Source organism: Miniopterus natalensis, chromosome 2 (assembly GCF_054644295.1).
Source record: "Miniopterus natalensis isolate mMinNat1 chromosome 2, mMinNat1.hap1, whole genome shotgun sequence".
Classification (NCBI taxonomy): domain Eukaryota; kingdom Metazoa; phylum Chordata; class Mammalia; order Chiroptera; family Miniopteridae; genus Miniopterus; species Miniopterus natalensis.
Genome location: NC_142082.1, coordinates 90,826,703 through 90,898,791, shown reverse-complemented (window position 1 = coordinate 90,898,791; position 72,089 = coordinate 90,826,703).

The window sequence follows — 72,089 nt, the reverse complement described above, 5'->3', positions numbered from 1 at the left end:
GTTAAGAGAATCAGCTGTTTTTTATGTGAGAAAATTCATAAACCATTTAAATCACAAAAATGAAACACAAAGAGGAGTGGGCTGTTAAGTATTTACATTAAACTTAACTTTCACCTTTTTTTTTTTTTTTTTTAAAATAAGGAACTAGTATGAGCTCAGCTTCCAAAAACTGATAATTTACCAGCAAACGGTCAGGTTGTCTACATGGTAACAGTCTTGTCAGTGCTTAGAAGAGGGACCAAACAAAGAGAAAGGAACAAATTATCCAAAGTGTCAACCCAACCTATTAATTTGATTTAATCAATTTCCTGGCACCTTCAACTTCCTAAAAAAAATAAATGCACAAAAGCTGACTTAGGCCATTCATCTTTCTTGATTTTTGTCTTGGGAGATATAGTCTGCTCTCAAGCAAAGGAAGGTAAAGTTGGCTTTTCCAAATAATATTAAAGCATTTAAGAATGTGAATCAAATTCAACACATCAGCTGAAACCATTAGCTTTAAAATCAACCCTGAAGGAATAAAGGTTGTATCCTCAAATGATATCCTACATTAGAGGTGCAATTTTATATATGCCATCATAATGCCTACTGAACTGCAGCCCAAGCAATGAAGTCAAGGGAATGATGAACTACCATATTTTTTTAAGATCATAAATATTGTGTGTGGAATTAGGAGAACATCAAAGTGAAGAACAAATTAACTACACCATAAATTCCACAATGTCAATGACTTATAATTGAAAGAAATTAAATATATCACCAACATCCATTTCACAAATAACATTCCAAATGATTCCAATCTCCTTTTCCACAGCTGCCAAAGGCAAGAAAAGTTCAGTACTTTTCTTTTAAAATCTTTATTTTATTTTTTAACTTCTATTTATTGTTGCAAGTTTTACAGATGTCCTGTTTTCACCCTATTGACTCCCTACCTCTACCCTCTAACCCTCCCCAGACTTTCACCCCACTATTGTCAGTGTCTATGGAATTTGCATATATGCATATAAGTTATTTGATTAATCTCTTCCCACTCCCTCCCCTTTCCTTCTGATATACATCAGTCTGTTGCACACTTTAATGTCTCTGAGCCTATCTTCTTCATCAGTTTATTTTGTTCATAAATTCCACATAAAAGTAAGATCATGTGATATTTGTCATTCTTTGCCTAGTTTATTTCACTTAGCATAATACTTTCCAGGTCCCTCTATGCTGTCTCAAAGGGTAAGAGATCCTTATTTATTAGAGCTGCATAGTGTTCCATTGTGTAAATGTACCACAGCGTTGCTTTTTTAAAATATTATGTATGTTCCTTTTTCTCCCCAATGACTCATTTCACCCCATCCCGTCCCCCTCCTAAGTCCCTCTCCCCACCATTGTCTGTATCCTTGATTTGTGCATATATGCATATGAATTCTTTGGTTAATCTTTCCCCCTTCATCCACCCACCCTCCTCCATCCCTCTGACATTTGTCAGTCTGATCTATGCTTCCATGTCATTGAATCTATTCTGTTCATTGGCTTATTAAGTTCTTTAGATTCCACATTATAAGTGAGTTCATGTGATGTTTGTCTTTCTCTGCCTGGCTTATTTCACTTAGCGTAATATTCTCCAGGTCCATCCATACTGTCCCAAAAGGTACAAGATCCTTCTTCTTTACAGCTGCATAGTATTCCATGGTGTATATGTTCCACAGCTTTTTTATCCACTCATCTACTGATGGGCACTTGGGCTGTTTCCAGATCTTAGCTATTGTAAACTGTGCTGCTGTGAACATAGGGATTCATATATCCTTTCTGATTAGTGTTTCAGGATTCTTAGGATATATTCCTAGAAGTGGGATCACTGGATCAAAAGGAAGCTCAATTTTTAATTTTTTGAGGAACCTCCATACTGTTTTCCATAGTGGTTGCACCAGTCTGCATTCCCACCAGCAGTGTACTTTCCCCACATCCTCACCAGCACAAGTATTTGTTGATTTGTTGATAGTACTCATTATTATAGATGTGAAGTGTTACCTCATTGTGGTTTTAATTTGCATTTCTCTGATGATTAGCGATGTTGAGCATTTTCTCATATGTCTCTTAGCCATCTGTATGTCTTTTTGGAGAAGAGGCCCTTTCCTATTTCAGGTCCTATTCAGGTTCTTTGCCCATTTCTTTTTCTTTTTTTAATATATCTTTATTGATTTCAGAGAGAGGAAAGGAGAGGGAGAGAGAGATAGAAACATCAATGATGAGAGAGTCATTGATAGAGCCCGCAACTCGGGCATGTGCCCTGAATGGGAATTGAACCCCGATCGCCTGGATCCCAGGTCGATGCTCAACCGCTGAGCCACGCCCAGCCAGGCATCTTCGCCCATTTCTTAATTGAGTTGTTTGTCTTCCTCTTGTTGAGTACTATGAGTTCTTTGTACACTTTGGAAATTAGCCCCGTATCAGATATATCCTTGGCAAATATGTTTTCCCAGACAGTGGGGTTCCTTTGTATTTTGAGGCTGTTTTATTTTGCTATGCAGAAGCTTTTTTGTTTGATGTAGTCCCATATGTTTATTTTTTTGTTTCTCTTGCACTAGGAGATGTATCAGTGAAAATTCCACTTTGTGGAATGTCTGTGACTTTACTGCCTATGTTTTCTTCCAGGATTTTTATGGTTTTGTGACTTATGTTTAAGTCTTTTATCCATTTTGAGTTTATGGTGAAAATTGGTGGTCTAGTTTCATTTTTTTTCATGTACCTGTCCAATTTTCCCAGCACCACTTATTGAAGAGACTTGTCTTCGCTCCATTGTATGCTCTTGACTCCTTTGACAAATATTAACTGACCATAATGGTGTGGGTCTATTTCCGGGATCTCTGTTCTGTTCCATTGATCTATATGTCTGTTGTATCAATACCAGGCCGTTTTGATTACAGTGGCTTCGTAGTACAGTTTGATGTCAGGGAAAGTGATCCCTCCCATTCTGTTCTTTTTTCTCAAGATGACTGCATCTATTCAGCGTCTTTTGTGGTTCCATATAAATTTTAAAAATGTTTGTTCTAGATCTGTGAAATATGCTGTTGGTAATTTAACAGGAGTTGCATTGACTCTATAAATTGCTTTGGGTAGTATGGACATTTTAATGATATTAATTCTTCCAATCCGAGAGTATGGTATATTCTTCCACTTGTTTATATCTTGCTCTATTTCTTTTTTTTTGGTCCTGTAGTTTTCTGAGTACAGATCTTTTACATCATTGGTTAAGTTTATGCCTAGGTATCTTTTTTTTTTTTTTTTAGTTGCAATGGTAAATGGTATTGTTTTTTTAGTTTCTTTCTTTGAAAGTTCATTATTTCTGTATATAAGAATGCCATTGATTTCCGGATGTTGATTTTGTATCCAGCTACCTTGCCAAATTCATTTATCAAATCTAGTAGTATTTTGATGTAGTCTTTAGGGTTTTATATGTACAATATTATGTCATCTGCAAATAATAGTTTTACTTCCTCCTTTCCAATTTGGATACCTTTTATGTTTTCTTCCTGTCTGATGGCTGTGGCAAGGGCTTCCAGTACTATGTTGAATAAGAGTGGTGAAAGTGGACATCCCTGTCTTGTTCCTGTTTTTAAGGGAAATGGTTTTAGTTTTTCACCATTGATTATGTTCTTTGTAGGTTTGTCATATACGCCTTTATAATATGGAGGTATGATACCTCTATTCCCACTTTGCTGAAAGTTTTCATCAGAAATGGTTGCTGGATTTTTTGAATGTTTTTTCTGCATCTATTGATATGATCATATGATTTTTGTCCTTCATTTTGTTTATGTGATGTATCACATTTATTGATTTGCGGATGTTATACCAGCCTTGCATCCCCGGAATAAATCCCACTTGGTCATGATGTAGGATCTTTTTAATGTAGTGCTGGATCTTGTTTGCTAGTATTTCAATGAGTATTTTAGCATCTTTGTTCATCAGGAATATTGGCCTGTAATTTTCTTTCTTTGTAGTGTCTTTATCTGGTTTTGGGATTAGGATAATGCTGGCCTCATAAAAAGAGTTTGGGAGTTTTTCTTCCTCTTGAATTTTCTGGAATAGTTTGAATAGAATAGGTTTGAATTCTTTCAATGTTTGGTAAAACTCGCCTATAAATCTATCTCTTCCAGGACTGTTGTTTGCTGGGAGTTTTTTGATAACTGCTTCAATTTCATTAGTTGTTACCAGCCTCTTCAGGTTTTCTGCCTCTTCTTGATTAAACTTTAAAAGTTTGTATGCTTCTAGAAATTTGTCCATTTCCCTCATGTTGTCCAATTTCTTGGCATATAATTGTTTATAGTATTTTCTTACAATCCTTTGTATTTCTGTTGAGTCGGTTGTTATATCGCCTCTTTCATTTCTGATATTTATTTGGGTCCTCTCTCTTTCTTTCTTGATGAGTCTAACTAAAGTTGCCTCAATCTTATTTATCTTTTCAGAGAACCAGCTCTTTGAAAAATCAACCAGGTATCGTTGATTTTTTGTATTATTTTTTTATTCTCTATGTCATTAATTTCAGCTCTGATCTTTATTATTTCCTTCCTGCTACTTTCTTGGGGCTTTTCTTGCTGCTCTCTTTCTAATTCTTTTAATTGTTGTGTTAGACGGTTCTTTAGAGCCTTTTGTTGTTTCCTGAAATCAGCTTGTTGTGTTCCATAGATTTGGGGTTGTTGTCTGTTCATTTTTGTTTTTTTCCATGAAGTGTTTGATTTCTTCCTTGACTCATTGGTAACCCATTCAGAGTTTAATAGCATGCTGTTTACCTTTCATGTGTTTGAATATTTTTAAGTTTTTATTATAGTGGTTAATTTCTAGTTTGATGGCATTGTGATCCAAGAAGATGCTTGATATGACTTCAATATTCTTGTTTCTGTAGAGACTTGCCTTTGTGCCCTAACATGTGATATATTTTTGAGAATGTTCCATGTGCACTTGAGAATAATGTGTATTCTGCTGCTTTGGGATGAAATCTTCTGTAAATGTCAATTAAATCCATCAGGTTTGGTGACTCATTTAAGGTCTTTGTTTCCCTGTTGATTTTTTTTCTTGATGACCTGTCCAGTGCTGACAGTGGAGTGTTAAAGTCGCTCACTATGATTGTGTTGCTGTCAATTTCCCCCTTAAAGTCCCCCAAGAAATTTTTTATATATTTAGGTGCTCCTATATTGGGTGCATAAATGTTTAGAAGGGTTATTTCCTCCTGTTGGATTGATCCCTTTAGTATTATGTAGTGATCGTCTTTGTCTCTTTTTATGGTCTTTAGTTTGAAGTCTATTTTGTCAGAAATAAGAATTACTACTCCAGCTTTCTTTTCCTTTCCATTTGCATGAAGTATTTTATTCCACCCCTTTACTTTTAGCTTGTGTGAATCTTTTACTCTCAAGTGGGTCTCTTGAAGACTGAATATATTTGGGTCTTGTTTTCTTTTCTTTTCTTTTTTTAATATATCTTTATTTATTTCAGATAGAGGAACGGAAAGGGAGAGAGAGAGATAGAAACATCAATGATGAGAGGGTCATTGATCAGCTGCCTCCTGCATGCCCCCAATTGGGAATCCAGCCAGCAACCCGGACATGTGCTTTGACCGGGATTTAACCCCGATCACCTAGATTCTAGGTCAACGCTCAACTGCTGAGCCATGCCCAGCTGGCAAGGGTCCTGTTTTCTTATCCATTCAGCTACTGTAAGTCTCTTAATTGGACCATTTATTCCATTTACATTTACTGATACTATTGATATAAACTTATTTAATGCATTTCCCCCCTTTATGCTAATGTACCTTTCTCTCACTATTCCTTCTTTTTCTTAGAACAGTTCTTTTAGTATTTCTTGCAGTGTTGGTTTGGTGGTACTGAATTCCTTTAGCCTTTTTTTATGTGGGAAGCTCTTTACTACACCTTTAATTTTAAATAATAGCCTTGCTGGATAAAGCAATCTTGGTTGCATGTTCTTGCTTTTCATTACTTTGAGAACTTCATGCAAACTCCTTTCTGGCCTAAAGAGTTTCTGGTGAGAAATAAGCTGTCAGCCTTATGGGGGTTCCCTTATAGGTCACTGTTTGTCTCTCTCTTGCAGCCCTTAATATTTTCTCTTTGTCCTTGACATTTGCCATTAAATTATGATGTGTCTTGGAATGGGTCTCCTTGGGTCCCTTTTCTTTAGAACCTGCTGTGCTTCCAGAACTTGTGTGGCTGTCTCCTTCACCAGCATAGAGAAATTTTCTGTCATTATTTCCTCCACCATGTTCTATATCCCATGCTCTCTTTCCTCTCCTCTGGCATTCCTATAATATGAATGTTGTGTCACTTCATGTTGTCCCAAAGCTCCCTTAGACTGTCCTCATGCTTTTTAAATGTTTTTTCTTTTTGCTCTCTGATTGATTTTTTCTACCTTGTCTTCTAAGTCACTTATCCTATCCTCTGCTTTCATTGAGCCTGCTCTTAATTCCTTCCAGTGTATTCTTGATATCAGATACAGCATTCTTTATCTCTGATTTGTGTTTATGTTATGTATCTCTTTTTTCATGTTTTCACTAAGGACCTGGATCTTATCATCTAGTGTCATCTTAAATTCCTTGAACATCTTCATCATCGATACTCTGAACTCTGTTTCTGATAATTTGCTTAACTCCATCTCATCAAAGTCTTTTTTTGGTAATTTTTCCTTTTCTTTAATTTTGAGGTTGTTTCTTTGTTTCCCCATTTTGGTAGGTCTTAGTGTTTGTACCTATATACTAAGTATATTTGCTGTCTCCCAGTCTTGTGGTGAGGGATTTTGTATTGTGAGACCAGTGGAGCTTGAGGTGTGTTTTCCTTTAATTTCTGAGCTCTTTGCTCTAGGAGTGTCCCTTCTGTGGGTTCTTTGCATTCTCCTGTGATGGTTGCATCTAGAGTGTTGTTGACCAGTCCTTGGGAATACTCTCCTCTCAGGTTGACTAACTGTGTGTCTCAGCCTTGACCTCATCATGTAAGCTGTTGTATGGGTGCTGGCAAGGCAGGACAATACACAACTAAACTTCCAGAAAACAAGGGGTATCTTATAAAATATATTGACAGTCATGATGAAAACAACCCAAGTGAAAATAGAACTGGGAGAGTGAAGGGAAAACATAAATTCTAGAGAGAAAAAAAAATAGCTTACAAAAAAGAAGAAAAAAGTAAAGCTTAGAGAGAGAGAAGTATATTGTTGTTAACAGTGACTAAAATTTAGAAAATAAAAATAATCTAAAATGTAAAAAATAGAGAAGCTATTGGGAGATAAGAGAGGCAGAGAAAATATTCTGAAAGAAGAGCCAGCAAACAATTAAGGGAGAGAATAAGAATAGGACAATAGTTGAAAATGAAAAACTAAAAATACATTAAAGAGAATAAGAGAAACTAACAATTGAACAAAAAGACAAGAAGACAGAAGGGAGGAAAACAAAAAAAAGAAGGAAAAGAAAAAGAAGAAAAAAGGCAAAAAAGAATAAAAAGTTATGCCAATGGATCAAGAGGGGAGAGAGATAAAGCCCATGCACAGAGGAAGTCCAATAAGTGATTTGGGGGAGACTATAGAGAAAAGCAGTAAACTTGTTGGTTATAATGATAAAGTCGCAGCCATTAAGCAGGAGTATCATGAAAGTTTTGATATTGGAAGCAAGGATAGAACAAAACAAAACAAAGAAACAAAACACAGCAAAGAAACAAAAGAAAAAAAAGCTAAGCCAAACAAAATTCTTTTAAACAATAAAAGAAAATTAGAAAAAAATAATTAAAAATTTAAAAATTTTTTAAAAAATTATTATAAAATTTAAAAAGAAGATAAAACAAATATTTTTTTCCCTTTTTCTTTTTCCTAAGAGAACAAGAGAAAAAACAAACAAACAAATAAACAAACAAAAAAGATAATCAGGTGAGTTTCTTCTGGGCAGCTTATGTTGTGTGCGGCTCACTGTTTTTTATGCTGATTTCCGTTCTCCTGGGAGGTACTTGTGTATCAGCCAATGTGAAGAGCCGTCTAGGTTTGGCTCTTATGTCCTTAGGTAGATGGTTGAGCTGAGGATCTCCATGGACCACCTCCTCTTGTCAGCAATTTTGCAACTCTTTAGTTTCTTGCTCTTACTCCAGTCTTCTGTAGAGTCTTTAGGGTGCGGAATGGCTAGTGTAGCTCAGGGTATCACTCCCCTTATTTAGAGGTTTTACTGTCAGGCACTCACTGTGGGGGAGTTAGTCTCTGCTCCACAGCCAGCTTCTCAATACCTACCCTGTCCTCTGATTCTAGTTCCCCATGCTCTGGCCTGCTACAGTTTCAGACTGATTTCAGCATGTTGCCTTTTCTGTATGAGCCATTTCAGCAGCCTTGGCTCAGTGGGTTTGATTAAAGAACATTCCAGTGAGCTCTTTGACTGCTCAGCCCCCAGCAGGGGTTTTCAGTGTTTCCTCCAGTTCTCAAACAACAGTTCCTGAGAGTCTTATTCTTGTAATGTCCTCCTGTGAGCTGTTCTCCCTTTCCCCTCAGGACTGTGCCCTGCGGAGGTATCTGGGGCCTCAGTGAGCTGGACCAGGCCCTTCCTTGTTGGGGGTAGTGCCCCCAGTCTGTGGGAGAGGCAGGTGGGCTCCGCCCCTCCCTTCCCAGCTCTGCTTGGGTGGTGGCATCAGACCCGCCCCTCAAACAGCCTAATGTGCAGACCCCAATTCCAGCTTCCACTGATCTGTCTGCCCAGTGCACTCTGGGAAGGTGGGAGCCAGTTCTGTGATCAGAACTCAAAAATGCACAAAGCTACACACTGGCAGAGTCTGCCTTGGAAGGTCCCACTGCCCGTGAGCCAAGGCACCCAGCAGGAAGAGTCGCAAAGTCAGCTGCATGCAGCTTCCAGCACCGCTGATCTTGGCAAAGCTTGGGTGGCTCCATGCTCCACCATGGTGCCCCTCAGAGCTGGTCACATATCCCAGACTCTGCACCAGGAGCTCAGTGAGGGAGGGCTCTTCTCCCCTTCCCAGCACCATGCAGATTCAATGCTTTCTGGGGCTCAACCCAATGCCTTACAAGGAGGCAGAGGGTCCCCGTGTGCGGTGCTCAGTCCTGACCTCACTATTCATCCCCTCACTATTCGTCCCACACTGTGGGACAGCCTTTCCTAGGGTCAGTGCCCTGAGCATTAGATGCCGGTCGTGGCCACCATTTGAAGCTTTGTTTCCTAGGTAGGTGCCGTCCTCTCCTCATGGGTATCCCTCTCCTCTGGGTCCCTCTGCTGCCCCTGTGGGGCATTCCTTCCCCTCTCCTTCGCTCTGGGTGTGAGATCCCCACTTTTGGATGCCAGTCTGCTCCCCTGAGGAGAGGGAGCTTTGCAGCCTCCAAGCCTTGGGGCTCAGAGCCCAGCACAGGCTTCACAGAGGACTTCCCCTTTCTATGCCCCCCTCTCTTACCGGACTCTATGATGTTTCTTCAGTTCTCCCTACTTGCAATATGTCCATTCAGGTATGTTTCTCTGTTTTTTTCCAAGCTGGCTATATAGTATTTTAGGAGTAAATCAATTCCATAGCTGGGAGCGGGGGCACTCTGCTTTTTCTCACAGTGCCACCATTTTCCCATTTCTCTCTACCTGATCTTTAGCCCACAGCTTTTTTTATACCATCTCCTGATGGGCACTTGGGGTGATTCCAGATCTTAGCTATTGTAAATTGCACTGCTTGAACAGAGGGGTGCATATAATCTTTCTTAATGGTGTTTTATGCTTCTTAGGATATATACCTGAAAGTGGGATCACTGGGTCAAATAGCAGTTTCATTTCTAATTTTTTGAGGACACTCCGCACTGTTTTCCATACTGGTTGTACAGATTTCATTCCCACCATCAGTGTACTAGGGTTCCTTTTTCTCCACATCAGCACTGCCACTTATTGTTTGTTCATTTATTGATGATATCCATTCTGGCAGGTGTAAGGTGGTATCTTATTGTGATTTTAATTTGCATTCCTCTCATGATTAGTGATGTTGAGCATTTTTTCTTGTGTCTCTTGACCATTTGTATGTACTGTTCGGAAAAGTTTCTATTCAGGTTTTCTGCCCATTCTTAAATTGAATTGGTGGTTTTTCTTTTGTTGAGTTGTATTTTAAATATTTTGGAAATTAACCCTTTATCAGATGTATCATTGGCAAGAATGTTCTGCCATAAAGTGGGTTCCTTTTTCACTTTGATACTGGTTTCCTTTGCTGTGCAGAAACCTTTTAGTTTGATGTAGTCCTATTTGTTTATATTTTCCTTTGTTTCTCTTCCTATAGGAAATGTATCTGTGAATATTCTGCCACGTGAGATGTCTGACATTTTGTTTCCTGTTTTCTTCCAGGACTTTTATGGTTTCATGACTTATATTTAAGTTTATTTTTTTGTATGGTATAAATTGGTGGTCTAGTTTAATTTATTTGCATGTATCTGTCCAATTTTTCCAACTCCATTTATTGAAAAGACTGTCTTTACTCCATTGTATGCTTTTGCCTCCATTGTCAAATATTAATTAAGCATTGTGATTTGGGTCAATTTCTGGGTTTTCTGTTCTGTTCCATTGATCTACATGCCTGTAGTTGTGTCAGTAACAGGCTATTTTGATTACAGTGGCTTTGTAGTATAACTTGATGTCCAGTATTGTGATCTCTCCAATTTTGTTCTTACTCAAGATTGCTGCAGCTTTTTGGGGTCTTTTTGGATTCCATATAAATATTTGGAGTGTTTGTTCTAGATCTGTGAAATATGCCATTGGTATTTTAATAAGGCTTACATTGAATCTATAGATTACTTTGGGTAGTATGAACATTTTAATGATGTTAATTTTACCAGTCTATAAACACTGTATGTTCTTCCACTTGTTTATATATTTTTTAATATATTTTTTATAGTCCCATAATTTTCTGAGTATAGGTCTTTACCTCCTTTGTTATTTTTTCCCCTAGTACCTTAGTTTTTTGTGATGATAAATGGAATTTTTATATTTTCTTTCTCTGAGAGATCATTGTTGCTGTACAAAAATGCCATATATTTCTGGGTCTTAATTTTGAATCTTGCTATATTGCCAAATTCACTTATTAAATCTAGTAGTGTTTTGGTAGAGTCTTTAGGGTTTTCTAAGTACATATTATGTCATCTGCAAGTAATGACAGTTTTACTTTCTGCTTTCCAATTTGGATGCCTTTTATTTTTTCTTTTCTGATCACTGTGGCTAGGACTTCCAGTGGTATGTTGAATAAGAATAGTGAAAGCAGACAGCCCTGTCTTGTTTCTGTTCTTAGGGCAAATGCTTTTTGTTTTTGCTCATTGAGTATGATGTTGGCTGTAGCCTTTATTATGTTGAGGTATGATCCCTCTATTCCTACTTTGCTGAGTATTTTTATCCAAAATGGATGTTGGATTTTGTCAAATGCCTTTTCTTCATTTATTGATATGATCATGTGATTTTTGTTTTGTTTTTTTGTGATGCATCACATTAATTAATTTGCAAATATTGTGCCAGCTTTGCATCTGTATAAGTTCCACTTGTTCATAATATATGATCTTTTTAATATATTGATGGATCTGGTTTGCTAATATACTGTTAATGATTTTAACATTTATATTCACCAAGGATAGTGGCCTATAATTCTTTTTCTTTGTAGTGTCTTTATCTGGTTTTGGGATTAGGATAATGCTGACCTCATAAAAAGTGCTTGGAAGTGTTCTTTCCTCTTGGAATTTTTGGAATATTTTGAGGAAGATAAGTGTTAGTTCTTCTTTGAATGTTTCGTAAAACTACCCTAGAAAGCCATCTAGACCAGGATTTTTGTTTGCTGGCAGTTTTTGGTTTTTTTAATTACTGCCTCAATTTCTTCAGTTGTTATTGGCATATTCAGGTTTTCTGACTCTTGATTATTCAGTTTTGTAAAATTGTATTTTTCTAGGAATTTGACCATTTTGTCCAGCTTTTTGGCACACAGTGTTTTATGGTATTTGCTTACAATCATATATATTTCTGTGGTGACAGTTGTTACTTCACTTCTTTCATTGTTGATTTTATTTATTTGTGTCCTCTCTTTTTATTTCTTGATGAGTCTGACAAAAGGTTCATAAATTTTGTTTATCTTTCCAAAGAACCATCTCTTGGACTCGCTGATTTTTACATTGTTTTTTTAAATCCCTATGTCATTAATTTCCACTCTGTCCTTAATCATTTCATATCTTCTACTTACTGAGGGCTTTCCTTGTTCTGTTTCTAATTCTTTTAGTTGTAGTGTTAGATAGTTTACTAGAGCTTTTGTTTCTTGAGGTAAGCTTGTAATGCTAAGAATTTTCCTCTCAGAACTCCTTTTGTTGTCTCCTATAGATTTTGAGTTGTGTGTTCAATTTTGTTTGCTTCAATGAAGTTTTTTTTTATTTATTTCTTGATTTCATTAGTAACACATTCATTGTTTAATAGCATGCTATTTGGCTTTCATGGGTTTGATTTTTTTTTTAAATGTTTTTATTGTAGTTGAATTCTAGTTTCATGCCATTGTGATCCAAGGAACTGCTTGATATAATTTCAGTCCTCTTGAACTTATAGAGATTTATTTTTTGACCTAACATGTGGCCTATCTATGAGAATGATCCATGTGTACTTGAGAAGTTGCCTATTCTGCAACTTTGGGGTGGAATGTTTTGTATATATCAATTAAATCCATTAAATCTAGTGTGTCCTTTAAGGTCTCTGTTTCCTTGTTGATTTTTTTGTTTGGAAGATCTATCTATTGATGTTAGTAGAGTGTTAAAGTCCCCTACTATGACTATTACTGTTGATCTGCCACTGATAGCCCTCCAAAAGTTATTTTATATGTTATGTGCTGCTATATTGGGTGCATTTATGTTTACCATGGTTATATCATCTTGTATTTATCCCTTTAGTATTATGTAGTGGCATTATTTGTCTCATTTTATGACCTTGCTTTGAAGTCTATTTTGTCTGATATAACTATTGCTACCCCTGTTTTGTTTTTTTCATTTCCATTTACTTAGAATATTTTTTCCCATTTCTTCACTTTCAGTCTGTGTATATATTTTGTTCTGAGGTGGGTTACTTTAGACCACATATATATGGACCATGTTGTCTTACCCATTCATTTACCTTATATCTTTTAATTGGAGCATATTCCCTTTTTTTTAAAGTTATGTGTCTCTGTTTTGGGTATTTTATGTGTGGTTACCATTAGTATAATATAAAGAAAGTTCATATATACAGTAGTTCTTTTTTTCTGTAATGCATTTAATCTTTGTCTCTATTTGTAAATAAAGACCTTTACCCACTCCCCTTCAGGTTTTTATTAGCACAAGTTATCCCTATTTATGCTTTGAGTTTGTTAGTGATCTTACTTAGTTTTGTGACCATTTTTTCTTTGTTTCTGGTAGAATAACTCCTGAGTATTGTCTGTAATGGAGGCTTTCTGGTGGTTAATTCCCTCAGCTTCTGTATGTCTGGAAATGTCTTTTTTATTTTCTTATATAAAGAATAATTTTGCTAAATATGTTATTCTTGGCTGGTAATTTCTGTCTTTTAGGAGTTTGAATATTCCACTCTTTTCTACCTTGTACAGTTTCTGCTAGAAATCCAATGATAACCTACTGGGCTTTCCATTATAGGTTACTTTCATTTTTTCCCTTGAGTATTCTTTCTTTGTAATTTTTATCGTTTTAATACAATGTGCCTTGGAGAAGGTCTTTTTGGATTGAGTGTTCTATTCACTTCTTGCTTTTGGGGATCTAGCTCTTTACATAGTTTTGGGACATTCTGATTACCTCCTTGTTTGAATAGGCTCTCTGTTCCTTTCTTCCTCTTTTCTTCTACTCCGCCTATTATTCTTATATTGCTCTTTCTGATGGATTCAGATAGTTCTTGCAGGGTTTTTTCATTTTATTTTTTATGCTAAAGTCTCTCTCTTCTTCCTTTTGGATCATTTCTAGATTTCTATCTTCTGTAATGCTAATTCTTTTCTCTATCTGGTTAGTTCTATTTCCTTTACTTGGTAGTTCATTCTTTATCTCTTTTATTGATTTCTTAATCTTCACAATTTCTATTTTCTTCTTTTTCAGCATTTTAATTTTTTTGATAAAGTACTCATTTTGTTTATTGGTCTTGTTTCTGAGTTGATTAAACTGGCTATCTGAGTTTTCTTGCATCTTGAGTTTTCTTCAGAACAGCAATTTTAAGTTACCTGTTATTATGATAATAAATTTCCATGTGTTTTCATTGATTTTTTGAATGTTTTCTTTTTGAGCTGCCTCATTACCTTGGTTATGTTACCATAGATATTTGGATGGAGCACCAGGGAGCCTCCTACCTTGGCCAAGATGGTGGCAAGGGGAGGGTTCAAAATCTACAAAGATGAATGGACAGGACTCCAGCAGACCAAAGGTCAGAAAAATGGATAAGGCACTGGGTGTCTCTGATAGCTAAGAAGAAGAATGGATAGAGCCCCAAACATTCCAAAATCCACGAAGAAAAGTGGACAGAAAAAATATTCCTTTCCTTCCTTATCCTTATAAGAACAGTAGGTTTGAGCAGGAACAGAAATGAGCTTTGAGATGGAGAGAGATGAAATTGGTTTTTCAGATAAGAGTCCACCATTCTCTCAGGATGTGTGGCTCCCGAAGAAAACCTCTTTCATTTTACACCATCTCCTGCCTCAGGAGTTTGGCTTTCTTTATGGCAACCGAACCTCTGTTTTTTGTTTGGTTACAGATATTAATGGTACTTGATTGATTCCTTCTCTATCTAGGCATCCGTGTTTGATTGACACTTATCTAGTAGCTTGATTTTAAAGAAGTATTACTATTGTTTTTTTAGTATGTGGTGGGAAATCACAATATTTTTAGCTCTTTTGCACTTCTCTGGCTTTTCAGAACTTTGCAGAGTTGTGCAAAATGGCCCGTGTTCCTTGGGACTGAGAGTGTCTCCTTTGTGTGCTGGTCACCTGAATCTCAGGGGACCACCCTCATGGAAAAATGTGGTGGACAATAGCACTCCTAATCTGTGAAATCTCAGTGCTGTATTTTGAAATCAAATGCTGCCTGCAGTGCAGCTGCAATATGTGGATGTAAGGTGAGCTTGGGGAATTTTATCACTTCCTTTGTTGCTTTGCTTTTCCAGTAATGATGATTGGCAGAACTCTGCAACATCCCCTCTTGTGTCTCCATTGGACCCTGAGATTAGTTGTAGAGTGCACATATTGTTCAGGAAAAAGTGTTTCTGTAGTACCAGTTCTTGGGTTTGAAAATAGTGTTCTCCACAACCCAATATGGAAGGTTAAGGTAGGTGAGTTCTGTGAGGGTGTGGGAAGGTGACCATGATCTATGGCTGTGTTTCTCTGTCTGGAATACCAACTGCCAGGCAATCATGGCTGGACTTTTGTGCTTTGTCCCTGCCCAGTGCACTCAGGGATAGCTAGTACTGCTCACCCATGCAAGAAGGTTCACTGAATATCTTTGTTCCTCTTAGCTGAAGGTAGTACCAATAGATCTGATTTCTTTCCTCTCCAGGCTGAGCCTCACAGTGAACTCTGTGCAGTGCAGTGTCTATGACCCCCATTTCAGCTCTTTTCCCTTTCCACCTTCCTGGTTCTCTCCCTCTTGCCCACCTTCCAGTGTTTCAATGTATGGATCTCCCATACATATTTGTGCATTGAGTAGGGAATCCTCTGTTGAATTATACCTATTCAAATTGTTGAAACTTCAAGGGGAGAGATCAAGGGGATCTCTCATGCTGCCATTCCTCTGATGTCTTTAATATTTTCTTTTTTAAGACATAGCTACTACTGGACTTGTTCCAACTTCTCTAAAATAAATTCTCACTTCTTAAAACAACAATGAAAAGAAAGTCTTTAGTGTCAATAACTTGATATTTCATTGCATAAATTACTAACTAACCATTCATTTGCAAGGATTAATTTTTTATTATTGTTTCAAAAGGTTATGTTCACTAGTTCACATATATTAGACTAAGATTAGGGTTATATTTATGGAGACTGAGAGATGCTCTGTTTTCTCAGAATAGGTGGAAATTTAAATAGATGTATATGTACATTGAATAATGCGTTTGCTTAGAAGGTTGTTGTTGTGTATCATTGTTGAAAATAGTCCAGAGATATGTTACTTAAATTTTAAGGGTATATTAATATAATATGAACAGAGAAGAATAGCTACCTTCTTATGAATTTTCAGATGGGAAATAGCTTCATTGCATTTTTTAAAAGTTAGGCAAAATAAATTATTAATTATTTAAATTTGATAAGATAAAACATACATAAGGCACCTTTATATCTTCTCTCTGATATTGTAACTCATTAGATTGCTTTGTAACTAATACATAACAGTACAAACAAGAACCAAATTTTATCTTTACAACCACATTGAAAATCATGTCCATTTTTTCTTTGGCCTTTAGGGAGTGACTAATAGCAGTAATTATTTCTTTTCTTGTTATCTGAGAATGTGTTTCTGTTTAATCTTTGATGTGGAAATCACTGCTTCTGTGCTATTGGGAACTCTATCTAGAAATATAATTTGAAAAAATGCTGTACTGAAAATTAGAATATAGCAGATGACACTTTTATTAAGTTTTAAGCAGATGACACTTTTATTAAGTCTAAGTTTGGTGGGAGTGCAAAAATGAAATGATAGATTTTTTGTGTATCTCAGATATGTCATTTGTCTGAAGTCCAAGGTGGAGTATGCTTTTTGGCTTTAAATATGATTAACTCATCAATTTAATTCACTTTTTAAAAAAATTTATCTTTTTTATTTTTTAAATATGTGTTTATTGACTTCAGAGAGGAAGGGAGAGGGAGAGAGAGAGTGAAACATCAATGATGAGAGAGTAATTGATCAGCTGCCTCCTGCACACCCCTGACTGGAGATCGAGCCTGCAACCCAGGCATGTGCCCTAACTGGGAGTTGAATCGTGATCTCCTGCATCATTGGTTGATGCTCAACCTCTGAGCCATGCCAGCCTGGCTTAAATTTATTTTTATTGTTGAAAGTATTACAGATGTCCCACTTTCTGTTCCCCCTTTGTCATCTCTATCCCCCCATTTGCCTCTTCCATGCATATATGCATATAATTTCTTTGATTAATCTCTCCCCATGTATTCCAGCACCCCTGCCTTCCTCTGAGTTTCATCGGTCTGTTCCATGCTTCTCGGTCTCTGGATCTATTTTTTTAATCAGTTTATTTTGTTCATTAGATTCCACAAATGAGTTTTACCATGTAAAACTGAATGAAGAAGAATCAGAAAACCTGAATAAACCAATAACAACTGATGAAAGCTAAGCAGTAACAAAAAAACTCCCAACAAACAAAAGTTATGGTCCAGACAGCTTCGTGGAAACTTTACCAAGCATTCTTTTTCTTATTATACCAGTCCCTCTAACATTTCCTGTAATGCTAGTTTTGTGGTTATAAATTCCTTTAACTTTTTTATTTTGTCTGGGAAGCTCTTTATTTCACCATTATTTTGAATGATAGCCTTGCTGGATAGAGTATTCTTGGTTTCAGAACCTTGCTTTCATTTCCTTGAATGCTTCATGCCATTCACTTCTGGCCTGTAGATTTTATGATGAGAAATCACATGACAGCCTTATGGGAGCTCCTTTGTAGGTAACAAATTACTTTTCTCTTGCTGCCTTTAATACTCTCTCTTTTTCTTGAATTTTTGGCATTTTAATCATGATGTGTCTGGGTGTAGACTGCTTTGGATCCTTTTTGCTTGGGACTCTGTGCCTCCTGAATTTGTGTGAATTTTTTCTTCACCAGGTTGGGGAAATTTCCTGCCATTATTTCTTCAAACAGGTTCTCTATGCCTTGCTCACTTTCTTCACCTTTTGGCTATCTGATGGTGCTAATATTTTTACGTTTCATATTGTCCCACAGCTCCCTTAAACTGCCCTCCTATTTTTTAATTGTTTCTTTTAGGATCTCTGATTCAGTGATGTTTTCCTACCATGTCTTCTAATTTGTTGATCCAATCGTCAGCTTTCATTAATCTGCTGTTTATTCCAATGTATTCTTTATTTCTGCTATGTCATTCTTTATTTCCTTCAGTTTCCATGTCTTTGTCATGTTGCTCAGCATCCTATGATCAGTATTGTGAACTTTATATTTGATAGATTGCTTATCTCCATTTAATTTATCTTTTTTTTTCCTGGAGAATTCCCTTGTTCTTTCATTTTGGGCTTGTTTTGTTGTCTTCCTATTTTAGCTGCCCATTTGGGTTTTTGTGTATTAGGTAGACCTACTAGAACTTCCATACATTTTGAAGGGTCGCTGGTGCAAGTCAATGTCAGATGTTGTTTGTGACTGAAATTGGGTACTCTATTTGGAGCTATCAATGATCCACAGCTTTAAGGCTCCCTCTGCTGGGGCTGGATGCATTTGAAATGGATCAAGATGCTCACCAAGTCAGCTTTTACAAGCCACAAGTTCAGAAGCAGATCAAGCAAAGACTCAAAGCACCCAGAGGTCTACCCCTGCCTGCAGGGTTATTGTTATTCTTTTTCACTTAATGAGCCTTAATCTGTAGACCACAACAAGTCATAAACTCCACAGGATTCAGTAAGAGGTTTTCCAACAGGGTGAGGCAATTGCTCCCCCACTCCCCCAGGCAAAAGCTGCCTGGATGGTAAAGGTCTGCCTGAGAAATATGTCTTCTGCCATATGGAGGAATGACTCAGCACAGGAATCCAGATGGCCATGTTCCAAGGTCTATCCCCTGGGCCAGCATCCCTGGATCTTTCTCACACAGCTGTAGTCCACTCTTCTTTTCCTCCACTGGAGCCCAATGTGAGTGGCTGAATGTGAAATTTGGTGCATTGGCCCTTTAAGAGGGGGCCTGCATTTTTAGCTGTCTCTCCACTGCTCTTCACTGCCACTTGTTATATGTACCTTTCTCAGTTCTGGTGGTCTGGGCTGGTGAGCCAGCTTGGGGTTTATATCCCAGAGTTCTCATTGAAACTCACCACAGCTGAGATATCCCTCTGGACCTTCAGCTGTTACCTGTGGGATCTTGGCCAGCCTTCTCATACCTCCACACTTTCTACCAGTATCTATGCAGTCTCCACTTTATGTCTTTAGTTATAAGGGCTCTCTCTAGCTAGTCTTCAGTTGATTTTTTAAGATGTTTTTCTATATTTTAGTTATAATTCCTATTTGTTTCTGGGAGAATGTCTGTGTAACTTCAACTTAATCTGCTTCCATCTTGGAATCTTCCCAATTCACTTCTTTAAAAACAACTTTAATAAATGTTTTGTTCACCCAAAAGAGCATAAAGTAACCTCATTATCATTTTAATCCAACAGAACTATTAGATGTAATGTGCTAGAAATAATTTTTATAAAAAATTAGTGTAGTATAGTCTGAAAAAATAAAATGATATGGTTATGATACAAAATTGTACATATTTATATATTTCAGTACAGTATGCTGTAAATAAAAGTAACCTCATATGGTATTTGTGAGAGTCAAATTATTGAATACCTCCAAAAATGCCAGGAATCAAGTAAAAATGCAACATTTTAGTTCATTTTTTATGACTTCTTTTTTTCTTTCTTTAATTTCAGAAAACAGAAAATATAAAAGCAAATTATGTAAAAATAATTACTAAAAAAGGGTAATATTATGAAAATATTAAAACTACAAGAGGAATATAATAAAACATTTCTATATACTTATTTGACAAATACTTGTTTAATAGTTACCATTTGTCAGACATCAATGTAAGCACTTCACAAATATTAAGTCATTTCATCTACATAACAACTTTATGAAATGGGTACAACTATTTCTTCCCATTTTATAAATGAGGAAAGTGAAGCATGAAGAGGTTAAGTAACACCCACTTTTACACAGCTGAAAAGTGCCAAATTAGAAAAAAACAAAACACAACACCTAAGCATTCTGTTTTCAGGGTTCATACTTTTTTTGTGAGGATGCTGATAATAACAATAATAATGATGCTAACATTTGCATATTATTTAATATGTTTCATGCACTTTTTAAGCACCATGTATTAAAAGCTTATGAGAAAGGTACAATTATTATTCTGTCTTACAGATGAGGAATATGAAACACAGAGATGTTAAGCAATTATATTTTTTTAGAGTAGAAGGGTAAAGGAGTGTGCTTTTATATCAAACTTGTCTCAGTACCATAAGCATTTGATTAAATGGGATACTGCTTTGTTTCAAGTCTTAACCATGTTTAACCATGCAAAAGACCAGTTGGTCCAGGATGGTAATATGTTTTCAGTCTTCTGAAAACTTATATTGGTCTCTGGCAGAGACAATGCATTCCATTTGCATTTGCCATAATCTTGTTGCTATAGAAACCTGCTACTCAGAGAAACCTCTGCCATTTTCTCCTTATAGTGACACAGAGAATTTCATTTTTATCCTAAGTACGTATGTTGGGACTGCACCACTTTCTCTGGTCATTTTATATGTGCCTATTTATTCAATTTATTTATGAACAAATCCCACTTAACCCCTTATGCTCTTAGATCTGTTTATTCTATCTCTACACAATCTGTTTCTGCCCTAATCATGTATATTATAACTGGTCTCTCTGACTTTAAATATTTTTACTTGCTTCCTAATTCACATTTCAACTGATATTAGCATTTTCTTTCCAAAACTTAGAGTGGGCTTTTTCCAGTTTCTCTGTTTTCAGTACTACTATGGGCTGATGTCTGAATCTCTTTGGTTTGCTGGGAAGTATATTTTTTCTTTCTCATTTTTAATCTTTCTTGTTGAGAGTATTACAGAAGTTCCACTTTTTTCTCCTTGCCCCCACTACCCAGCTCTCACTCCAACCCAGGCCTTCACCACCCTACTGTCTGTGCTCAGAGGAAATAAATATATGCATATAAGTTCTTGGCTAATCTCTTTCTGCCCCTGTCCTCCCCCCTTCCCTCTGAGATTCTTCAGTCTGTTCCATGTTTCCATGCCTCTAGTTCTATTTTATTAATCAGTTTATTATGATCATTAGACTCTACATGTAACTGAGATCATGTGATATTTGTGTTTCTCTGGCTGGCTTATCTTGCCTATCATAATCATCTCCAGATCCCTCCATGCTGTCTCAAAGGGTAATAAATCTTTTTTTTATAGGTGCATAGTATTCCATTGTGTAAATATACCACAGATTTTTTTAGACATTCATTTGCTGATTGGCACTTGGGCTGTTTCTAGATCTTAGCTATTGTAAATAATGCTGCTATGAACACAGGGGTGCATATATTTTTTACGATTAGTATTTCAGGTTTCATAGGATACATAGAAGTGGGATCACTGGGTCAAATGTCAGTTTGATTTTTAATTTTTTGAGGGAACTCCACACTGTTTTCTATTGTGGCTTCGCCAGTCTGCATCCCCACCAGCAGTGTACTAGGGTTCCTTGCTGAGAGTTTTTTGATTACTGCTTCCATTTCATTACTTGTAATTGGTCTATTCCAGTGTCCTGTTTCTTCCTGATTCAGTCATGGAAGATTGCATTTTTCTAGGAATTTTTCCATGTTTTCCAAGATTTTCAGCTTGTTGGCACATAAATGTTCATAGTATTTTTTTATGATCCTTTTTATTTCTGTGGTGTCAGTTGTCATTCTCCTTTAAATTTGTAATTTTATTTATTTTGCTACTCTCTTTTTTTCTTTTTTTTTTTTTTGATAAGTATGGTTAAATTTTTGTCAATCTTGTTTACATGTTTTCTTAAAAAACTCTTGTTCTTAGTGATTTTTTGTATTTTATGTTTGTTTGTTTGTCTCTATGTTTTTTATTTTAGCTCTAACTTTATTATTTTTTTCCTTCTAGTTAATCTGGGCTTCCCTTGTGTTCTTTTTCTAGTTCTTTTAGGTGTAGGGTTAGATTGTTAATTTGAGGTTTTTCTTGCTTCTTGAGGTAGGCATGTAATGCTATGAATTTCCCTCTCACAACTGCTTACACTGTATCCCATAGATTTTGGGTTGTTTTGTGTTCATTTTCATTTCTTTCCAAGTGGCTTTTGATTTCTCTTTGGCCTCATTGTTAACGCATTCATTGCTGATTAATATGTTATTTAGTCTTCATGTGTTTTAGTGTTATTCAGTTTTTTTCTTGGGATTGATTTATAGTTTCATAGCATTATGGTCAGAGAAAATGCTTGATATGATTTCAATCTTTTTAAATTAATTGAGACTTGTATCCTAACATGTGGTCTATCATAGAAAGTTTCCATATGCACTTGAAAATAATGTGTATTCTGCTGTTTTGGAAAAGTAAAATAAATTTAGATGTGCAGAGATGATGTGCCAGTATATAATCAGGGATATATAATATATTAATGTTGAGCTATAATATAATTTATTTGACATTATAGTATTACTAATCCACATAAACTAAAATGATTACCTTTATATAAATTCTTTATCTAGGGTAGAAAACAAGCAACCAAGAATTTAACTGTAAATTATTCCTATTGAAGAGTTTACACAACACAGTAACTTCTGTAAATGTTTATCTTGAGGTAAAAATAGACTGCTAAATTTTATTACTTAATTTTTTGGTAAAATAACTATGAACAAGTAATACAATATAAATAGTGAGTTGATAATAGATTTTTATTAGTCAGAAAGTTAATTTAAGCAGTTGATGTTTTTAAATATCATTAGTTAAAAAATTATAATTAGGTAGCAGGAAAAAGTTTTTATATCTTTTCAAAATTGCATCTTCAACTTTATACAACCCACACTCCAACTCTGGCTGTGAATTTGTTGCTTAGTTTGAATTCTCAATCCATAGAATAAGTCGTTATGATAAAATAAAACAAGAAGCCTGCACCTCATCATGTTCTTAGCAAAATTACATAGCATAAACTCATGATACAGTGTTGCAAAAAGTCCAAGCTGTTTCAGAACAACAGTGTCTATTTTTAAATTTGAATTACTGAAATTTCTGTAGCAGTGTTGTACTGAATATTATAATGGTCAACATTTAATCAGCACAGTGTTTTTTCTCTTCATCAATCTATCATTTGCTTTAGTTACCATAAAAATCCCAAACTTTATTTTGCCATTAGTAACTTTAAAAGCCTCATTAGAATCTGGCCCAACCTGCTGATCTTTTATCATTTTCTACAGCTACTTAACGTGTGATCTGGGCTCTGTTTCAGTGATTCTCAAACACACCAGCTTCCTATTGCCTTGCCTTAGACTTCATAAGTTTAGAAAACCATGTATTTTTTCTCTAGTTTGTACAAACACTGTCTCTTTAACATTAAAAGCTATACTCCCCTTCTCAAAAAAGTTATGTTTGCTTATGCTAACTTAGCTTTATATGATTTTCTATCTCTAGTTTTTTGTAAATCTCTTACATGCCTCTTTTAATTAAATAATATTTACTGGTCTTATGTCCCTAATCTTATTGCAGATTAAAGAAGCAAGAATCATCTTTTATTTTTCTAGTTTCTTTGCAGTATATAGTAACATCTATATACAAGAAATATCTTGCTATGTCATTGTGTGCTAATAGGGAAACATTCATTTCTTTTTTATTTTATGAGTTTGTATAATATTTTAGATATATTCAGTATTTTATTTCCAAGGGTTAGACAAATACTAAAACACTAAAGTTTTTGTATATGTCTCAGCCTCCTATAAGTAACTTGAGTTTATTTGACCATTACAATCATTCTTTGAGCACCTACTCTATAGTATTAGGCTTTTGTGCTAGCCATTGAAGAAAATGAAATAAGTAAAACTCTGCTGTCAAAGAGATAATAATAGTCCAGGTACATTCTGGGGATGAAAGATAATCATACAAGGTGGGATGGGGCTGCAGCAAGTTTGTGGAAAAAGCTGAGGGAGCTCAGAGGAAAGAACCATTGACCTTGTTCAGTATAGGAAGGACATAATAATTGAGCTGGATATTAAAATAAGAGCAGGACTTTACAGGTAGAAAAAAAATCTGTCAACATAAGAAACATTTAAACCTGTGGAGAATTTTTATGAGTTTATTTGAGCCTAACTGTTGATAATTTCCAAGAAGCAAAATCTTAATGGATTGAGATAATGTTTTCCAGGGTGGCAGTTTTGCATCTTATGTCATACATTACAATAGAAAGAGGAAGCATATGTGGGTTACATAGTTCCATTGGTGATAGATTAGGAAGGCTGGAGGACGCAGAGCAGGGAAACCTCTGTGATTAGATAAAAAGTAAAGTGATAGACACATACTTCTTTTACTTAGGTGAGTGCAGGATAGTTAGCAGTCAACAATTAACTCAGTTACAATTAAGGGATTTTTGGTCTCTGCAGAGTGGTGCCTGTGCTTTCAAGGGTCCCAAAAGAAAAATGACTTTGACATTCCAATGATATGTTATCATAGATGCAAAAAAACAATAGAATAGGCAGGCTCAGTTAAGGTAAAGATTGACCTTTGTCAGGAAAGATACGTAGGACATGACTGCCCACCATAAGCTGCTTTTAGTTAAAATATGTTTTAATTCAGGCCATTCTTTTTTTAAAAATTTTTTAATTTATCTTTATTGTTGAAAGTATTATAGATATCCCATTTTCCCTCCCATTGACCCCTTCCACCTCATTCCCACCCCTTCCCCAGCCCTTCACCCCATTATTGTCTGTGTCCATGGGTTATGCATATATTCTTATAACTTCTTTGGTCATTCTCTTTCCACCCTCCACCTCCCTTCCCTCTTCCCTCTGAGATATGACAATCTGTTGCATGCTCCAATGTCTCTGGATCTATTTAGTTTGTCAGATTCTTTTGTTCATTAGCTTCTTCTTTAAAAAGACCCTTCAACATTTCATGTAGTACTGGTCTGGTGATGATGAACTTCTTTAGCTTTTTCTTATCTGTGAAGATCTTTATCTGACCATCAGTTCTAAATTATAGCTTTGCTGGGTAGAGTAATCTTGGTTGTAGGTACATGCTTTTCATCACTGAATATTTATTGCCACTCCCTTGTGGCCTGTAAAGTTTCTGTTGAGAAATCAGCTGACAGTCATGTGGGGGCTCCCTTGTAGGTAACTAACTGCTTATCTCTTTCTGCTTTTAAGTTTCTCTCTTTGTCTTTAACCTTTGGCATTTTATTTATGATGTGCCTTGGTGTGAACTTCTTTGGGTTCCTCTTGTTTGGTACTCTCTGTGCTTCCTGGACTTGTAAGTCTATTTCATTAACTAAGTAGGGGAAGTTTTCTGCCATTATTTTTTTCAAATAAGTTTTTAATTTCTTGCTCTCTTACTCCTCCTTCTGGCACCCCAATAATACTAATGTTGGGCTGCTTGAGTTATACTATTTTTATATTTCTGGGTTCTTTTTTCTTTTTGTTCTTCTGGTTTGGTATTTTTTGTTTCCTCATATTACAAATTGTTGATTTGATTCTCTGCATCCTCTACTCTACTGTTGATTCCCTGTAAATTATTCTTCATTTCAGCTCATGTAGCCTTCATTTCTGATTGGTACTTTGTCATTGATGATCTCACTAGTTTCCTTAATAGTCTTACTAAGATCCTTGCGCATCCTTATAACCATTATTCTGAACTCTGTATTTAGTAGCTTGTTTGGCTCTATTTCATTTAGTTCCTCTTCTAGAGATTTCTTCTGTTCTTTCCTTTGTGCCATGTTTCTTTGCCTCAACATTTTGTCTGCTTCCTTGACATTTATTTCTATGTATTAGGTAGAGCTGCTATGTCTCCTGGAATTTGTATAGTGGCTTTGTGTAGTAGGTGTCATGTAGGGTCCAGTGGCTCAACCTCCCCAGTCACCTGAGTTGGGCCTTCTAGAGCCTCCTCAGTGTGGGCTGTGTGTACTTTCTTATTGTAGTTGACCCTAGGTTGCCATTGGCATCACCTGGAGGAATTGACCCCCAGGCCAATCAGCTGTGAAGACCAGCTGCAACTACAGCCAAAGAGCTGCTGTGTTGGAGACACCCTTATGGGGCAGGATTTACTTCAGTGGCACTTTGGTGTTCACCAAGGGCGCTCCTTGAGTGTGTCACTCATGGATGTGGTAGGGTTGTAGTCCAGCATGGTCGAGTCTGACCACCAGGTGCACTGTCCCTGGGTCCTCCTGGGAGGTGCAAAGCCAGCTTCTGCCTGTGCCTTGCCCAGGGCTACCCAACATGATCTACACAGCAAATCACAGTTGGGTTCTACTTGTACTGGGCTTGGAAGTGCCCAAGAGAGGTCTAGCTATGAACCAATGCAGGCTTCCACTAGTGTCAGGCCTTGGGCTACTTACCAAGACATATGGGCACACTGAGGCCAACTGCTGTTTGTTTGAGAGATTTTTGGAAAATCATAAACATGAGGCTAGAGACGTCACTTGCATAGAAAAGCCACAGGAAATGGCTTGGATGAGCTTGCAATTAGAGAGTGGTGATGTATCTGGGAATCACTAGGATGGGGCCAAAGGTGTGAGTCAGGTGCTGGAGATTCAAATATGGTGCCTGCCTGCCAGTTCTGTGGGGGTAGGTCTCATCAAAGAGCAAGGGCCTCTGCCAGCCCTTCTGTCTGGGAGAAAGCTGCCCCTCCACCTCTTGCCTCAATTTCAGGCAAGTTTGTTCCTCCTCAAATGTCCCAAGTTCCTTTTAAGCTGCTGCCTGGAGCTGAGCTCAAAGGGAGCATGTCTGACTGACTCCATGTGAAGGCCCTTTAAGAAGAGCTGCCTGGGACTCCCACAGCTTCTGCATCACTCAGACAAAATTCTCGTTGTTTTTCACACCTCTGTGGGGATTTTTCTTCCTGGCCTTGGAACCCTGGGCTGGGGTCCTGATCTGGGGTGGGACTGCTCACTCCTCCTAGAAACCTCTGCCACTGAGATATCCCTCCAGGTTTTAAACCATTACACCTGCATGTGAGCCCCCAGCTGTGTCTCCATGATTCAGCCTGGATCCACCCAGGTCTCCACCCCTCCTATCCATCTCGATGCTTTTTAAGTTCCCTTGTTGTGGGATTTCTGTTCAGCTAGATTTTAGGAGGTTCTGAGTGATGGTTGTTCTGTATTTTAGTTGTAATTTTGATGTGGCTGTGGGAGGTGGTGGGTACCGAGGTTACTTACACTGCCATCTTGTTGTCCTGTATCTCAGAACACACTTTTTGGTTACTTTAGGTCCCTGAGTTTGCAAGGCCACTATGCAGGCCTTCCCTGAACAAGTAAGGTAATATTTGGCTCCTTTTTATCCACAAATAGGGGAATGATATTTAAGTAGAATTAGTAGCTCATGCAAACTCCCAAATATAGATTACAAAAGATGGTGTGGTTAGGGAATAGCAAGCAGTTGGATAACAAGGGAGGATAATGGTGAAAGAGAAGGCAAATTGGAATCAGAATATTTTTTACTGATGAAGATATTCTGATCAAGCATTACTTGATCCTTGGGGAATTTGGATATCTATTACTACCCAGGAAATTAAAAGTCACACATAGGCCCAGGGTCACAACTCAGACCTGATGCTTAGAGTTATCAAGGGAGAAATAAAGAGTAAGCAATGCAATAATATAGTAATAATTTTCAAGAGATTGATTGGCATGCGAATCACTCTCTCCTTCATAGTATTTTGACTTGGAACAATTCCAATTTCCAATGACCCTACCCCATTCCCTTCTTAAATGTCTTATTTATGCATATATTTATACATAAATTATATAATATAAAATATATGATGAAGAACACTTGATATATACAAGGCTGGGCAACATAGTGATCCTGAATGAAGGCTACATTTCCAGATTTCCTTTGCAGGAATGTGGGACCATGTAACCAAGATCTGGGATGGGACTAAAAATATACTTTAGCTTTTCTTTTCTTATAACCTAACTCTTTTTATATAGCTTCTTGGAAATGGGATAAGATGTTGAAGTTCTATCTTATGTTCTGACAAGGAAAGCCATAGCCTAAAGTCAGTGTTACAGAAAACTGGAAAAAGCCTGCATCCCTGAGAATATTTTGAGCACTTCTATTATAGCATACTTGGATTAACTGCATCCATTGTGAGAAAAACAAACTTCTATATTTTTCACGTGTCATTCTTTATGTTTTCTTCTTTTACTTGAAGCATAACTTAATCCTAACCAAAACAGATTCAGAACTAAAATTCAGAAATTCTACAAAAGTTCACTGTACCTAGAGAAATATAAAATAATCTAATACCGTAACAATCAAAGACAAATAGATGAGCTAATAAAAGGTACACTGAATGCGAAAATGTGTTCATTCTGTGATTTTAAAAATAAATTTAATTTTATTGTGGACTATGTTGTCATAGAATAAAAGACAAATAGCACATATATACAGTTTAAAGAATTATAACAAATAAGCACATGTACACCCACCATTAAAATGAATAAGTAGAGTGAGTACTATCTATATCTTTGAAGCCTTCTGGGTGCTTTTTCTTAATACATTATGCTCTTTTTCTCTATACCCCAAATTAAACTCTTTCCTGACATTGTGGTAATCAATAAATTGGATTTCCTGCAATGCATTATTCTCCTGAAATAATGTCAGAAAAGATTGTTTAGATTTGTTGTTTTTATTCTGACATAAATAGAATTACACCACTCCTTTATTTTTAATACTGAAAGAAAAAAATCCCACATAATTGACTGATTAATACAAGTTTGACATTTCCACTAAAGATTTTGGCACCATACAGTCAACAAGAGATTTCCCCAAGGGTGGATTAGTCTTAATATCTTTCCAGTTTCAAAATTTTTCAAGTAATACTTATTGCTTAGTATGAATAACTCCTGATAGATACTTTGGATAATAATAAGTGATGTCCATAGGTTGGCTATTGTAAATAACGCTGCAATGTACATTAGGGGTGCATGCCTCTTCTCGAATTAGTGTTTTGGGTTTCCTTGGATATATAACCAGAAGTGGAGTTGCTACTTTGTAAGACATTCCATTTTTCTTTTTATGAGTAAACTTCATGCTGTTTTCCATAGTGGCTGCACCAATCTGCACTCTCACCAACAGTTCACATGGGTACACTTTTTTCCACATTTTGACCAACACTTTTTGTTTGTTTTATTGGTGATAGCCATTCTGACAAGAGTGAGCTCATATCTCATTGTGGTTTTAATTTGAATTTCTCTGACAATTAGTGATGTTGAGCATCTTTTCATATGTCCATTTGCCATCTGTATGCCCTCTTTGGAGAATTGTCTATTTAGGTTCTCTGATCATTTCATAACTGATTGTTGATTTTTTTGTTTCTGTATTTATATGTGTGGGTTGATGAGTTCTTCATAAATTTTAGATATTAACCCCTTAAAAGATGTATTATTGGTGAATATATTCTCCTATTCAATGGGTTGTCTTTTTGTTTTGATTATGATTTCTTTTGTTGTGAAAAAACATTTTAGATTGTTATAATCTCATTTGTCTTTTTTTGTTGTTTGTTTCCCTTCCTGAAAAGATGTATCAGAAAAATTATTGCCAAGAGAAATGTCAGAGAATTTCTGTTTATGTTTTCTTGTAGAAGTTTTATGGTTTTGATTTTTACATTTAAGTCTTTAATCCATCTTGATTTCTTTTTGTGTATGGGATAAGAATGTGGTCTGCTTTCATTGTTTCCAATGTATTTGTCCCACTTTCCTGACAACATTTATTGAATAGTCTGTCTTTACCTCACTCTATATTCTTATCTACTTTGCCATAGATCATTGGCTATATTGTCATGGTTTTATTTCTGGGATCTCTATTCTGTTTCATTGATCTATGTACCCATTTTTATGTCAGTACCATGCATTTTTATTACTATAGCCTTTTAGTATATTTTGTTATCAACTAGTGTGGTACCTTGAACTTTGTTCTTCTTACCCAAGACTTATGAGGCTATTTAGCCTATTTTTTTGTTTCTATATAAATTTTAGAATTATTTTTTTAGTTCTGTGAAAAATGACATTAGTATTTTGATAAGAATTACATTGAATCTATAGATTGCTTTAGGTAGTATGTAGATTTTAACAATGTTAATTCTTCCTGACCATGAGAATGGTATATGCCTCCATTTATTGGAAGCATATACTGTGATCATGAGTTAGTAGAATTAACGTCATTAGAAGGTTCATACTACCCAAAACATTCTATGGATTCAGTGATATTACTATTAAAATACCAATGACATATTTCACAGATCTAGAACAAATATTCCAAAAGCTTGTATGAAATTAAAAAATAACTTGAATAGCATCAGCAATATTGAGAAAGAAGAATAAAGTTGGAGGTTTCACAATACCTGATATCAAACTAAACTACCAAGCCATTGTAATCACAACAGCCTAGTACTGGCATAAAAACAGGCATATAGGTCAATGGCACATGACAGAAAATCCAGAAATAAACCTTAGTTTTATGGTCAATTAATATTTGGCAAAGGAAGCAATAGCATACAACAGAGTAAAGACAGTCTCTTTAATAAATTGTATGCAAAAATTTGGACAGTGCCGGAGCCCCCCGGCAGAGTCGAACAGTCCTGAGAGTAGGGGTGAGGATGGAGAAAAGACAGACACAAAAAAGATGGGATCTGGAGGACTGCAGCTCGTGACAGCTGCAGCCCCCAGTTTATTTTCCAAGCTCAATTTATACCGGCGCTGTTGTTTTTGCTGAATAGCACCCTGCCTCGAATTCCTTCCCCTTGCCCAATACAAAGAAGTTCTCTCCAGGCTACACAAACACACCACCTTCAGCGCAAACATCCTACCTCCTGCAGGAGCTCAGACCTTGGTAACTATCTTTGTCTCGGCTTCTAATGGGAACTTGTTGGGAAGGATTGAGTCCTTGGCTCGGTATGTAGGTTGACTGTCCCTAAACCCTTCAAGCCAGGGCCAGCTTCCTAATAAGCCTTTCTAGAATATAAGGCCGCAAACTAAATTAGTATCACTTTGGTGCCTCAAGGTCTGGGTCAGGGAGCAGGAGAGCACATCTGCAGCTCACCCAGGCACTGTACCTGGGGCCACAGCAGCTCACCCACATCTCCCAGGGAGCAGGGGAGCACATCTGTAGCTCACCCAGGCAGCTCCTCCATGCCTGGGGCCACAACAGCTCCCCACATCTTCCCCCTATTTATTACTTTGAGACACCGGTTTCTATTGCCTGCAGGCGCAGCATATGGAGATCACGGCGAATCTCTTGAATTCCTTTTATACCCAATTTTAAAAAGAGGGGTAAACACAACATTATTGTAAAGATTAAGAAAGCCAAGCAAGCCAGTCCTACAGCTAAATGTGTAACGCTTCCCATGGATGGCACTATGCTAAGGATTTTGTTAATGATGTTCTCTGCTGTTCTCCCTAAGTCTTCATCTAGCTGCGGAGCATTATGAATATCTAAGATCTCCTTGTGTAAACTCTGAGTATCTAAGGACACATTGCTGTCATGCCAAACCCCTAGAAGATGGCATTGGATTTTCTCCCAGGGGTGCTCAGTTTTGTTATATACCTTCTGGGTGACACAGATCCATTTATATCTAGCATGGCAGGTAAAGGAAGTTCTCATTTTTAATGCCTGCACCTCATCCCCTAGATAATTAACTGCATAAAATAAGGTGTTAATTCTGTCATTTAACTTGATATCAATGGCCTCCTGAGTTCCTAAGGCCGTGCTCACGTTTTTAGACAGCTGATTGACTGCATGGGCAGTCTGCACTTCTTTTGTGAGGTCCACGGCAGCAGTGGCAGCTGTGGCAATGAGGGAGGCTAGGGCAGCAATGCCTGCTATCAGGAGACCAATGAATCAGCGCTTCCATGGTGCTAAAGCATGTTCTACTTCTCTCCACAGTTGGAGCCCCTCATCGTGATACCACGGCCCTGACACACTGACAGGCAACATCCTAAAGATGGGTTGTTACACCACTAAGACCTGAGTACCCGAGGCCACCCCCATTACACAGTTGGCAAGAGTACAGCTGTTACAGGTCGCATTATACCCTCAATCACTTTTGATAATTTTTAGTCCCGATGACAAGCCCCCAAGGGTATGGCACGCAGGCCTGAGCCCATTGATACCACTCAGTTGAGAGTCCACCAACCTGGATGTGGCCTTGTTCATCATTTGTTATGGACATATTAGGTCCCATGGCTGCAGCCAACCTCCACAGCTGTGTTTGTGGCTTTCCCCGGGGATCGTCCAAAGACCCTCAATAGTCCACCGATGAGTGGATCCAAGCTCAGTAAGGTTGGCCTTGTAGGGGCTCCAGTCCTGCAAGATCTCACTGACCCCGGGTATGCTCCACACCGTGGCCTTGTCCTTCCTGCAGGTAGCCCATACAGGCCCCCTGGTATGGTTCCTAGTGTCCGGCTCACACAGAGGGACATCAGGGACTTCCCCACTGTCCTGTTTCAGGGCCCTGTTGTTTTGTAGTCTCATGAGGGTTACTCTCCACTGGGTGTAATTTCCTGCTCTTATTCTGTAGGTGAAGTTATTAATAGTCACATCAAGGTACCACTGAGGCGTCCATGTCTGGTGTGTGGTTGTGTCAAGGGTGACACACCCTGTGGCCTCAGTGATGGCAGAGAGACAAATGGGCAGCCCTCCAGTAGTTCCCTGCAAAGCTGAAATTGGACTGATGGAAGGCAGCTATGTGGCCGCTGCTGAACCCCTCCAGCCCCCATGTGTAGTTGGTATAAACAGGAACAGGCCTAAGGCCCCATTCCGCAGCATGGAGCATCGGGGGATCAGGCACATAAGCCCAATATACTTTGGCCCGTGCCGCAGGAGCTTGGCTCATCAAGAGCGCTAACATGGCCAAGAAGATGGTCATGGCAGGAGGCATCCCTCCTTGCCCGCGAACCATGTCCTCATAAGATGGTTTTTAACTCTATCCTACCCCCATTCAGAGTGATTATATTATTTCTTAGTAACACAAATCCATTGAAACTGAGCATGACATTGCAGTGACATTCTAATCTTCACACTTTGAATTTGATCTCCTATAAGTAACACAGCTTTTTCTAAGGCATTCAACTTATCCTCTAATTTCTTATCAATTCTTTCTTGAGCTCCCAAAGCATTAGATACATTTTTTGCTAACCCATTAACAAAACTCGCTGTATGTATTTCTTGAGTAAGAGCAATAACAGCAATAAGAGCAGTAGCAATAATAGAAACTAAAGCAGCAATACCAGCTATCAACAGTCCCAAGAATCTCTTAGGTCTCTCCAACAGTTCATTTAACTTGCAACACTTCAAGCCCTTCATTAGTATACCAGAGTCCTTGCATCTTAACCAGAAGCATTACAAATGGAGGTTGGTGCAATACCAACAAATCTAAGTCTGCATCTAGCTGCATCCCGTCTGTCAGTCGCCTGGTTCCCCACGAACCGCATCAGCCTCTCCAGGAGCCACTGCGCCGCCTCGGCATCCTGTGGGAAAACACAAACATGTCCTCGCCCCCAAATGAGCACTGGGTCTGGACCCTGCCACTGCCCCGTGAGTGGATCTTTCCACCACACGAGGGCATAGGTAGAACGAGACTTGGCTTGCCAAAAGCGCTGTCACCTTAGATTACATGTTGTTGAATTAAACTATTGGCATTAATATATGTATATATCAAATGACAATCTGTTTTTAAAAAAATATATCCATAATTTGCTTTCTATAGATAAAGCTATCAGTCTTGGCTCTACAATAGCAGACCTGGGTGTGAGTGCAGCCCAGAACTCAGCATCTTTCATGCACCTTACTCTTCGGCAAAGCTTTGCAGGTTAAGTAGCCTCCTTTCCAGGGAAAGTCAACTCAGAAGTAGGAAATAAATCACAATAAACAAGGGGTTGTTACTGGGGAGGAGAGGTGAAAAAGCCCATTTCTCATCTAGCTGTTCAGCCTTTGCTTACCTGGGTGAACCAGCTGCCTAGAAACTGGTATGATTAAGATCTGCACATGCTGTTCTACTACAACGTCCTTGATTGTCACAAGCTATGCCGTATATTTCCAGTCGCCCTCTCCTCTTTACCACTTTACTGCTCTAAAAAGACAGTTTTATTCTGATGTTATCTGCGGTGTTTTCTTAGGATGCATCCTTGTAGACAGCTATGCAATTTTTGCATCCATTCTTGTAACCCTTGAATTTGCTGCTCTAGATGTCTTAGCCATCCTCCAGACCCTTCCTCCTTGGGCTATTCCTCCATAACCATGAGCCATTCATCCTCCTCATGGTATTGAGCCACGACATCCTCTAAGTCTGCCTTGTCTCACGGACAGGGCTCATCGCCATCCTCACAACCCCCACCAACCTGTGCTAAAGCCTCTAAGGCTAGGGCATAAGGATTCTCAGGCAGAGGCCTCCCTCCACCCTCCAGAGCTGCAGCCCCGGGATGACCGTCCTCTGTGGCTCTCTCCCACCGCTTGCCTTCTGGGTTAAGATCTAGACAGTCCCTAATCAGTGTCCAGAGGGAAAGTGTTTCTACCGGCACCTCGGAGGGCCCATGGAGCGAATAATGCGTCTGCAGCTGTTTTCCAACCTGCTGCCACGTTCCCCTGTTAACTGTGCCCTCTTTAGGGAACCAGGAGCAGATCTCCTCTACAAAGCTTAGAAAACTTAAATATTTGTGCACTAGTGACCCTATTTCCCCTGGCTTTAAGCATACTTTTCAACACCTAAACAAACATTTCTTTACTATTTTCCTGTCCCATGATTATTTACTCCTGACTGTAAATCAACTGCAATTCGTCGCACACCAACCTTTTACTTTTGTACTTGGATGCATCCCTTCCGCGACATCCTTCACCAGTTCCTTACTCCCAGGTCCCTGTTTGGGCGCCACTTGCTGGAGCCCGCCGGCAGAGTCGAACGGTCCCGAGAGTAGGGATGAGAATGGAGAAAAGACAGTCACAAAAAAGATGGGATCGGGAGGACTGCAGCTCGTGACAGCTGCAGCCCCCAGTTTATTTTCCAAGCTCAATTTATGCCAGTGCTGTTGTTTTTGCTGAATAGCACCCTTCCCCGCATCTCTTCCCCTTGCCCAATACAAAGTAGTTCTCTCCAGGCTGCACAAACACACCTTCAGCATAAACATCCTGCCTCCTGCAGGAGCTTAGACCTTGGTAACTATCTTTGTCTCGGCTTCTAATGGGAACTTGTTGGGAAGGATTGAGTCCTTGGCTCAGTATGTAGCTTGACTATCCCTTAACCCTTCAGGCCAGGGCCAGCTTCCTAATAAGCCTTTCTAGAATATAAGGTCGCAAACTAAATTAGTATTGCCTTGGTGCCTCAAGGTCTGGGTCAGGGAGCAGGAGAGCACATCTGCAGCTCACCCAGGCAGCTCCTCTGTCCCTGGGGTCACAGCAGCTCACCCACATCTCCCAGGGAGCAGGGGAGCACATCTGCAGCTCACCCAGGCAGCTCCTCCATGCCTGGGGCCACAACAGCTCCCCACAGGACAGGTACATACAAATAAATGAAACTAGAACACCAATCTTCACCATACACAAGAATATATGCACCCCTATGTTCATAGCTTCACAATCTACAATAGCTAAGATCTGGAAACAGCCCAAGTGCCCATCAATAGATGAGAGGACAAAGAAACTGGTAAATTTACACAATGGAATAATACATGGCCCTAAAAAAGAAGGAATTCTTACATTTTGTGACAGCATGGATAGACCTGGAAATTATGTGAAGTGAAATAAGCCAGTCAGACAAAGATAAATACCATATGATTTCACTTTTATGTTGAATCTAATGAACAAAATAAACTTATGAACATAATAGAAGCAGAGTCATTGATACATGGAACAGACTGCCAGCTGTCAGAGGAGAGTGGTGTGAGTGGATTGGATGGAAGAAGGAGAAGGGATTTGCAAAAAAACCACATAAACATAACACATAGGCACAAACAACAGTATGATGATAGCCAGAGGGAAAGGGAACGGTGGCTAAGTGGAAGTGGGCAAAATGGGGGAAAATGGGAAAGGAAATAGACTTTGTTTGGGGAGATGGGCACATGGCCCAGTTTGCAGATTATGTTTTATTGAGTTGTACTCTTGAAAACTGTATGGTTCTGCAAACCAATAAATTTAAAACAAAGAACAAAAATACAGCCCAAAGCCTCAAAACAAAGTGGTGCCCTTATTTGTTCTCATGTGTAATTCATATCAAAACTGGTTCCTAGCCCTAGCTGGTGTGCTCAGTAGGTTGTAGCATCATGCCATACACCTAAAAGTAGCGGGTTCAATTTCCAGTAAGGGCAGATACCCAGGTTGTGTGTTGGATCTGCAGTTGAGACACATAGAGGAAGCAACCAATTGATGTTTCTCTCTCACATCAATGTTTCTCCCTCTCTCTCTTTACCCCAACCCTTTCCTCGCTCTAAAATCAATAAAAAACATCCTTGGGTGAGAATTAAAATAAAAGAATTCTATTTAAAAAATGATTCCTAATCATGTAGCAATATAAAGATATCCTTCAAAAAAATGTTTTTCTCTGACATGGGCAATCAAGTCAAGTTGTATGTGTGTGTCTTGTTTTCTTTTCCATTCAGCTACCCTAGTTTTTTGATTGAGGCATTTAAGCCATTTACATTTAAAATGATTATTGATATGTACATAGCAATTGCCATTTTCATTTCTTCATATTTACATTCATTTTTTAAAAATTAATTAAGTCCCTGTATCATTTCTTGTAATACTGGCTTGGCAGTGATGGGCACCTTTAGCTTTTTCTTATCTGAGAAGTTATTTAATTCTCTTTCAATTTTAAATGATAACCTTGCTGGGTAGGTAATCTTGGTTGTAGGTTCTTAATTTTCATAACTTAGAATACTTCATGCCAAATTCTTCTGGCTTGAAAAATAAACTGACAGTATTATGGGAGCTCCCTTGTAGATAAGTAATTATTTTTCTTTTGTTGCTGTGTCACTTTGGGTCCATCTTTTATGTGACTCTCTGGGCTTCCTAGTGTATCTTCACCTGGTTAGGAATATTTTCAGTCATTTTTTCTTCACTTAGGTTATCAGTCCCTTGTCCTCTCTCTTCTCCTTTTGGTATCTTTATGATGCAGATGTTGTTATGTTGATGTCCCAGAAGTCCCTTAAACCATTTTCATTTTTTAAATTCATTTTACTTTTTGCTCCTCTGATTAGGTGTTTTCTGCTACGTTGTCCTCCAAATCACTGATTCAATCCTCTGCTTTATCTAATCTTTAGTTTAATTCTTCTATTGTAGTCTTTATTTCTGTTACTGTGTTATTCATTTCTCATTGTTTTTGTTTGTTTGTTTATTTTTATGTCCTTTTTAATGGTTGCTATCTTTGTTGAAGTTCTTACTAAGTTTCTTAAGCATCCTGATGACCATTGTTTTAAACTTTGTATCTGGCAGATTGCTTGCTTCCATTTCATTTAGTTATTTTTCTGGAAATCTCTCTTCTTTCATTTGGTGCATACTTTTTTCTCTCCATTTTAGCTGATGCTCTGTTTTGTTTCTATATATTAGGTAGATTAGCTATATCTCACAGTATTGGTAGGGTGTTAGGTGTCTTGTGGGACCCAGCCATGTTTTCCTGATCTCCTAAGCCAAGTACTTTAAGAGTGTCTCTGGTGTTGGTTATGTGTGCCCTGTTGTATTTGAGCCTTAATTGTTGCTGGCCCATTTGTGGGAAGGGTTGACTCCCAGGCCTGCTGTCTGTGAGAATTAGACATGACCACCTTGTACAAGTTGATATGCCAAAGCTGACCCCATGAAGGATAATCAGCCTCAGCAGGGTCTGGTGCCTGTGAAACCTTTCTTTGGATGTGTTGCTTGTGGAACTAATCAAGTGGTGCTCTGATGTGGTCTGAAGACAGTCACCAGTTGTGTTGTTCTGGGATCTTTTTGGAAGGACTGTAGTGCAGGTTGCTGCAAGATGTAGCCTGTGACCAGCTCTGTTATGAGCTACAAAATTATCCAATATTGGTAGTTAAATTTTCCTGGCCTGGCTGTACGTGTTCATGAGAGGGGCCAAGCTGCAAACCAAGTCCTGCTGCTTTCATTTCTGGGCCTGAAGCACAAAGCAAAAGGTCTAGTCACCCTAAAATCCACCACCACATGCTGACTGCTCATTAAGTTCAGCCACTGAAAGATCCACAAGTGTTACAGAAGTTGCATATGTTAAGTTCAGAAAAGGGTGAGTGGTGTTTACCAGGCTAATACCAGATTCAAATTTGGCACGAGTTCTGGGTTGAGCCAACTCAGCAAAATTCTCAGGGTACACCAATGCCAGCTGCCAACCACCTGGAGTCTGAGGACATTTGTAGTGATGCAGGGTCTCAGGGTGTCATCAGGAAGGAGCTAGTAAATTTCAAGAGGCTAAAGCAGAACATTTGTCCATGTGAAGGAAGGTCTCAAGGCTGAATGGTAGTGTCTATGGCAATGCAAATCAACCTGTAGCTAATCACTAAAATTCTCCTTGTGTGCCTGATACACAACCCCCCAACCCCAGCTTGACTAGAATTTCTAACAAATATTTTAATAAAACTCTTTGCAGATGCAGTCTGGTTTATGCTGACAAGTTGGGTATAGGGAATCCTCAAGGAGTTGGAGAAGTGCTCAGCCCTGGAAAGATGGTTCTCATGTGTCTTGCGGGAGGAAAACTCAACATAAGAACATTGGCAGTTGTCCTTCCAGCCCCCTCCCAGAAATCACATAACTCAGTTTCCCCATGTATATCTCTGGCACCTCCAACCAGCTGTTTCTTTGCCAGATCACAGTTTGAGTTCCTATAAACAAGAGTTTGTGTCCTCACCCAGGTGAACAGAATGCCCTCTGATTTTCAGAGGAAGATGTTATGTGGTCCTCTTCCTGGCACTGGTGTTCTGGGCTTAGAAGGCTTTATGGTGCTAAGACCCCTTGTTCCTCAGAGGGTCCTCTGCAACTAAAACATCTCTCCAGATTCTTAACCACCACATGGGTGTGTGGGGCCAGTCCATTTCAAGTGTCTGACCCTCCTACAGTTACCCAGGATCAGCCAGTAGTGAGTGGGTTTTTGACTTCCTATAGAAAAAATTTCACAACACCCATCCAGGTGTCTATGAGGGTAGGTTTATTTAAGCTGGGTACAGTAAAACAAGGAAGGGCTTAGGGTAGAAGAGCAACAGAGAGCCTAGGCAGGGCTGCTTTAGCTCACTAGGAGGTCAGAAAAAAGGGGGGGTCTTTGAGACAGGTTCAGGGGGTTAGCATGGGACAAGTTGCCACTGCCCATTACTCCCCTGGTTGCAAGTCTCATGGGGTCCCTTAGAGTTTGAGATGTGTGCCTGTAGGGTGAGAAGTAGGGGAAGAGAAGGGAGAAGGGGAAAAGGAAATGGATACCAGGGGTGTGCTCCCTAGGAGAGCACATGCCCTGGGTTCTTTGTATTGAGGCTTTTATCTCTATCTATCTTATAGGAAGGGATCTTAGGGGAAGTCTCAGAGAATGGTTTCAGCAGAGCATTCATCAGTTTTCCAGGTGTGTTTTTCAGGGTTGTGGTCAGTGCCAGTGCAATGGGGTCATTCTTCATTTTAGCTGGTCCTGGCATTGCCCACCTGGTTTTGCAGCTTTTATGGGTATGGAGCTGAAACACAAATGAGGCCTAGATGTTATCTCCAAGGAGGTGATGTTCTGTGTTCGTCTGTAAATGTCTCAGCCAATTTGTTCAACTACTTGTCTCAGTTTTCCCATTCCACTTGTCCTTGGTTACTGAGCTATCTCATTCCCTTCTCACAGACTTTCAGCCCCAAATTTTTTTAGGGGTTTATAAAGGAGGACAATCTGTTTTTAGTAAGTGCTTCCTGCTGACAAGGGTTGTGGTCCCTCACTTCATAGGTTATAGAAGTCTCTTCCTGTCTTATATAAAGGATACAAATGCCATGAAAACAGAGAGGCTGTTAGCAGATCTTTCTAAAGTAGGGATGGGTCAGAATTCCTGAAGTATCATCACCTTGATATGGAATTGTTGTATCACAGAGGCAACAAATTTGATAAGAAGAATAAAAAGTCACGGCATAAAGATGAGAATTATAGTAACTAAAGGTCCGAGGAAAGGAAGAACCAGATGGTAGAGGGAGAAACTGACTTTACAGTGTCCCTGATTAAGTTGGTAGAGGGACTTCCTTGGTCAAAGATGTATCATCTGCCTGAAGCCCTTTTATTTATTATATTTAATTAAAATTAGACAAGAGGTACATTTTAAGATATATTTTCTGAAGCAGTTTTTTTCCTCCTGAATCTCTTGGGCAAGAAAGAGGAAGCAATTTTGAGGTGGCAGAACTTTGGTCTCTTTAGCCCCACTTTTTAAATAATAAAGGTTTAAATTCCAGAAGTGAAGTTGGCAGATCGCTTCATATTTCATTGATTCAATTATGTAGTCCTGAATATAATTCATTTCAGTTAAATTGTTGAGTCTCACTTCAGGGGGCAATGATGCAGGTATGCAAGCAATTCAGTAAATAAGGTGTATGTCTATGAAAGCAGTAGGAAAAAAAAACAAGAGTAATGAATATAGCAAATTAACAATCAGTTTCTGAGTTTGGGAGGTTTTCAGTTGATAAGATTTTTAGATGTAAGGCTTAAAGTTTTGTTTTGTTTTTTACTGGAATGAAAGCAAGCAGTGGCAGCCTGATAGATATGTAGTTTAAATAACTTTGGTGATGTCATCAGGTGTTCAGGTAAATTCTGTATGGCTACACTGCTTCAGAGTTCTCAATAATTCCAAGTCAAAGAATGGAAGAAAACAAAATATTAGTTTGGAAGAAAACTAAAATTTAGGATTCAATTGAGTTTGTAGTTGAAAAATAAAATTTTAATTAAAGTTTAATATGTACAACTGTCTGTTATGGATTCTATTAAAATACAAATTCCCCCCTAAAATTACCCTTATTTTTATCAAAGATAGTTAAATTAAGGCTATTTACTATATTAAGTCCAGTTTCAATTCAGCCTGATTATTTGCAAAAACACAACAAGAATAACAATTGATCATACAGGCTCTTTTAAATCTGCTTTGCTGGAATCTCATAAGGAATCTCCATATTGAGCTTTAATTAGGCCCTCAGACAAAGAAGCCAAGCTTTCAAGTTGCTGCAATATTTTTAAGTTTGGGTGGATTACCCACATTCTTAAGGTTCCCAAAATGTCTTGAGGTTCCTTTTTTGGCAATCTCTCAGGAAAGCAACCTTCATCCCTTACATGGAAAGATTGCCATGAACTGTATAAATAATCAGGACATTTCACCAAGGGGCTTTTATTGGCTTCAAAGCCAACCTTCATTTCTTAATGCTTTCTGGTGACATCCAGAATCCAGGTATGTCTTTCTTAGATACGGCATTTCAGTCAAAGTTAATAAAACCACAATCAGAACTGGTCCTATGTGTCCTATTATAAAGATAACAGATTCTTATTGGATTTATGAAAACAACTATATTGCCATGAAAATAATAATACTCATTAAAAGATGCCAAATTCTGGAGGGTTTATGTAGAGATAAAAGTATAAGTGCTTCAATATTGATTATAAGGGTATAATTTATCAAATTGCTTTATGGGGAAAACAAACAAGTTTTCTTGTATCTGGAAAATAAAACTATTTTAAAAATAGCAACATTTTGAACAAAGTCATGAGAATAATAATTATCATCAGTTCATTCAATCGTATATAACCAATTTTTGTTTATCCTGATTATTTACTAGTATTTCCATGAATCCATTTATTCCCTAGAGTTCTATAAAAGTCCATTTACATCAAAGATGTGATCTGCTAGAAACCTTAATTTAGAGTAAGAGCCCTTTTAATGTTTTTTCTAAAGATGTAACACAATTGTAAATGAATCAGAGTAAAACAATGACTGTCTGTAGATGACAAAATTTAAAATGACATGGTTATAAATCTGATTATAATGCAATTGACAAAGAACATTTTTTGGAAGATATAACATTCCAAGATAACATATTCTTGGTAAATAATAATTACTATGAAATGAAATAAAATAATCTGAAGTCCATATTTTTAAATTTAATACACAATTTCAATATATAAAGAACGAATAGTATGCAAGATTTTTAAATGAAAGAAATGGCTTTTGGAAGTGTGCATTGAGCATTGGAAACAACTGATAAACTCCCAACATGTGCACCACAAACACCAGAGTACCACAGCCAGGTGACCCCATGGGGAAACATCACTCTTGCCTTGTAACACTGGCAGGAGACCTACTACCCATGAGGGCTCCCTGTTAGAACTTGGCTTTGAATCTTTACAAGATCCTTCTTATGGCAGGCTGAAATTTCTAGAACATTCATGTTAATAAAAATAATATGAATAAAAACAGAACATATTGATTATTATTATTTCAATTTAACTTTATTGTTGAAAGTAATACAGATGTCCCCCTTTTTCCCCCATTGACCCCTTCCACCCCGCACTCACCCCAACCCAGGCCTTCCCCATACCAATGTCTGTGTCCATACATTATGCAGATAAGCACACAAGTTCTTAGATTAATCTTTCCCTTCCTATTCTCCCATCCACCTTCCCTCAGAGGTCCCTCACTTCTATGTCTCTGGATCTACTTTATTAACAGTTTATTTTGTTTATTATAATTCACATATGAGTGAGATCATGTGTGGGATATAATACTACTTGTCTTTCTTTAACTGACTTTCACTCAGCATAATACTCTCCATTTCAATCCATGCTGTCCCAAATGGTAAGAGGTCCTTCTTTTTTACAGCTACATAGTATTCCATGGTGTAAATGTACCACAGCTTTTTTTCCCACTTATCTACTGATGAGCACCTGGGCTGTTTCCAGATCTTAGCTATTGTAAATTTTGCTATGAACATAGGGTTGCATAAGCTCTTATCTAATTGATCTTTCATGTTTCTTAGGATACCCTTTTTTACCCCTATTGATCCCCTCCACCCCACATCCACCCCACCCCCAGGCCTTCCACAGACCAATGTTTGTGTCCATGGGTTATGCTTATAAACATAGAAGTTCTTTGATTAATCTCTCCCTGCCCACTCCCCCACCCCTACCTTCCCTCTAAGATCCTTCAGTCTGTTCCATGCTTCTATATCTCTGGATCCATTTTGTTCAAAAGTTTATTTTGTTTATTACATTCCACATATAAGTGAGATCATGTGGTACTTGTCTTTCTATGACTAGCTTATTTCACTTACTATAATACTTTCTAGTTCCCTCCATGCTTTCCCAAAGGATAAAAGATCCTTCTTTTTCACAGCTGCATAGTATTCCATGGTGTAAATGTACCACAGCTTTTTTATCTACTCATCTACTGATGGGCACTTGAGCTGTTTCCAGATCTTAGCTATTGTAAACTGTGCTGTGATGAACATAGAGGTGCATAAGTTCTTTCTGATTGGTGTTTCTGGTTTCTTTGGATATATTCCTAGAAGTGGGATTACTGGGTCAAATGGCAGGTCAACTTTTAAATTTTTGAGGAAACTCCATACTGCTTTTCATAGTGGCTTCACCAGTCTACATTCTCACTACCAGTGTACAAGGGTTTCCTTTTTTCCCATCATCGTTAGCACTTGTTCTGTCATTGATATGTTGGTGGTTGCCATTCTGACAGGTATGAAGTGATACATCATTGTGGTTTTAATTTGCATCTCTCTGATGATTAGTGACACTGAGCATTTTGTCACATGTCTCTTAGCCACCTGTATGTCCTCTTAGAGAAGTGTATATTTAGGTGCTTTGCCCATTTTTTAATTGGATTGTTTGTCTTCTTTTTGTTAAGTTGTATGAGTTTCTTATATATTTTGGATATTAAGCCTTTATCAGATGTGTCATTGGCAAATATGTTCTCCCATACAGTGGGATCCCTTTTCATTTTGTTGATGGATTCTTTTGCTGTGCAGAAGGTTTTATTTTGATGCAGTTCCATTTGTTTATTTTCTACTTTGTTTCTCTTGCTCTAGGAGATGTATTGGCAAACGTATTGCAACGAGAGATGGCTGAGATGTTGTTGCCTATGTTTTGTCTAGGATTTGTACGGTTTCACATCTTACATTTAAGTCTTTTACCCATTTTGAGTTTACTTTTGTGAATGGTGTAAGTTATTTGTCAAGCTTCATTTTTTGGCATGTACCTGTCCAATTTTCCCAGCACCATTTATTGAAGAGACTGTCTTTACTCCATTGTATATTCTTGCCTCATTTGTCAAATATTAAGTGACCATAATGACATGGGTCAATTTCTGGGTTCTCTGTTTTGTTCCACTGACCTATATCTCTGTTTTTGTGCCGTTACCAGGCTGTTTTGATTACAGTGGCTTTGTAGTATAACTTGACCTGGTATTGTCATCCCTCCAACTTTGTTCTGTCTTAAGATTGCTGTGGCTATTTGGGGCCTTTTTTGGTTCAGTATAAATTTTTGAAATTTTTTTTCTCTAGACCTGTGAAATATGCTATTAGAATTTTAATATGGATTGCATGGAACTTAAAAATTGCTTTGGGTAGTATGGACATTTTAATGATGTTAATTCTTTCAATCAATGAACATAGTACATTTTTCCATTTTTTATATCTTTCTCTATTTTTTATTTCAGTGCCCTGTAGTTTTCTGAGTATAGGTCTTTTATATATTTGGTTAAGTTTTTCCTAGGTATCTTATTTTTCTTTTACTTGCATTGGTAGATGGGACTGTATTTTTCTTTCCCTTTCTGAGAGATCATTATTGGTGTATAAAAATGTCATCGATTTCTGGTTGTTAATTTTGTATCCTCATACCCTGTTGAATTCATTTATTAAATCTAGTAGTTTTTTGGTGGAGTCTTGAAGATTTTCTATATACAATATCATGTTACCTGCAAATAATGACAGTTTTGTTTCCTCTTTTCCAATTTGGATGCCTTTTATATTTTCTTCTTGTCTGATCACTGTGGCTAGGACTTCCAGTACTATGTTGTGTAAGAGTGGTGAAAGTGGACAACCCTGTCTTGTTCTTGTTCTTAGGGGAAATGGTTGTAGTGTTTGCCCATTGAGTATGATGTTGCCTGTAGGTTTGTCATATATGGCCTTTATTATGTTGAGGAATGATCCTTATATTCCAAATTTGCTGAGAGTTTATATCAAAATTGGGTGTTGGATTTTATTGAATACTTTTTCTGCATCTATTGATATGATCATGTAATTTTTGTCTTTCAATTTGTTTATGTGATGTATCACATTTTTTGATTTGTGAATATTGTACCAGCCTTGCATCGCACTTGGTGAGGTTGTAAGATCTTTTCTAATATATTGCTGCATCTGATTTACTAATATTTTGATTAAGATTTTATCATCTACGTTCATCAGGGATATTGACCTGTAATTCACTTTCTTTGTAATGTCTTTATCTGGTTTTGGAATTAGGTTAATGATGGCCTCCTAAAAAGAGATTGGAAGTGTTTCTTCTTGGAATTTTTGAAATAGTTTGAGCAAGGTAGGTATTACTTCTTCTTTGAATGTTTGGTAAAACTACCCTGTGGAGCTGTCCTGGCCAGGGCTTTTGTGTGCTGGGCGTTATTTTATTACTGCTTCAACTTCATCAACAGTTATCAGGCTATTTAGGTGCCTGACTCTTCCTGATTGAGTTTAGGAATGTTTTATTTTTCTAAGAATTTTCCTATTTCATCCAGGTTGTCCAGATTGGTGGTGTATAGTTGTTTATATTTTTTTACAATCCTTTGAATTTCTATATAGTCATTTGTCACTTCACCTCTTTCCTTTCTGATTTTATTTCAGTCGTCCTCTGTTTCTAAAAGTTCATCACTCTTCTTAATCTTTCCAAAGAACCAGCTCTTGGTTTCATTGATCTTTTTTGTTGTTGTTGCTTTGGTCACTATGTCAGTTATTTCTTCTTTGATCTTTATTTCCTTCCTTTTACTTATTCTGGGCTTTTTTTGTTGTTCTTTTTCTAAGTCTTTAATTGTAGGATCTAACCCTACAGAAGTTTTTCTTGAACAAAAACAAGAAAAACTTCTACTAGACTAACAGTAAAACTTCTACTAGACTAACAGTCTAGTAGAAGCTTTCTTGTTTTTTAGGTAGGCCTGTAGTGCTTTGAACTTCCCTGTCATGACTGCTTTCATTGTGTCCCATAGATTTGGGTTTGTTCTTCATTCATTTTCATTTGTTTCTAGGAAGTTTTGGATTTCTTTCTTGATATCTTTGGTAACCCAGTCATTTAAAAACATGCTATTTAGCCTCCATGTGTTTGAAAGTTTTTTGTGTTTTTATTGTAGTTGACTTCTAATTTCGTGTCACTGTGATCTGAGAAGATGCTTGATATGATTTCAATCTTCTTGAACTTGTAGAGACTTGTTTTTTGTCCAAACATGTCATTTATCTTTCAGAATGTCCCTTGTGCACTTGAGAAGAATGTATATTCTACAGCTTTGGGGTGAAATGTTCTGTTAATGTCAATTAATTCATCTGATGTAGTGTGTCATTTAGGGTTACTATTTCCTTCTTAACTTTTATCTTGAATACCTATCCAGTGAAGTCAGTGGGGTGCAAAAGTCCCCTACTATGACTGTATTGCTGTTGATCTTCCCTTAAAGTCCTCTAGAGGTTTTTTTATAATTGTAGTTGTTCCTTTTTTGGGTGCATATATGTTTATCAGGGTTTTATCTTTTTATTGGACCAATCCCCTTAGTATTATGTAGTGAACTTTCCTGTTTCTCCTTATGGTCTTCATTTTGAAGTCTATTTTTTCAGATGAATATTGCTTCTCCAGCTTTTTTCTCATTTCTATATGCATGGAAAATATTTTCCATCGATTAACTCTCATCCTGTGTGAATATTTGTTCTTAGGTTGATCTCTTGCAGAACAGCATGTAATTGGTTCGTTTACTTACCCACTCAGCCAACATTCTTCTTTATATTGGAGTAGTTATCCATTTACATTTATAGTCATTATTGGTAGATACTTATCTATAGCCATTTTAATTCTCTATCCTTATATTTCTTTATTTCTACTTCTATTTACAGCCATCTCTTTAACATTTCTTGCAATGCTTGTTTGGTGGTGATAAGCTTCCTTAGCCTTTTTCTTCCACCATATATACATATTTTTATATATATATATCTTTATTGATTCCAGAGAGAGGAAAGGAGAGGGAGAGAGAGAGATAGAAACATCAGTGATGAGAGACTCCGCAACCCGGGCATGTGCCCTGACCAGGAATCAAACCCCGATCACCTGGATCCTAGGTCAATGCTCAACTGCTGAGCCACGCCCAGCCAGGCTCCACCATATATTTTTAATGATAACCTTGTTGGATAGAGTAGTCTTGGTTTCATAGTCTTGTTTTGCATTACCTTTAATTCTTCATGCAATTCTCTTCTACCTGTTGAGTTTCTGATGAGAAGTCAGCTGATAGCCTTATGGGAGCTCCTTTGTAGGTAACAGATTGCTTTTCTCTTGCTGCCTTTAAGAGTCTCAATTTGTTGTAAATTTTTGGCATTTTAATTATGATGTGTCTGGGCATGGGCTTCTTTGGATTCTTCTGGCATGGGACTCTCTGTGCCTCACGAACTTGTGTGACTTTTTCCTTGACCAGGTTAGGGAAGTTTTCTGCCATTATTTCTTCAAACAAATTCTTTACCATTTGCTTATTCTCTTCCACTTCTGGTACTCCTATGATGCAAATATTGTTACATTTCATGTTGTTCCACAGCTCCCTTAGATTATCCTCAAGTTTTTTGTTTTTTCTTTTTGGATCTCTTTTTGAGTGATTTTTTTTTTCTACCCTGTCTTCTAATTCACTGATCTGATTCTCAGCCTCCTCTAATTTGCTGTTTATTTCTTCCAATGTATTCTTTATTTCTGCTATGTTATTCTTCATTTCTGACCTTTTATGTTTCATAGTTTCCATATCTTTTTTTATGATGTTGAGCATCCTTACAGTCAGTATTCTGAACCCTAATATTTAGCTGTTTTTCTGGTGACTTCTCTTGGTCTTCCATTTGGGGCATTTTTTTTTTTTTTTGTCTCCCTATTTTTGCTGCATATTTAGGCTTGTTTCTATGTATCATGTAGACCTGCTAGGACTCTCAGTATTTTTGGAGTGTTTATGGTGCAGGCCAAAGTTACACTCTGTTTGTGACTGGTTTGAGTATCCCATTTGAAGCTATCAACACCCCATAACTTAAGGATCCTAGCTGGGTGCATTTGGACAGGATCAATATACACACCCAAACCTGTTTTTTCTTTTTTTTTTTTTTTAATTTTTTTTTTGTTTGTTTGTGGGGTTTTTTATAATTTTTATTTTTGTTTAAAGTATTACAGATGTCCCTTTTTCTCCCCAATGACCCTTTCCCCCCCATTCCTTCCCCCTCCCCAGTCACTCTCCCTACCATTGTCCGTGTCCTTGGGTTGTGCGTATATACATATAAATTCTGCCCATGTCCAGAAGCATATCAGGCAAAGACTGAAAACACTCTGAGGGTCTGCCTCTGCCTGCAGGGTGATTAATCTGATTCTCTTAATGAACCTCAGGTTGTAGAAATTTCACAAGGTGGGGCAGCTAATTGTTATTTGTCTCTTAAGGAGAGTCACGCTGTAGAAACTTCATGGGGTAGCGCAAGAGTTTTTCCAGCAGGGTGGGGCAATTGTTCACCCCTCAGGCAAAGGTTGCTTGGAACATAAATGTTTCCATGTGAATGATTTCCTCTGCCATATGGGAGAATGACTCAGTCCAGGAATCCAGAGGAGTGCCCTCTGATACCTGTTTTTAGAGTCCACCAACCAGGATGCTCCTCACAGCTCCAATCCACTCTGCCCTTCTTCTGCTGGAACCCAAGGTTAGTGGTTACACATGAAAGTTTGTGGGTTGGCTTTTTAAGAGGGTTCTTGCATTTCCAGCCATCTTTCTCCCTACTTGATAGAAATCTGGATGCTTTTCACAGCCAGATGTTATTTTGGCACCTTCCTCAGTTCTGGTGCCCTTGGCTGGGATGCCCAGCCTAATGTTTAGTCCTCACCATTCTCTGTGAGAACTCCCTTCAGCTGAGCTATCCCTCTGGACCTTCATCTGCTGCCTTTGGCAGCCCAGCCAGCACTCTCATACCTCCTCACTTCCTTCCAGTCTCCATGTGGTCTCTACTTTTTTTCTTTGGTTGTGAGAGTTCTCCCTAGCTCATCTTCAGTTGCAGTTGATTATTCATGATGGTTTTTCTTTTTTATGTGTAATTCCAGTTTGGTCCCAGGAGAGTGTCAATGTAGTTTTCACTCATTCCACTGTCATCTTTAATCTCAATTATTATTATTATTTTATTTTTTAAAATATATCTTTATTGTTTCAGAGTGAGTAAGGGAGAAGGAGAGAGAGAGAGAAACATCAGTGATGAGAGAATCATTGATTGGCTGCCTCCTGCATGCTCCCAACTGGGGATCTTGCCAATAACCTGGGCATGTGCCCTGACTGAGAATCAAATTGTGATCTCCTGGATCCTAGGTCGATGCTCAACCACTAAGCCACACCCAGCTGGGCTCAATTATTATTTTTTTAATTTGGCAAAACTTCCCATGTAATTTAGTGTATTAAATTAGGCCTAATTAGTTTAAAAACTTCTCTTTTATAAGGAGAGAAAACAAATCCTTCAGAAATTCCAGGAGTCTATTGGAATATCTCAAATTTATTCTTCAGTTTTAAAAAGTGTCTTAGCCCAGAGGGAAGATGGCAGCACTGTGAGAAGCAACAGAGTACCCTCGCTCCCAGCCATGGACTCAATTTACTCCAAAAATACTACATAGCCAGCTTGGAAAAAACAGGGAAACATACTGGAGTGGACATAGTGGGAGTAGGGATAACTAAAGAAACATCATAGAGCCTGGTAAGAGAGGGCAGGCATAGAAAGGGGAGTCCCCCCTAAAGTCTGTGTTGGGCTCTGAGCCCCAAGTCTTGGAGGCTCCCTCCTCTCGGGAGTATGGACTGGCATCCAAAAGCGGGGATCTCACACCCAGAGTGAAGGAAAGAGGAAGGAGTGCCCCACACAGAGGGCAGAGAGACCCAGGGGAATGATGTGCCTGTGAGGAGGGCATGGCACCTTCCTAGCTAAGCGAAGCTTCTAATGGTGGATGGCTCCTTCCTAGCGAAATAAAGCTTCCAGTGGTGGACACGTCCTAGTCTAATGCTCAGGACACTGACCATAGGAAAAGCTGTCCCAAAGTGTGTGGCACCTTAGTAGTAAGGAACCAGAGGTCAGGACTGAGCAGCTGCACACGAGGCCCCTCTTCCTCCCTGTAAGGCATTGGGTAAGGAAGGAGAGCCCTCCCACCCTGAGCTCCTGGTTTGGAGTCTGGGATTTGTGACCAGCCCTGAGGGGCACCATGGTGGCTCAAGCTGCCACAGCTTTACTGAGATCAGTGGTGCCAGGAGCTGTGTGGAGCTGACTTTGGGTCCCCTCCCACTGGGTGCCTTGGTGAGACCTTGTGGGGCAGACTCCCTGCCTATGTGTTGCTTTGATCATGGAACTGGCTCCCACCTTCCCGGTGTGCACTGGGCAAACAGACCACTGGAGCCTGGGATTGGTTTCTGCACAGTGGACTTGTTCAGGGGTAGGCCTGGTGTGACCAGCCAACCAGAGCTGGAAGAGAGGGTGAAGCCTGCCTGCCTCTCCTGCAGCGTGGGAGCACCCCTCCCCCCCAAAAAAAGTGCCTGGTCCAGCTCATTGAGGCCCCAGATACCTCCACAGGGCACAGTCCTGAAGGGGAAGGGAGAACAGCTCACAAGAAAACATTACAAGAATAGGACTCTTAGGGACTGTTGTTTGGGAACTGGAGGAAATGCTGAAAATCCCTGCTTGGAGCTAGGCAGGCAAAAAGTTCACTGGAATGTTTTTTAATTGAACCCACTGAGCCCAGGCTGCTGAAACGGCCTATACAGAAAAGGCAACAGGCAGAAATCAATCTGAAACTGCATGGGGATCTAGAATCAGACGATAGGGTAGGGGCTGAGGAGCTGGCTGTGGAGCAGAGACTAACTCTCTCACAATGAGTGGTTGACAGTGAAACCTCTAAGTAAGGGGAATGACACCCTGAGCTACACTAGCCATCCTGCACCCTAAAGACTCTACAGAAGACTCTGGAGTAAGACCAGGCAACTACAAAGTTGCAGATAGCCAAGAAGAGGTGGTCCATAGAGAGCCTCAGGTGAACCATCTACCTAAGGACACCAGGGCCAAACCTAGACAGCTCCTCACATTGGCTGATACACAAATACCTCTCAGGAGAATGGAAATCAGGGCACAAAATAGTGAGCCTCAGAAAACACAAGCTGCCCAGAAAAAACCCACCTGATTGACTGTCTTTTTGTTTTTTGTTTTTTTCCCCATTTTCCCTTAGGAAGAAGAGAAAGGGAGGAAAATCATTTGCTTTTTCTTCTTTTTAAATTTTATAATAATTAAAAAAATTTTTTTTTAATTTTTAATTTTCTTATTTTATTTTATTTTTTGAAAGAATTGCATTTTGTTTAGCTTGTTTTTTGTTTTGTTTCTCAGTTTTGTTTTGTTTCTTTGCTTTGTTTAGTTTTATCCTTGCTTATAATAACAAAACTTTTTGATATTCTTCTTAATGGCTTGGACTTTATCATTATAACCAAGTTTACTGTTTTCCTCTATAGTTTCCCCCAAACCTCTTATTGGACTCCCTCCCTGCTCAGGCTTTATCTCTCTCTCCTCTTGATCCATTGGCATAATTTTTTTTCTTCTTTTCTTTTCTTTTCTTTTCTTTTCTTTTCTTTTCTTTTCTCTTTTCTTTTCTTTTCTTTTTTTCGTCTTCTTCTTTACCTTCTTTCTTTTGTTTTCCTCAATTCTGTCTTCCTTTCTTTTTGTTAGATTGTTAGATTCTCTTATTCTCTTTAATGTATTTTTAATTTTAATTTTTCATTTTGAACTATTATTCTAATCCTATTCTCTCCCTTAATTGTTTGCTGTTTCTTCTCTCAGAATCTTTTCTCTGTCTCTATTATCTCCCAGTAGCTTTTTGATTTTTTACATTTTAGTTTATTATTATTATATTCTAAATTTTAGTCACTATTAAAAATATACTTCTCTTTCTCTAAGCTTTACTTTTATTTCTCTTTCTTAAGCTATTTTTTTTCTCTAAAACATGTGTTCTCCTTTCACTCTCCCAGTTCTCTTTTCACTTGGGTTGTTTTCATTGTGATGGTCAAGATATTTTGTAAGATACCACTTGTTTCCTGGAAGTTTAGTTATCTATTGTCATGCATTGTCAACACCCATACAACAGCTTACATGATGAGGTAAAGGCAGAGACACACAGTTAGCCAACCTGAGAGGAGAGTCCTACCAAGAGCTGGTCAACAACAATCTAGACCCAACCATCACAGGAGAACCCAAAGAACCCACAAAAGGGACACCCACAAAACAGACACTCCCAGAGCAAAGAGCTCAGAAGTCTGAGCAAAACACACCTCTGGGCTCCTCTGGGCTCTCAATACAAAATCGCTTCCCATAAGACTGGGAGACAGCAAATATGCCTAAATATAGATACCAACACTAAGATCTACCAAAATGGGGAGACAAAAAAACAACCTCAAAATTAAAGAAAAGGAAAAATCACTACAAAAAGACTTTGATAAGATGGAGTTAAGCAAGTTATCAGAAACAGAATTCAGAGTATTGATTATGAAGATGTTTAAGGAACTTAAGAAGACACTAGATGATAAGATCCAGGACTTTAGTGAAAACATGAAAAAAGATACATAACATAAACAAAAATCCAACAGAGATAAAGAATGCTGTATCTGATATCAAGAATACACTGGAAGGAATTAAGAGCAGGCTCAATGAAGCAGAGGGTAGAATAAGTGACTTAGAAGACAAGGTAGAAAAAAATCACTCAATCAGAGCAGCAAAAAGAAAAAACACTAAAAAGGCATGAGGACAGTCTAAGGGAGCCATGGGACAACATAAAGCAAAACAACATTTGCATTATAGGAGACCTAGAGGTGGAGGAAAGAGAGCAAGGGATAGAGACTTTGGTGGAGGAAATAATGACAGAAAACTTCCCTATGTTGAAGAGAGATAAAGCTGCACAAGTTCAGGAAGCACAGAGGGTTTCAAACAAGAGGGACCCAAAGAGACTCACTCCAAGACACATCATAGTTAACATGGCAAATGTCAAGGACACAAAGAGAAAATATTATGGGCTGCAAGATAGAGACAAGCAGTGACCTACAAGGGAACACCCATAAGAATGAAAACCTATTTCCCAACAGAAACCCTTCAGGCCAGAGGGGAGTGGCATAAAGTTCTCAAAGTAATGAAAAGCAAGAACATGCAACCAAGATTGCTTTATCCAGCAAGGCTATCATTTGAAATTGAAGGTGAAATAAAGAGCTTCCCAAATAAAAATAAAAAAATACTAAAGGAGTTCAGTACCACCAAACCAGCATTGCAAGAAATGCTAAAAGGTCTGCTCTAAGAAAAAGAAGGAATAGTGAAAGAAAGGTACATCAGCATAAAGGGCGAAAATGGCATGAAATAAATATATATCAATAGTATCCTTAAATGTAAATCGAATAAATGGTCCAATCAAAAGACATAGAATAGGTGAATAGATAAGAAAACAGGACCCAAATATATGCTGTCTACAAAAGACTCACCTGACAGCAAAGGATTCACAGAGGCTAAAAGTGAAAGGATGGAATAAAATATTCCATGCAAATGGAAAGGAAAAGAAAGCTGGAGTAGCAATTCTTATTTCTGACAAAACAGACTTCAAAATAAAGACCATAACAAAAGACAAAGATGGTCACTAGATAATACTAAAGGGATCAATCCAGCAGGAGAAAATAACCCTTATAAACATTTATGCACCCAATATAGGAGCACTTATATACATAAAAAATTTCTTGGGGGACTTTAAGGGGGAGACTGACAGCAACACAATCATAGTGGGGGACTTGAACACTCCACTGTCAGCACTGGACAGATCATCAAGACAAAAAATCGACAGGGAAACACAGACCTTAAAGAATCACTAAACCCGATGGATTTAATTGACATTTACAGAAGATTTCATCCTAAAGCAGTAGAATACACATTCTTCTTAAGTGCACAAGGAGCATTCTCAAAAATAGATCACATATTAGGCACAAGGCAAGTCTCTACAAATACAACAAGATTGAAATCATATCAAGCATCATCTTCAAAGAAAAATTAACACCTATTCTATTCAAACTATTCCAGAAAATTCAAGAGGAAGAAAAACTTCCCAGCTCTTTTTACCAGGAAAGCATCATCCTAATCTAAAAGCCAGACAAAGACACTACAAAGAAAGAAACTTACAGACCAATATCCCTGATGAAAAAAGATGCTAAAATCCTCACTAAAATACTAGCAAACCAGATCCAGCAATACATTAAAAAGATCATACATCACCACCAAGTGGGATTTATTCGAGGATGCAAGTCTGGTATAACATCCACAAGTCAATAAATGTGATACATCACATAAACAAAATGAAGGACAAAAATCATATGATCATATCAATAGATGCAGAAAAAGCGTTCAAAAAAATCCAGCACCAATTTCTGATAAAAACTTTCAGCAAAGTGGGGATAGAGGGATCATATCTCAACATAATAAAAGCCATATATGACAGACCTACAGCCAACATAATACTCAATGGTGAAAAAATAAAATCATTTCCATTAAAAACAGGAACAAGACAGGGATGTCCACTTTCACCACTCTTATTCAACATAGTACTGGAAGCCCTTGCCACAGCCATCAGACAGAAAGGAAACCTAAAATGTAATCAAAATGGAAAGTAGGAAGTAAAACTCATTATTTGCAGATGACATGATATTGTACATATAAAACCCTAAAGGCTCCATCAAAGTACTACTAGATTTGATAAACAAATTTTGAAAGGTAGCTGGATTAAAAAAATCAACATTCAGAAATCAACAGCATTCTTATACACCAACAATGAACTTTCAGAGAGAGAAACCAAAAAACCAATACCATTTACTTTTGCAACTAAAAAAATAAGCTACCTAGGTATAAACTTAACCAAGGATGTAAAATACCTGTACTTGGAAAACTACGGGACACTGAAAAAAAAAAAATAGAGAAAGATAAACAAGTGGAAGAATATGCCATGCTCATAGAATGGAAGGATTAGTATCATTAAAATGTCCATACTACCCAAAGCAATTTATAAATTCAATGCAATTCCTATTAAAATACCAATAGCATATTTCAGTGATCTAGAACAAACATTTCAAAAATTTATATGGAACCAAAAAAGAATCCAAACAGCTGAAGCCATCTTGAGAAAAAGAACAGATTGAAAGGGATCACTTTACCGAACATCTAAGTTTACTACAAAGCCATTGTAATCAAAATGGCATGGCAATGGTACAACAACAGACATATAGATCAATGAAACAGAACAGATTCCCCAGAAATAGACCCACACCATTGTGGTCAGTTAATATTTGACAAAGGAGGCAAGAGCATACAATGGAGTAAAGACAGCCTCTTCAATAAGTGCTGCTAGGAAAATTGGACAGCTACATGCAAAAAAATGAAACTAGACCACCAACTTTCACCATACACAAAAATAAACTCAAAATGGATAAAAGACTTAAATGTAAGCCGTGAAACCATAAAAATCCTGGAAGAAAACATAAACAGCAAAGTCACAGACATTCCACGTAGTGGAATTTTTACTGATACATCTCCTAGGGCAAGAGAAACAAAAGAAAAAATAAACATATGGGACTACATCAAACTAAAAAGCTTCTGCACAACAAAAGAAAACAGCCTCAAAATACAAAGGAACCCCACGGTCTGGGAAAACATATTTGCCAAGGATGACTCTGATAAGGGGCTAACTTCTAAAGCATTCAAAGAACTCATACTACTCAGTAAGAGGGAGACAAACAACCCAATTAAGGAATGGGCAAAGGCCTGGCCAGGCCTGGCCAAGCCTGGTTCAGCGGTTGAGCGTCGACCTAGGATCCAGGTGATCAGGGTTCAATTCCTGCTCAGGGCACATGCCCAGGTTGTGGAATCTCTCATCATTGATCTTTCTATCTCTCTCTCTTCCTATCCTTTCCTGTTTCTGAAATCAATAAAGATATATTAAAAAAAAAAAAAAAAAAAGAAATTGGCAAAGGACTTGAATAGACATTTCTCCAAAGAGGACATATAGATGGCCAAGAGACTAATGAGAAAATGCTCAACTTCGCTAGTCATCAGAGAGATACAAATTAAAATCACAATGAGGTATCACTTCACACCTGTCAGAATGGCTACCAGCAACAAATCAACAAACGACTCCTGCTGGCGAGGATGTGGAGAAAGGGAAACTCTAGTATGCTGCTGGTAGAAATGCAGACTGGTGCAACCACTATGGAAAACAGTATGGAGGTTCCTCAAAAAATTAAAAATTGAGCTGCTTTTTGAACCAGTGATCCCATTTCTAGGAATATATCCTAAGAATCCTGAAACACTAATCAGAAAGAATATATGCACCCCTATGTTCATAGCAGCACAATTTACAATAGCTAAGATCTGGAAACAGTCCAAGTGCCCATCTGTAGATGAGTGGATAAAAAAGCTGTGGAACATATACACCATGGAATACTATGCAGCTGTGAAGAAGCAGGATCTTGTACCATTTGGGACAGTATGGATGGACCTGGAGAAAATTATGTTAAATGAAATAATCCAGGCTGAGAAAGACAAACATCACATGATCTTGCTTATATGTGGAATCTAAAGAACTTAATAAACTGTTGAACAAAATAGATTCAATGACATGGAAGCATAGATCAGACTAACGAATGTTAAAGGGATGGAGGAGGGTGGGTGGGTGGAGGGGGAAAGAGTAACCAAAGAATTTATATGTATATATTCATAACCCAAGCACAGGGACAATGGTGGGGAGAGGGACTGGAGAGGGGTATGGGATTGGGTGGAATGGGTCACTGGGGAGAAAAAGGGACATTTGTAATATTTTAAACAAAAATAAATAATAAAATAATAAAATAAAATAAAATAAATAAAAAGTGTCTTAAATATAAACTTTGGGAATATTGTCAAAAAACTTTAATCAGAACATCATGGCATAAACTTTTTATTAAACCCTGGTAAAACATATTTTTTAAAATAACTGTAAAAGTCATTAATCAAACTTAAAATAATTTTAATATTAATATTTTGTCCAGACAACTGGATCCTCCTTAATCTATATGAATATTTAATCTCTTTATACCATTAAAATATTACTCTCTAGTTATGCCATGTAGAGGCAGAAAAAGCACCATATGTATAATACACAGATGAACACATATTACATGAAGACCACAAACATGGAGACTAAACACGTGAAGGCCATACACATTTTCTGAATTACTAATTTTTTTCTGGAGGGCACAAGATTTTTTTCATTAGCTTTTGACAGCTTTTTATTTATTAGCTTATATTATTGAAAGTATAGATGTCCCCTTTTATCCTCATTGACTCATGCTACCCTTCACCCACCCCTCTCCCCTGGCCTTCACCACACTATTGTCTGTGTCCATGTATATATGAATTTAAATTCTTTCATTAATTTCTCCCCACCTGCCCTCTAAGCATCAGTCTGTTCTATGCTTCAGTGTCACTGAATCTATTTTGTTCATTTGACAACTTTTAAGAAGGCTGGAAAAAGGAAAGGAAGGTCCTAAATATCAAGCAGGAAAACCTATTGATATTTTCCATGAAAGCTTCAAAAGCTGTGAATAAGCAGTAGATATAACTTGTCCACTTCCAATCTAAGGGATTAAACAACAGGAGAGAGCCTGGGTGGGGCTGATTTGGGTCCCTGAAAAGTCAGAAACCTGGTAACAAAAGGTAAATGCTTCAGATAGAGGACTGAGAGAGAAAGAAAGCCAGTTTAACTTGTGAATGTGTTTAACCCATGCTCCGGAGGTGCACGGGATTACCAATGACCAGGGCACCAGCCAGATGTCCTGGGAATGAATTTATCCCACTCAGTCAGGGTTCTAAACTCCATGCCAGACAACGAAGGGGGAGAGAAAAGGTCCTTTTATATCTCAAGGGCATTCAGCTCCTGACTCGCCAGACCCCATCACCCAGGTGTTGCCTCAGAATGGTGGTGTGGGTGGGTGACTCTATGTCCAGAGAGCAACCTTACCTTCCATCTCAACATTGATGAGACATGTTTTGATGAAGCCTTTACTCATCAGCTGATAGGTAGGTTTCCCTCACACTGATGAGGGCAGGAGAAAGTGTAATAAAAACAACTCCAGCTCCCACTAGAGGCATCAAAGAATGTCACCAGAAAGAAATTAAGTGGAGGAAGGGGAACTGGAGCCTGACTGGGGTTTTTCTTTATAAATTTAAAACTTTCACAAACTTTATAAACTTCACAAACTTTTTTACCCATTCAGAAATAACCATTTTTAAAACAACTCAGTTTCCCTTTTTGTCCTGAAAAGATGTAACTCCATTTTTTATGTCTTCTATTACCAAAACTGTACAATGTTTTCCAACTTAATTTGAATTTCTAACTTTTAAAAACATCAATTTCCAATGACCAAAAAATTAGGCAACCAGCATTCCTTAAATTGACACTGTCATGAACACTTTCCATATCCTTTAGAAACATAGATTCCTCTATTGGCAAACACACTCTTACTTTCAAGAAATAAACCTCTAACAAAGCACAAGACATTCAACAGCTCCAAATCCCCTTTATAGTCATTCTTCAATAAATAACCCAAAACAGGCAAACTAAGACTTGTCTAACAATTATTGTTTCAGTATTTCATGTTATTTCAAAATATTAAGATATTCAATAACTTTAATTAAAATTTACTAATTGAGGAAAGAATAGCTGAAATAAGTTAAATTGAGTTTCTCAGATGCTGCTAAGGTCTTTTCCTTTGTGATAAGATCTATCTTTCAAGTATTTGCATTTCAAAACTGTAGGGAAAGAAAAGCAAGCTCCTCCTAGAAGGACTTGGTTTCATTGAGTCAATTATCTATGTATTTTTTTAATAAATAGAAGAGGTTTGGGAAAGGTAAATAGATTGGAGGGCTTTAATGTCCTAGAACCACATCTCTTGCCCTGTGAAGACTCATTTGTAAACAAAGACAGTTGTTTTTAATACCTCAACAGTTGGGCCACCATTTCAAGAAAGTCTCACCTTACTAGGTGAATCAGGCAAGTTTCACACACAATATATATATGTGAAAACGTATATATTTTCACACACACACACACACACACACACACATACAGTGTCATAACATTCCATAGTTAAAAGGAAACATGTTCAGTTTTAAAAAGCTGACATCAATTAGATATTCCTACTATTTGTGCTGAAGCTTACTCTGAGGGAGGGTGTCATTCCATTGAGTAGAGTTAAGAACAGGTAAGATAAAATAAACCAACAAACAAAATAGAAATAGATTCATAAATACAGAAATCAGACTGATAGCTTCCAGAGAGAAAGGGGATGGGGGCTTAGGAAGCTAAATGAGTAAGGTGAAGGGCTTAAGAAATTCAAATTAGTAGTTACAAAATAGTGATAAGGATATAAAATGCAGCATAATAAATATAGTCAATAATATTATAATATATATGTATGGTACCAGGTGGGTACTTGAAATATTGTGGGGATAGTTTATAAAGTATATGACTGTCTAACCTTTTTTTTAATCCTCACCTGAGGCTATTTTTTCCCCATTACTTTTCAGCAAGTTTGGAATGGAGAGAGAAAGAAAAACATCAATGTAAGAGAGATACATCTATTGGTTGCCTCCCAACCAGGACTGAGGATGGAGCCTGCAACCGAGTTATGTGCCCTTGGACAGAATTGAACCCAAGGCCCTTCAGTCCCCAAGCCAATGTTCTAACCACTGAGTCACACCAGTTAGGGCAGACTGTCTGTCTAACCTTTATGATGCACACCTGAAACTAATACAAAATAATATTGAATATAAATGTAATTTAAACAGAGCAAATAAAGTATCTATAAGAAGCTTAGGAGTTTCTCCTCTTATCATAATTTCAACTTTTCCCAAAGTATCAGTAAGGAGAAGGGAAAATGCCCTCAGAACAACCCTATGTTTGCTTTTGTTTCTTTTATTATTTTAACCCCATTTCAGTTTCCTTGTTAAGGTGACCTGGCTTTCTGAAATAGACACAGACTCTTCCACAGGAGCTTCCCAGCAAACCCTATTTAGTAATTCTGGTTTTTTTGCTTCCTGAAACCAGTAGTTACATTAATTAGCATAGGTTAAAATAGCTGGCACCATATTCTTAAATTCCTTTGCAAACCCAGGTAAAGGAATGTATACAATTCTTGTTCCCTTGTGGCCTGGAACTGGTCTTTCTATGTAATTGACCTGAGCTCTTCTTAAAGTTTCTAAGTTGCATTTAAGACGTTCCCATTCATTCAGTTTAATTTAGAGCCAGCATTTTCTAATTTTTTATGCAAAATTTTAGGCATCAAACGAGCTACATTTTTGCCACATTAAATCCATCACTTCTAGTTACATTTTTCCATTTCTGTAAATACTTGCAAGTAAAGGCTTCCCAGTAACTGTATATCCACATCTCAAATCCTCCCATGAGTTTCAGGCTCCTCTTGTTATTGGAGGAGTACACAAGTGAAATTCCTTTGTTGCTCCTGGGAGAGAGGTTCTTGGGATACTGCTTAAATAAACATTTTCAAAAGCCCACACAGGAAAATGAGATGTGATAAAAGGCTTTATTTGCATGGAGTTAAATTCCTTGGGTTGTAAAGTCTCATGTCCCTTAATCTAGTCTTGGAAAATGGGTAGCTGTGGGTTCAGCAAAGCCAAAAAGAGGGCTAGTGTTTAGAGTTACTATTCCATTTTGCAGCCTGGTTCAGTTCAGCATCAGTTTGTTAAAGTCAATAAGTCCATTGTGTGGAGTCCACATGGCTATAGGCCATGTAGGCAAGTGCAGGGAGATGCACAGCTTGGAACAGGAGAGTCAGGAGCCCAGCACCCTTGAGAGAGAGAGCCAAGAGAGCAAACTCCTTTGTCCAGGAGCTTAAATATTCAGGTTTCACACTCTTGAAGTGGCCATGCCTGTTCTGGCAACTAACTCGCTTCCAGGTGTGAATGACAGATACCCACCTTCCTACATCACTCAGACCTTATTGGGCATGTGTACAAACTGCCTTTGTCCAGTCCCTCCCCCACTGATCAGTGGGTAACAGATTTGGAGAATGTTAACTTACAGATTCCTGGCAAAACTGTATAAATGGCATGCTTACATGATCTAGTCTTCCCTTTACTCCTTTCCTGTTAAATAATAACCATATTATTATAACAGTATTACCCTAACCCTCCACAAAAATTCTCAGTCACCTAAGAATGTCCAAGATTTTAGTTGGAGGGAGTAAGTGCTCCAAATCCTCAAAACTGAATGAGTTCAGGCTCTCATTTATTCAGCAAAAAGTTTTGTTCAGACTCTTAGAAAGCAACATCAATTAAAAAGCCAAAGTAAAAAAACAGCCAAAAGACAAGAATTCCTCTCTCTGTCAGGACTAGTAACCTGACAGAAAAAAAGCTGTGTAGAAGGACCTTGTGTAATTTTACAGTGTTCCTGGGTGCATGGGCATTGTTTTGCAGTCAGCAGGGTGCCTAGTGCAAATTTCCCCAGCCCATAACCAATTTATTCTGTCATAGGAGTCTTTAAAGGAGGCAAGTGCCCTATTGTCACTTAAGTGCCTGTACCATGCCTGCACACTGCAGCAATACACACACACACAGAGAAAACCCCATGATCAGATGAAAAGATGCAAGGAAGAAGAAAACACAGTCAGGTCCTTCAAGCAAAGGCAGTGAGGATGATTGGTTTACCAGTAACAAAGTAATCTGGGTCAGGGTACTGTTGTTGTTGGGGAGAGGTCCTCATTGCTAGTAGGAGTTGCTTGCTTGTGATATCCTGAGAAAAAAAAATTTCTGAGACTCGCAAGGGCAGATGAGATATTGTAGAAAGCTTTATTTCTGTTTAATCAAACCCCTGAGTTTCCAAAGTCCTATTTCCCTTTGTCCACCAAGGAAGCAGTGTAGCTGTGGCCTCATCAGAGCTAGAATCAGAGCCAGTGTCCAGAGTTTTTGCTCCATGCTAGCTTAATGTCTAGCCCAGCATTAAGCTAGCTTAATTTGTGTCTCCAGTTGAGTCCATCAATTCATTGCATATGAGGCCTGCATGGACACATGGCCATGGAGGGAACATGAGCAGAGGGAAAGCCAAAGTAAGCAAAGAGCCAAGAGAAGGTACCAAGAGAGAGAATTCTTTTGTTTAGGGGATTATGTATCCCCAGATTTTCATGGGCTTGCATTGGCTCCACTCCTTTTAGCCAATTAATTTTATTTCCAGGTTTAATTGACAGCAACTGTGCATGCATCCATCTTCTTTTTTGTCCAGACCCTTTCCCTAGCAACCTGCAGGTAATGGGCCAGTGGTTCCCTGGGGAGTGTGAAATTGCAGCTTCCTGGTGAAGCTGCTCAAGCTTCACCTTTTCTGTTATTAATAATTAGCTAGTTACATTGGTATCAGTACCATAATGGCAGCAGCAAAACAACACCAGTTGTTACAGGGCTTATGAGAGGAAAGAGCAAGGGTAATGCACCAGGGTGGCAGGGGAGAAGGGATAGGGAAAGGCATATTCCATCTACGGTTATCAAAATGTTAGAGGACAGGGAACATGGCCCTGTGTGGTTAAGTTGATGGCCAGCTGGTAGTAAGAGGTTTCTTAACTTTGTGTAAGAAAAATTTCACAACACAACTCCAGGTGACTATGAGGGTACATTTATTAAAGCTTGGGACTGTGAAACAAAAGATAGCTAAAGGTAGAAGAAGCAACAACAGAGAGCCTAGGCATGGCTGCTTTAGTTCACTAGGAAGTCAGATAAAAGGGAGCCTTGGAGACAGGTTCAGGGGGTTAGAGTTTAGGAGATGTGTGTCTATGGGGGAAGAAGAGGAAAAATGGGAAAGGCATAGCATGGGTGAGCCTGCTAGAGGGAGTGTGTGCCCTGGGTCCTTAGTCTTGAAGCTTTTATCTCTCTCTTGCAAGCATGAAGTTCATTGGAGATCTCAGGGAAGGGTTTTAGCAGAACATTCATCAGTTTTCCAGGTGTGTTCTTTCAGGGTCTTGGTCTTTAGTGCCAGGGGAGGAGTTCTTTAATTATTGCAGCTTGTCTTGGCATTGCCCAGCTGGTTTTATTGCTTTTCTGGGCCTGGAGCTAAAATACAACTAAGGCTTTGATGTGATCACTAGGGAGGTGTCCTTCTGTATTTGTCTATAAATTGTTCAGCCAGTTTGTTCAGCTATATGTCTCAGTTTCTCCATTCCACTTGTCCTTGCTTATTGGCTTGTCTCACTACCAGTCTTAATATAGTTTCTTATGTATATCCTCAGTTATATGACTTCATCTCTTCTTTAGATGATCATCAAGATTGATTGTTCTACAATTTAGTTGTAATTTTGATGTGGTCATAAAAGGACATAAGTACATCTTCTACCTACTCTGCCATCTTGGACCCTTAGGTACTGCTGGTCCCCAATTTTATTTAAAAGACAAAAACATCCTCAGAAATATGATTGAAGAATATAGTGAAAGCATTCAATCTAGTATTTGCATAAATTACATACATAACTGTCATCAGCAAGCAAAAAAATCAAGATAAAAATTATACCAAAAGTACCCCAAATGGTTAATTTCTATTCCCCTTTTACTTTTCATGGAATTGTTCAGCATGTAGACAAATTAAATCTTTATTTGTAGTTTAGGAGCAAGTATTTTTGTGATTTTATTTTCTCTGTGTGTGTGTGTGTTGTGTGTGTGTAATGGGAAATTGGTCATAAACATTGCTTAGGGGACTTTGTAGCCTGGCAACATCTCAACATTTATAATCTACCTAATATTGCAACAGTTTTCAACTCATATGCTAAAGTAGACTTTTTCCCTTTATTTCTGGCTGTCCAGTATCTGAATTATCTGCCTATATGTGGGATAATATTGTGAGATCTTATAAATCATAGAGAGAGTAGAATCAACCTTATAATATAGAAACTGAGAATATTACAGTCTAATTATTCCAGAAGCTCTGCCAATCACTAGCACCTGTCCCAGAGATGGAATTGGGATCCATTCAGGCCCAAAGAAACAGAGTCATAAATCTGTATTATAGTGATAGCTGTCAAAGTGCCAGGGTATGCAGCACAAACTGTAATACTCAGGGTTCAGAGTAAAAATAAGTTTTCTTATCAGATCAGATCTGTGTATGATTTGTGCTCTTGTTTCCAGCTATGTAACACTAAACCTGGTTCTCCAGACCTCCTGTTGATTTTGTGAAATACTTATTTTTTCAACTTATATTAATCTAAGTCAAATTCTGTTGCTATTCAATAACATATAATGGTGATATACTTGTCATTTTAAAGTTGATCTCAGCAAAAGTAATTTATAGCTCTTTTTTTCTTAATGATTATAAAACTTAGAATTTTAATGGATTGCATAAACCAAAGGAGAACAACCTAAACACTCAGGATAGTCAAAAGAGGTACAGCTTCAAGCAGCCAGTGAGTAAAACCATAGTCATGTGGTAACAAAAGCAGGTGGCTAACACTAGATGGAAATAAAGCACGGAAATTTCTACAGTTGTTGCTTAAAATGAACTTTAAGCAAGTTTATAAGCAGAGCTTGAGAGGAAAGGCTCTGAAATAAGTAACATCAGCAGAGATAATATGGGACAAGACTCATACACATACAAAATATTCAGCTAAACTAAAAATATAGAAAAATGTCAACTAACAAACAAAATATTTTCTTATCATATGTCCTTTAATTTTGTATGTCCTTATATAATTTTCCTGAATGTATTTTAAGTATAAAGTGTAGATAATTCTTATTAGTTTATATAGATTACATCAACTACTCTTCATCACAGTGCTTTATAAAGACTCACAAACAAGTGCAGAGAGAAAGGAAGAAAGAAATAATGAGAGAAAGAAAGAAACAACAGATAACCACCATTCTCATTCTCTGTAGATCTTTCAAGAATGAATTGAAACTCCTGATGGTTTTCCTCTTTCTCTGGCTGGTGAATGCACCTCCTGGCATGATACACACTATTTGCTAGGAGGTGCAAGTGTGGCTTTTCTCTTGGGTTTTCTTCTTCTTTTGCAGTGTAAGAATTCTAATCAGTTCACCCAGAAGCACAAGGTGTTTTCTTATACACCCCTGTCTTATCTTGAATTGTGCTTTTGTTTACTAAATCTAATTTCAGAATAGGTATCCTTCTATCTTCCTTAGATTATAATTTCCTATTTTTAAAAAAATTAAACTTAGTTTCCAAGCAGATGTTTGGTCTCCTTGTTGCTCACTGACTGACTTACTATAGATGCAGTGTTGGTGTTGTCAAATAACAGTGAAATTTCCAACTATGGCTCTTATCACAGCTATTTGTAAATATGGAGCATCTATGTAGTTACTTCTTGTCCTTCATTCATGTATGTATGTTGTGCTCAAAAGAGTTAGTCAGAAGATAAAAAAGACAGGATTTGCTGAACAATTAGAAAGAAAGTAAAATTGGGAAATATTGGATGATTCTAGTTTAGACTTGTCCTAAGGTGAATAATATAGAAAAACAAAAAAACAGGTTTGCTGGGTGTTGGGAAAAGCCCCAAAAGTCCAAATTCAGGATTAATTCTGAAGAACTGACACATAGCCCTATTCAAATTTATAAGAGCTTTCATAGGAGAAACTTGTATACCATGGACAAAGCATGCTAGCTTCCAATGGTGGCTGACTGGGAAAAAATCTACACTCCTCCCAGGACATGGTGTCTTTTTTACAGGGTTTTAATAGTAAAAGCATACAGTGAGTAGTCACGTGAACCACTAGAAAGAACAATGCATCTCTAAGTTAACAGATAACCTCAGGCAGTTATACACACTCTATACTTTCATAAACCTTCTTGGGGCCTGACATTTATCTTTGGGTAGCATTCCAGCTTTTTGGGTAGTCAGCCAAACCTGAGGCTATAGAGAGTTAAGCAGTCACTGAAAGTTTAACAGAGAGAGTTCAACATTTCCCAGATGCCTTTACTGTCTGAGTCATATTAAATCTCTAAAATGAGTTCCCCTACACTGGGTAAGATCATGCATTGTGGATATTTTGAAATTAAAACCCCTATGGGTGTTAATATGATGATGCCAACAGGTATTTGGATATGAAATAGTTTATGGTAGAAAAAATATGGATTTAAAAATCAGACAGATTGGCAGTGAATCTTTGCTCTGCCGCTTTATAGCTATGGGATACTGACTTCATAATTTAAACATGAGATTTGGTTTTCCCAGTAAAGAATGGAAATGTTTGAAGGTAAGTACCACTTTTTCTTGTTTCTGCTAAGTTACTCCCTTGGTGGCTAAAGATTAGGTATATAGACAATGGGTGTCTTACTTTTCCAGTAAGAGATAGCAGGACTCTTTGGTCTGCCAGCCTTTATCATGACTGTTTCCTCGCTGGATAAATAGAAAAAATGAGATACAATGCTATTCCTCTAGGAGTATCCAATCAATGTATCTTCTTTATTTTCTATTAACTAACTTCATTTTGCTCTGCAGCTCCCATTTTCCTCTGATGATGTTAGCATACAGGGGACCTGGCCTGCTTAGAGCCAGCCAGCAGTGTGTGGGTTCTTGACTGTGTAGGCAAGCTTTAACCACACAAGCCCAGGTGACTGTGAAGGTATGTTTATTAAAGCTGGGGACAATGAAACAATGCATAGAAGAAGCAACAAGAGAGCTCAGGCTGGGCTGCTTTACCTCACTGGGTGGGGGAGAAATGGGGTCTTGAAGACAGGTTCAAGGGGTTAGCTTGGGGTAAGTTGCCACTGCCCATTGCTTTCCTGGTTGCAAGTCTCATGGGGTCCCATAAAGGTTAGATTCATGCCTCTGAAGGAAGAAAAAAGGGGAAGGGAGAAGCATGGGCATGCCCTCCAGAGGGAGAGCTCAAGCCAGGTCCTTTGTCTTGTGGGTTTTAGTCTCTCTCTTGCAGGTGGTAATCTTAACAGAGGTCTCAGTGGAGGATTTCAGCAGAATATTCATCAATTATCCAGGTGGGTTTTTCAGGGTCATGGTCTCTACTAATTGGCCAGTGCCAGGGGAGGGGTCATTAGTCATTGCAGCTAGTCCTGGCATTGCCCACCTGGCTTTTCTGTTTTTCTGGGCACCAGAAAAACAGAAAATATAACTGAGCTGAAATATAACTGAGACCTAATTGTTACTTCTAGGGAGGTGTCCTTCTGAATCTATCTGTAAATTGCTTGGCCAGTTTAGCTATATAAGTTTCCCTATTCCACTTATCCTGGCTTACTGGCCTATCTCATTGTCACACTCAAATCGTGCCAGTAAGATGTAACAATTTCCCTTGATTTAAAACTCTCTTTTTACAGATGAATAAGTTTATCTAAGGAATTTTAAATTTAAATTCTCTCTTACAGTTTTTTCTTTATTTCAGCTATACTGAGAGGTAATTGACAAATAAAATGGTATAATATTTAAAGTGTACAATGTAGTAATTTAATATAGGAATATATTGTGAAAGGATTCCCCAATCAAGTTAATTAACATGTCCATCACTTCACATAAACTATCTCCAGCAAAACATTTTTTTTCTTACCATCCAACTTTCTAAAAGGGCATCTGGGTTCAGAGGAACATAATACTCTCATCATGGAGACTAGAATCAAGATGACAGCTTCAGAACTTTTCTCTACTTTTATCTCTGCTCTCAGGTACAATATGTGTTATGTGATTGGTCAGGGCTGGAAACCTAAATGAGTAGAACATAGTTTCACCCCTCCATCCTCAGTACTGGCATTGACTACTGAATTTTTTGTTTGTTGCTCTTTGCCTTAGATGTGAATATTGAACTAAGGTTCACCTGCCCAGAGCCCTGACGTCTGGGATCCACAGACTCTTACCACCTTCATGTCTGCTCTCCAGGGCACAAGAGCCCATGCCTATAGATTGTTAGGAGGGAGTGTGTGGGCTGTTGCACTGTCTAAAACAGCTTAGAGATTTAAAAAAAACTTGATTTTTCTCATGTACTCAGGTAGCATCTTTGTCATGGGAAGGGTCCTTACAAATTTCCCCCTTCTCTCCAATAGAAAAAAATCTCCCTTTTCCTTATGTTGTTTCTGTCTGGGACTTTATATCTACCTTTCTTTTTCTCATTCTATGGAGTTTTATTTATTTTTTTAGAAGCTTATCTGCCCCAAATTCCATAAGTTTGCCTTAATGGTGGAAATATAGAGGGGAAGAAAAAATAAAATGGATTATTACTAAAAGAGAAATTACACTGGGGGAACTTTAAAAAATAGTATCCCTCTTAGAGAAAACTAAATAAAGTATTCATAAAGTGCAGGTGTTGGAGAGACATTGCAAAGATATTTCAGGTTGTATTCCTGCTTCTGATTAACTTTCTGAATTTCTGTGTTAAGAAGTCTTTGGAGACCACATGTAGGCTTGGCTGAAAACAGTTCCAATTGATAGCAATGTCCACAATGGAAGAGGGTGGGTAAAAGGTTGCAGCATAGTGAAAATTGCCACTGCTTATAGTGAAAAATTCATGGAATTTGGAGTCAGATAGATTAGGCTTAAATTTTAATTTTCCTGCTTGTTTATTGTTTAATGCTTTTATATTCTTATAAAATAAATTTAAAAACATATGTGGATTCATTTTACTTTTATATTTTGTATATACACAAATTCTAGAAAGCTTTTATAATTTTATATATATATATTTTAATATCTGGCAGCTTCAAATGAGCTGTATTTCTTTTAACAACAAAACAAACTTTGATATCTTATTAATTCAAAGATATTTCATATAGTATCCATTTGGGGTTAATTCTGTTAACATACTTTTACTATTTCATATGAAATTATTGAATATTTCTTCCAATAAAAGTCAGCCTCCAGTAACATAAGAAAAAGTGACATTTTGTGTGCATACAGTAAAAATTCATTTTTTATAGTGTCCTAGAAAAATAGCACAAAATTTGAAATAATAAAAAACAATTAATTTATCCAAAAGTTATATATATTTACCCTTTAGATATATTTTTATTTACTTATATGTTATTTTTGTACTTTATATATGTTACTATTTATGTAAAATAAGATATAGGAGATATATATATAATGGAGATGGGTAGTATTGGCTAAGGCACTTTCAAATTGCCTTGGGGTTACAAACTGGGACACAAACTTTTACCATGGGTAACCAAAGTGTATCCTTTGCTTGTTTGTTTGTTAATACAACTTAACCATGTCTGGGGTCCCTTATAATCCATGGGAAGTTTCAAACAATGTTGCACTGGCTTGACTGCTTTCTTCAAGTAGAGGGAATAAAAGGTGAAGTAGAGAAAGCTGGAAGTGATCAGGGGTCCCATGGGATTAACTATTTATTTCTCTTTCCAACCCTAAATGTGCTGCTGGGACAAGGGAAATAATAAAAGACAGGGAGAAGTGGTACCCTGGTATGTTATGAGATCTCACAGTTTTTTAATGGAATACATGGTTTCCTGGGAGGATGTGGTAGTGCAAAAGGTATCCTGAGAGAACACTTACATGCAAAACATCAGAAGCTCCCTAAAGAGTCCCTATTTAGGTAATGGCAACACCAAATAGTTAACAATCTCACCTCTTACCTTTGCTGGGGTGATCCACAAATTTACCACCACCAGGCATGGAGGTTATCTCTTAAGAAGACTCCTCTTCCCTTTGCACCTAGGTACTTTTGCACTCTTGAGCCCCTTCTTCTATACAAAAAAAAAAAGTAAAAATGATATATTATGACTTTATTGGTATAAAGATGAATATAATTCAGGCTATATTTTTATTATACATTCACTTTTTCTTCTAATTTTAAATTCAAATAAAACATTTTGTGAACCTTACGCACTGTGCTCACCATGAGTAAGTTGAATAAGGAGGAAATTGGCCTTGTGATCCTTTTGGAGGCACACGTGTTGATCATGCTCTGTTGACCATGATTGTGAAAGGAGGAAAGGCACTTAATAAGAATAGGACCATAGTTGTTTAATGATTATTCACCTTACTAACTATATATAAGAGGTTTTCTTACAGACCTTGGGAAACTGGAGGATGTGCTGCAAGAAAAGAAAACAACAGCTGTGAAAGGATAAGAGACACCTTGGGGCTTGGATGAGTCCATTGCTCAGAAAAGAAAATGCATTTTGATAACAAACAAAGGGCAGGATGTGGTTTGATTTGGTTGCTGTGCCTGGAGCCTGACCCCTTTCTGGGAGTTTATCTCAAGAATGCTGACCATTCTCAGGTCCCAGGAACTGGTGGAGCTGGGTTTTAACACTATTGAAAATGAACTACCTTTGGGCTCTTCTTGTTTGGGACCCTCTGTGCTTCCTGGACTTGTAAGTCTATTTCTTTCCCCAGGTAGGGGAAGTTTTCTGTAATTATTTTTTCAAATGGGTTTTCAATTTCTTGCTCTCTTTCTCCCCCTTCTGGCACCCCAATAATATGAATGTTGGGCCTCTTGAAGTTGTCCCAGAGGCTCCTTATACTATCTTCATATTTCTGGATTCTTTTTTCTTTTTGCTCTTCTGGTTGGGTGTTTTTTATTTCCTCATGTTCCAAATTGCTGATTTGATTCTCAGTGTCATCTACTCTACTGTTGATTCCCTTTAAATTATTCTTCATTTCAGTTCATGTAGCCTTCATTTCAACAGAAACCTTGCAGGCCACAAGGGAGTTGCCGGCCACAAGAGAGTGGCAAGAAATATTCAAAGTGATGAAAAACATGAAACTATAATCAAGATTACTCTACCCAGCAAAGCTATCATTTAGAATTGAAGGTCAGGTAAAGAGCTTCACAGATAAGAAAAAGCTAAAGGAGTTCATCACCACCACACCAACACTACAGGAAATGTTGAAGGGTCTTCTTTAAGAAAAAGCTAATGAACAAGAGAATCTGATGAAGTAAATAGATCCAGAGACATTGAAGCATGCAACAGGTCATATTTCAGAGGAAAGAGGGAAGGGGGTGGAGGGTGGGAAGAAAGTAACCAAAGAAGTTATATGCTTATATGCATAACCCATGGACACAGTCAATAACAGGGTGAAGGCCTGGGAAAGGGGTGGAAATGAAGTGGAGAGGGTCAATTGAGGAGAAAAAATGGAATACCTGTAATGCTTTCAGCAATAAAGATAAATTTTAAAAAAGAAAAAGAAAATTAACTACCTTGTTATCAGACTTCAAGATGCTGGAAGGAGACACAGGACCACAGACCCTGCAACCAACCTCCCTCCATTTTCTGCTTGTGTGGAGACTTTCTTTCTTATCCATATGTAATCAGCCAGCTACCAGCTAGTAAGGGAGTGTGGATGGGGTGAGAGCAGATTTTATATGGATAAATTCTGCTGCTCTCCCCAAACTGCCAGCATTATTGGAATAAACAATCATATATGATTCAACCTTGTCTCTGCTTAATTGGCTCAAGTGGTTACAGGATGCCCAGATCCATTGTGTTTGGTTTCAATCCAGGGTAGAAAATTATACCTGGGGCCAGGAAGAAGAAAAGGGAAAATATCTATTATATTATTTATGTAAAGTAGACATTTATAGAGATTTTAAAAAGTAAGCAGATGACAAAATAGCAGGAATGGGTTGGAAAAAAATAGGATAGGGAAAAAATATTTTAGGTAAATTTGGAGTTTAGAGTAGCAGGTGACATAAAATTATGAAAATAAAATGAATTTTATAGTTGCACATAGCCAAGTGATAACTATTACATAATGTGTATTTAAGGTAAAACAAAGCAATACACTTATGTTTTTGTTTAAGCACTTATTTAATGTAGAACTGAAAGCATTTAAATTACTTTAACTGTAGTCTTTATTACTTACTATTATGGAATTTCAGTTAAAGTTTTAAGAATTTTGGAGGGCAATTACACAACTAAGTGGTTGAGTTAGTTTTAATACCAAGCTGCCTATTAAATAT